The sequence below is a fragment of the Cryptomeria japonica genome, chromosome 11 (assembly GCF_030272615.1).
Source record: "Cryptomeria japonica chromosome 11, Sugi_1.0, whole genome shotgun sequence".
Classification (NCBI taxonomy): domain Eukaryota; kingdom Viridiplantae; phylum Streptophyta; class Pinopsida; order Cupressales; family Cupressaceae; genus Cryptomeria; species Cryptomeria japonica.
This window is the reverse complement of record NC_081415.1, coordinates 504,303,205-504,375,293: the sequence shown is the minus strand read 5'-3', so window position 1 is coordinate 504,375,293 and position 72,089 is coordinate 504,303,205. Positions and strand designations below refer to the sequence as shown.

The 72,089-nt window shown below is 37.3% G+C and overlaps 1 protein-coding gene across 2 annotated transcripts; it reads left to right on the top strand.

Annotated features, from left to right (window-relative positions):
- Positions 1 to 19,502: 19,502 nt before the first annotated feature.
- Positions 19,503 to 57,900, top strand: LOC131068350 (uncharacterized). Of its 2 annotated transcripts, none has more exons than XR_009111995.2 (2): positions 19,503 to 20,105; positions 57,524 to 57,900. XR_009111995.2 is itself a non-coding variant. In XM_058003536.2 (2 exons), the coding sequence occupies exons 1-2, from the start codon at positions 19,965 to 19,967 to the stop codon at positions 39,448 to 39,450; spliced, it is 333 nt and encodes a 110-aa protein (XP_057859519.2). In that variant the 5' UTR covers positions 19,503 to 19,964; the 3' UTR covers positions 39,451 to 39,651. The 2 variants fall into 2 exon arrangements, 1 of the variants encoding a protein (XP_057859519.2); XM_058003536.2 differs by lacking the exon at positions 57,524 to 57,900 and adding an exon at positions 39,259 to 39,651.
- The last annotated feature ends 14,189 nt before the right edge of the window (positions 57,901 to 72,089 follow it).

Here is a 72,089-nt window from a genome sequence, read left to right as displayed (position 1 = left end):
AGTCGCAAAATTGTAAAGGAAAATAAAAAATAAAAAAATAAAAAGAATAGGTCTCCGGGTGAAAACCACAAGGAACCCTCTAACCACAAAAAAGTAAAAACAAAGGATGTACCTAGGGGTAAAAACCTCTCTGAGGTGCCCAAAGGTCGAAGGTTGGACATAACCCCGTCAAGTAAGGAAAAATCAGCATTGATTGTGGAAATGACCAAAGAGATAAATTTGGGTACACTTGACAACCCTAAGGTCATTCATTTTGCTGCTTCGTTGTCAAAACAAGATATAATAGATTTTGTCAACTTTTTCCTTGAGGAGTAGATCAATTTTGCATGGTCTTACATAGACATGCTCGACCTCGATCCAGAACTAGTCCTTCATCATCTTCCACTGAAACCAGGTGCCAAGCTCGTCAAACAAAAACTAAGAAAAATGCATCCACAAGTGGCCCTACTAGTCAAAGTTGAACTGAAGAAATTGTTGGATGTGGGATTTATTAGACCAATTGATCTCCAACTTACTGTCAGTCAGCAAAGCAACTAGGGGCATCAAAATTTGCACTAATTTTAGAGACTTAAACAAAGCATGTCCTAAAGATGACTTTCCTCTATCAAATATAGACATTATAGTGGGCATGACTGTTGGATATGAGATGTTGTCATTGAAAGATGGATTTTTCGGGTATAATTAGATCCAAATAGTTCTTGAAGATCAACATAAGACTACCTTTACATGTTCTTGGGGAACCTACTGTTGGAATATGATGCCATTTGACCTAAAAAATGCAAGAGCAACATATCAAAGATCCATGACAACAATTTTTCATGACTACATGCATACACTAATGGAGGACTATGTGGATGAATTGTTGTGCGAATCAATTACTAGACATAGTCATCTTGGTATTCTTGGCATAATTTTTGATAGAATGGAACAATATAAGCTTAGGCTGAATCCAAAAAAATGTGTGTTTGGTGTTACATCTGGCAAATTATTAGGCTATATTATTTCTCAAAGAGGTATTGAAGTTGACCCTACAAAGGTCAAAGCAATCCTAGATATGCCTCCTCCTACCAATCTTCGTCAACTAAGAAGCCTTAAAGGCAAATTATAATCAATCTGATAATTTATATCTCAATTGGCAAACAAGTGTCACCCCTTTCAACATCTGTTGCACAAAGGGGTGGTTTTTAAATGGACCGATCAGTGTCAACAGGCATTCCAAGCTTTAAAAGATTATCTTCTATCACCACCTATCTTAATGCCTCCCATAGATAGAAGGCCCTTCATTTTGTATATCTTTGCAATAGATACGACATTAGGAGCTCTTTTGGCCCAACAAGATGAACAAGACAAAGAGTGAGTTATTTATTATATTAGTTGGACATTAGTGGGCTATGAATTAAACTATTCTACCATTGAGCGGGCATGCCTGGCAGTCGTATTTGTGGTACAAAAGCTTCGACATTATATGCTAAATCATAAGACCTTGTTGGTAGCCAAGATTGATCTATTGAAATATTTTCTTAGCAAAGTAGCTCTCATAGGCCACCTAACAAAATGGTTCATGATTTTAAGTGAGTTTGATATTGAATACACTAAAAGAAAAGCAATAAAAGAACAAGTCATAGCTGATCAACTCACAGATGCACCTATCCAATATGATCATCCAATGTTGACTGATTTTCCAGATGAATCAGTCTTTGTTGTCACATCTTCTAATGAATGGCAATTATATTTTGATGGATCCCACACCATATTTGGCTCAGGGGAAGGTATCTTATTTGTAACCCCTCAAGGTGATGCTATTCCAAAATCCTATAGGATTACTTTTGATTGCACCAATAATATCGCAGAATATGAGGCTTTGGTTATTGGATTTTGAATAGCAATTCAGTGGCATATTACACATCTGCAGGTCTATGGAGATTCTGAGTTAGTCATCCACCAAGTAATGATGACTATGAAACAAAAGATGAAAAGCTTCTCCCTTATAAGCACACCGTAGACCATTTCAAGACAAAATTCACTATTATCCACTTTAATAAAGTCCCCCACCTTCAGAACAAATCATCAGATGCTATGGCAACTATTGCCTCTATGTTGGATATGCCTCAAGATATGGAAAAATGTGAATTTCTGGTAGAGCAGACATTGATATGATCTTTTAAAATTTCGACATCAGATTTGGTGTGTGTCCTCGTTGGTCCTAACTCCTCGTAGTACAAAGAAATCTATGAATGCCTAAATTCCCAAACCATACCTCCAAACCTTTCTACCAACCAACACCGAGCCTTTCTTAGACAAGCTACCAAATATGTCATCATCAGTGATACCCTCTATCGTCGATACTTTGACCAAACCCTCCTCAGGTGTCTATATTTTGATGAAGCACAAATGGCTTTACATGAGGTTCACGATGGTATATGTGGGAGCCACTTAAATGGTCTTAGCATGGCTAAAAAGTTGGTCTGAGCTAGATATTATTGGATGACAATGGAAAAAGAGGCCCATGACTTTGCTAAGAAGTGTTACAAATGCTAGATGCATGGAGATTACATTCACACGCTAGCACAAGAACTTCAGCCTATCATATCTCCATGACCCTTTTCTTAATGGGCTTGATCTAATTGGAAAGATCCATTCGACATCACCAAATGGACATAAGTTTATCATAACGGCCACAAAATACTTTACAAAATGGATTGAGGCTATACCCATGACCTATATCACTGGCACACAGATTTCCAATTTTATTTTGAACTATATCATATGTCGATATGGAGTCCCTCTTGCTATAGTCACTGACAATGGTCATCCCTTTCAAAATAAATATGTTTAATAACTCTATGAGAAGTTTCACATTTAGCATTGCTTCTCAACCCCATCTTATCCACAAAGTAATGGCTAAGCTGAGGCATCCAACAAGACCATCATCAAGATACTCACAAAGGTGGTCAATGACGCTAGCAGAGATTGGCATGTATAGTTGAATCCAACTTTATGGGCTTATCGTACTTCTATCTGCACCCCTATAGGTGCAACACCTTACTCTTTGGTGTATGGTGTGGAAGCTATCTTACCTTTGGAGGTTGAGATTCCATCCCTGCAAGTCTCCTTACAGCACATGATTGATGATGAACAATATAGAGTTTTTAGGCTGCACCAACTTGAAATGCTAGATGAAAGACATCAGATAGCTTTGACACATTTGCAAGCATATCAAAACCGTCTTCGTCGCACCTATAACAAGAAAGTAAAAGGTCGACACTTTGAAGTGACAGACTTGGTCCTAAAAACCAACCTCGAGAATTCACAATCTATTGAGATTATCAAGAGAAAATTTGAACCTAATTGGGTTGGCCCTTTCATCGTAACTGTAGCATATGGTTCAAGTGCTTATCAGCTTGCAACCCCAGAGGGAGAACCAATATCAGATCCTATGAACAACGTGCACCTTCAAAAGTATTATACATAGGTTTCTTTTAGCAGTTCTTCAATATGATCCAAAAAAATACAAAAAAATTGAAAATGCAAAAAAAAAACACAAAAATAGTAACGAAAAATCATTCGCCCTCTAGTTGAAACCTGGCAAATAGGTGCTTTGGGCAAGTACTATGGTGAAAAATTGGTAAATAGGTGCCATGTGTAGCAAGGTCATCACTCCGCCGTCTATCATGATTCCCTCTCTACATAGCACAAATTTTTATCATGCCTATCCATTTTGATTTGACCCAGTGTCCTTCTCCAGGCTCGCAATTGGTTAGCATCAATGTCTTTCTTGGTCGATTGCCAATCCCTGTACATATGTTTTTTGTCCTGGTCAATGTAGATATTTTGGACCTCAATTGGGGGCAAATCCCTTGTCATGATCAATTGACGAAATTATCACACTGAACAGCTCAGAGGCTATGACATGTACATAATTTTTAAAGTCCTGAAAAAAATCCCTAACAATCAAATAAAGTCTTGAATTTTTTTTCCTACAAATCAAATAATGTCCTAAAATAATCCCCAAAAAAAAAGTCTTGGAAAAATCACTAAAAATTGCAAAAATGTCCCGAAATAACACAATTTTTTTTTGTAAAATGTCTTGAAAAAAAGCACAAAAAGAAAAAAGAAAAAATTGGAAAACCCTAAAAAATTTGGAAAACATTAAAAAATCCAAAAATAATCGCTTTTCATTTCGCTAATAAACTGTCCCTTTTGTACATAGACAGACATTTGAGTGAACATCAAATAGAAAACACAATAAAACATTGTGCTTCACAATATCACGCATTAACAGATGAACTGTTCAACCAACCAAGCATTTAAACTGATCGAACTTGTCCTGTCAATCGACAATATCAATAGTATTGGTCCTTTGTCAACATTCTCATGGGTCTTATGCAGGGTGTTGTATACTCGAAACTAGACTGTGTCCTGTCTTAGACGAGGTACTACATTCCTTGAAACCAGACAACATGATCACCCTTTTATCACAACACTATCACTTTGGTAACGAAGATCAAAATGGTTGTTTGACTTGTTTGGATTTGTGAATCTTATTTTTCACTGATTTATCTTTGATCATGTTCCTATGCTACTCGATGATGTCACTGAGTGATTTAGAGTAGCCGGGATGGCTTGTGGTCTTTCTTGTTTTTCATTTTTTGTTTGTGGAGTGTTTCATAAAATTCTAGGGCAAGTATGTCTTGGGTGTCTGTGTTGACACGTCCACCAGTGTGGCTATCTCACATACCTTGACCTTTGACACACATACTGTCGTAAAATGGTTGAACCATTCCTTGTCTGTAATGTGTTTGTCTTACGCAAAGGGATTGCATTATCGCTCTGGCCTTCATTGCCATGGTGCACCGCATCCATTTTGCCATATCAAATAAAGGTTCTCACCTACTATTTGCATTTGTGAAAGCAAGATTTCATCCCACTAATCATTCTTCACTTCTCACTTGCATTTCTTTTGGCTAGCATTTCTTCTATCCCATCAATCATTATATCTTTTCATCAAATCAATCATTCTCATGCTATCTATTCTATCTGATCAATTGAGGCTTTCTTCATTTGGTATTAATCAACCCTTTTTCTACAATTCATTAACATTCTTCCCTTCTTATTAACATTTTTCTCTTTCATCATATTTTCTCTTTCTAACATTTCTTCTCTTCTTTCGAGAGATCATTCATTTCTTTCATACATAAACGATCTCTTGAGTGGGCATCCCACCTCTGTCTCTCAATCTATTGGGGCATGATCTTTTTAATTATTCTTTGAAACAACGCTCATAAATCGCATTGTCTCAAAGAGGGGCAAAAAATAGACACTCAAAATTGGTCATCACTCCTACGTTGCTAACCTAATTTTTAATATGTCTTCTATGTCGCATTTGATCTTCATCATATGTTGACATTGTGTCATTCTTATGGTTTTGGTTCATTTTGAATCCAACCCTAATTGGTCTTATTCATTCACATTTGGTCCTAAATCATTATGATTGGCATTTTAACATTTTCAAATCATTCGAATTGGTCTTATCTTGACAATTAGACTTAATTTCCTCTTTGTTGATAATTAATCAGTCATTGATTATCAACCTCTTTGTCAATCAATTTCAATCGGTCCTCTGTGACACTCTATCAGCCTTTCATGGCACTTTATCAATCGATCTTATCAGTCTCTTATCAAAATCATTATCACTATTGAGTCTTTTTTTTTTAATCTTTTGTCCTATTTTGTTGTCAACCTTAGTCAATTGTCATTAATTTTTATCAATTATTAGCCAATCAATCATCACTATTAGGACCCAATTCAACAATCGGGTTGGGATTCCTTAATCATTCGATCATTTCACCTAAGTTGATTAATTAAATAATTAATCAATCCCCTTTCTTACTAACATGTCCTCCCTTTTAAATAAATAAGTGAATATTTATTTATTCTTTCACCTTTTTCTTACAATCAATATTATATATATATATTAATTGGCTAATTTGAGTTATGAGTGGAATTAATAACTTTAAATTATTAATTCCACCTCATTCGAGTTTAAATGGAATATTTGGTGTGCAAATAGAAAATTCCATTTTATTTTTGATTTAACTCCTTTTTCTCTTCACTTCTAATGGCAATTTCCCTTTTAACTCATTCTTGCACAAAATCTCAACCGTTGGATTGAGTTGATCTTGTCCGTTCAATGTGATTTCAAAAGTCTATAAATTGAGCTCTCATTCCTCATTTTCAACAACCATGCTTCGAGTAGTCTTATGCTTTCGAGCTTTCAAATCACTTTTTTTTTGCAATCATTTTGCTTTCAATCACTTGCATTTGTAGGTGACACCCACATCAAAATTGAAGGTGATAGAAGAACAATGGAGGTCAATGAAGGAGATTTCGACACGTAGTTTGCGCTTTTGTTTTGAAATCTTATCTTTTATTCTTTCATTGAATGTATTAGGATAATTTTCATAGCTTGTTATGTTTTGTGCTTACATAATTTGGGCTTTGATGTTTTCTCGATTTCCCACGTACAGTATGTATGTATGTATGTATATTATCTATGTATGTATGTGTGTATATATATATATGCATATGTATGTGTGTGTGTGTATGTATACATATACATATACATATATGTATACACACATACATACATACATACATGTATGTATATATACATATACATATATGTATACACACATACATGCAGGCATACGTGCATACATGTATGTATGCATGCATATGTATATATGTATGCATAATATACATATGTGCGTGTGTATATATATATATACATATATATTACATATATATATATACATATATGTATGTTTGTATACATACATGCACACACACACACACGTGTGTGTGTGTACATACATACATACATACATACATACATACATACATATATATATATATATATATATATATATATATATATATATATATATATATATATATATATATATATATATTGTTGGACATTGTTGCTGCTAGGATATGTCGTTGTCATTAATGTCAACATATTCCTGTAATTTATAGCTCTAGTGGTTGCAGATTGGTTTATTAGGATCATGGTTCGGTATATGCAGTATCTCTAGTATCACTATATCTTTTTGTATTAGTTTTAGTGATCTGGGAGCTTAATTGATCATATCATATGATCTGGTTTATAGTTTGGTTCTTCTAATCAGTGCTTTGCAGAGTTTGGTATTTCCTTCGGTATATTCCAGTGTGATCAGATCTTGAGTTGAGATTTTGGGAGATTGCTTGGGATGATCTTGTGTATTTTTATTTCAGATGGTTCGTGATTTGGTTCTCCGCAAGATATCTTTCCTTGTGACAGTTGTTGATGTTTGAGTGTTCTTGAGTTTCAAATGTTGATCAATGAAGATTTGATAAGTGGTGTTGGTGCAGCTGTTACAGATGATTTTAACGTGCTTGTTGGTGTTTCCTAATTGTGTCCTATTTGTATTGATAATCTACATTGATCGTTGTGCATTTTTTTGGTGATTTTCATGATTTGGTCACATTCTTCGTGTTATGTCGTATTCTTGGTGATGTAAAATGTTGCGGTTGATCTTGGCATGATTTCTGGTGGTGTTGCGAGTTTGAGCATTTGGTTTAGGTCCATGTTATGTCATGTATATCATAATACTGGTCCGATGGTCGATCTTTGTATCGTGTGATGTAATTTTGTAATTATGAGTTGAGGGTTTGTCTGACCTTGTAGTCAAGGTTGATGAATTGTATAAATATGTGATATAGTCATGTATGAATTTGTGTATCGGTGTTGTGTATTCATTATTAGAGAATGGTTAAGGTGCGAACACACGAATACATCCTTCGACATTGTGATTGAGCAGAGATTGGAGTGTTGCAGAGCAAACAAATGTGCTTAACCAGAACTGTCATCAGGCATTTGTAGATGCTATTCTTTTAGTTCATTTGATTTCGGATTGTTGTCCGAATATTTTGTAAGTCAGTGAGACTTCCATGTAAGGTAGTGAACCTTCCCTAAGGGTTGTAGCCTTCCGGGCTATTATATTTTGAGCAGTGAGCTCTAGGTAGTGAGCCTGAATGCATGTGCATTCCCCATTGTAATTATTTTCACATACTACTACAGAGTATCATCTCATTGTGAGTAGGTTCCCATCGTGGTTTTTACCTTAACTGAGTTTTCCATGTCAAAATCTTGGCGTTGTGTGTTGTGTTATCAATTTGCTTATCTTTGTTGTTGTTGTAGTTAATCCGATTTGTATTTGAGGTTACCTTTGTTAATTCGGTGAAAACTGATTCACCCCCCCCCCCCCCACCCCCGACCCCCCCTCCCCGCCCCTTCTCAGTTTTCCTTCATTGTTGTTGCCAACAATTGGTATTAGAGCTAGATCCTCTAAAAGAAGCTTGACCACTTGAGGTGATCCTATTAGAGTAAAAGGTATTAGTTTACTTAATTAATTAAATCATATTGATTTAATAATTAAGTCACCTTTTCTCTATTTCACTTAAGCTAAATTTAGGAAGCGAAACTTAGGAATATTATTAATTAATTTATTATTAATTATTAATTGCTTTTTAGGGCTTATGTTTTTAGGTTTTGATCTTCTTTTATAAGGATTGATCCCTTTGTAATCTTTACTAATCTGATGATTATTATTATTGCATATTCTTGCTCTAGGTTTTCAAAGCAACATTTGTGTTTTGTGTGAATCTTCCATTGTTGTGACAGATTATTTGCATATAGGTGTTCATTGAGTTCTATGAGGTTGTATTTCACAACTTTAACATGGTATCAGAGCTTCAAATCCGAGGCTTTCCTGTTCTTCAGAGTGGGAGATTCTACCTATAATAGGTCTTATGTGCAATTTGGGTTGATTGGGACCTCACTATTGAATTTGACACATGTCAAATAGTCAAGATTGACCTTTTGTTTGTCAATTTTTGATTCACAGGGCCAAATCTGTGAGGGTTTGAAAATTCCATTTTTTTGTGTGATCTAGGGGGCACCTAATTTTTGAAGCAGTTTGGGCAAAAAAGGATGTCATGGTTGGCTTCCGAAGAACGATTCCATGAATTTTGATATATAATTCGATATATTTGGGCATCATTGACCTTTGAGGAAAAAAATTTGCTTGTACGACCATACAGTTGTGCCCCCTACGCATACACTTTGAAAAAAATTGGGTGTTTTAAAAAAAAAAATCTAGTTTTGTTTTTTTTCCAAAAAAAATTATTAAAAAAAACAATTAAAAAACTTTCTTTTTGACAGTTTTTTTTTTCAAACAAAAGGGGTTGCCGACCTCTGCAAGTTCGTACGACTTGCAGGAGGCCTGCCCCTTTACCCGTCGTCATAGCTGGTCGGCTTTGCTGGCAACCAAGCCCCACAACTAGTGGTTTCTTACCACCATCTCTCCCTCAGCCGCCGCCACAGCTATGTCCACCGTGCCGCTTTCCGGCCACTGCAGACTTTTCTGACAACTGCCTTTTTTTTTCTAGCAAGGTATTTTCCAGCAATTTTTTTTTTTCGGCAGGGAAGTATTTTTTTCCCAGCACAAGGGAATATTTGCAAAATATTATGCTAATGTCAGCACGATGTCATGCTGACGTACGTAGTATGGACTACTACATGGCCCTCTTTGTACCCTAAAAGAGGGATTTTTTTTTTCTCTTGGGCATACGATATTGTTTTTTGGCAAACGAGATATCGTTGGAAAGCTGGTTTCATCTACTTTCCAGATATGTGGGTTTCATCACCTATTTTTGTTGTTGGTACATTCTATAACCATTTGAAGTCAAAGGTGTTGTTTTCAGTCCCGAGCTCATAACTTTTCATCAGTTTCTCCATTTTTTGCAATTCCAGTGGCATTGGGACAGTGTTTCAGAGATCTTCACATCCATCTATGCACTTTTTCCAAATTTTACTCTAGGTACATTTTATTCATTTTTTTTGTGTTTTCACACTCTGGTGAATTACTTGGACATATGAGATCATGGAAACTTCTTGTTTGCATGGGATGACTCATTTTTTGTTGTTCTTCATGTGTTTCTAGTCTTATGTCTTTTTTTGACATTCTGAGCTTTCATTATAAGCACTTATGATTTTGTAAATGCATTGAGGTGCCTCTGTATTGCAAATGTATTATGGGATCTTGCACATCAGTTTTGTGCCTTATTGTACTCGCATTGTGATATAAAGTGTCATTGGGGGATTTGATGTTTGCCTTTGTTTGCCTTCATACCTTTCTCATACGTGTGTGCCTTGGTCTACACACCCTTTGTATTTGCTTGTACTTTCATGTTTGCATGGTCAGATGTTCTTGGTTCTTCTTCATGCACTAGATTATGGCTTTCAGATTTAGTGTACCTATCATACCTCTCTCTTGTCAACGTTATGGGGGGGTTTCTACTGTTGGTGCTAATGCTTCCTTGGTTTCGTATTGGAGTGAGTTATGTATTCAGTATTTGTTCCTATGTACTAGGTGGATGCAACAGCTGGTTACCCATGCGGTGAGATGGAATACTTACCATACAGACACTCTTGCATTCCTATTTCTGGAGGCGACCTTCCATTTTTTCATTTGATCAATTCTTTAGACTATTAGTACTTGTGTTATCTGTATCCTCGGGTTCTAGATGTTTTGCGTGTGTTTGTCATCCGATTCAGATTCAAGTAGTGTCATTAAGGGCACTCAGGCAGATTCATGTCTTCTTGATCCTGATCATCTTTTTTTTAGAGGAGGTTCTTATTTCAGCATTTTAGCAGTCATTCTACGACAGAGTTTGCATCTTCATGCTTCGGTGATTCTTCATGCTCGTCTTTTATTCCTATCTTTTGGAACATTCTTGTTTGGAGGCTTCTTAGTCCTTCACTTGAGCTTTCATCTCTTCTTGGAGAGGAGTTTTGTTCCCACATGGTTTTCTCCCTTTTCTCCATTTTACAAAGATTTCATTGTACTTGGGTACCTCATTAGGCCTTGTTGCCAGGACCCATTTTAGCTTTTCTAGCATCTTGTCCTTAGTTTTTTTAGCTTCTCCCTAACTTTTTATTAAGGGGGGGTGTGTGTTAGAGAAAAAGGTATTAGTTTACTTAATTAATAAATCATATTGATTTAATAATTAAGTCACCTTTTCTCTATTTCACTTAAGCTAAATTTAAGGAGCTAAACTTATGAATATTAATAATTAATTGATTATTAATTATTAATTGCTTTTTAGGGTTTATGTTTTTCAGGTTTTGATCTCCTTTTATAAGGATTGATCCCTTTGTAATCCTTACTAATCTGATTATTATTATTGCATATTCTTTCTCTATGTTTTCAAAGCAACCTTTATGTTTTATGTGAATCTTCCATTGTTGTGACAAGTTATTTGCATACAGGTGTTCACTGGGTTCTGTGAGGTTGTATTTCACAACTTTAATAGATCCGGGATGGCAACTGGAGGTGTTATTTTTAAGGAGAGTCCGATATTTGATGGAAGTAACTATGCTATATGGAAGAATCAGATGGAGGTGCACTTGAGATGTCTTAGAGAGGATTATTGGAAGATTACAAAAGATGCCTATTCTGTTCCTCAGAATGGACCGGTTACTGTTGTTGAGATCAAGGATGCTAAAAATAACATTAGAGCTAAGGAAGCATTGCTAAGTGCCATGACTGATTTTGAGATGACTAATATGATGGGAATTCAGACTACACATGAGATCTAGGAGAAGTTTGAGACCTTGTATGAAGGAGATAAACAAGTTAAAGTTGCTAAGTTGCAGAGTTTGAAAGGGAAGTATGAGATGGTGAAAATAGGAGAAGATGAGAACATAAACTCTTTCATGGCTAAGGTGAATGAACTTGTCCTAGTTATTATATGTGTTAGTGGAACCCTTGAAGAAGATGAAATTGTTGCTAAGGTGCTGATATCATTGCCTCCTGCTTACAAACATAAGGTAGTTGTTATTGATGAGATATGGAGTGCGACTACTGTGACAAGATATATGTTGGTTGGAAATATTGCTACATTTGAATTGAGCGAATTTATTGAATCACATGGAAATTCTAAGACAACATTTAGAGCATTTGTATTTGGAAAGCAGAAGTATGATCTTGAAGAATGCAAAATATCCAGATATGAGAGAGAGAGAGAGAGAGAGAGAGAGAGAGAGAGAGAGAGAGAGAGAGAGAGAGAGAGAGAGAGAGAGAGAGAGAGAGAGATAATTGGATGAGCTTGAAGAATTGATTGCCCAGAGATTTCCTAAAGGAGCTGGTAAGTATGATGGAAAGTTGCCTCTGAAATGTTTCTCTTGCAATAAGATAGGACATTTTTCTTCTAGGTGCCTAGACAAAATGTCTAAGTATGATAGGCATGATAAATTTGATAAGCATGGTAGGAATGATAGATATGAGAAGCATGATAAGTATGATAAACCTTACAAGTCTAACCAGAAGTATAAACATCAAAAAAATTGTTATTATGCTGCTGATGAAGGTGTTACAGATGAAGAATCAAAAAGAGATGAAATTATGTTTATTGCTATTAAAGAAGATGGACCGGTACCAATTGATTCCACAAGCTGCACTATTGAGGAGAAAGATTTAGCTGCTAAAGTTGAAGAGAAAGATGAATGGGTGATTGCCATCGGTTGTTAACATCATATGATTGGTGATAAAACCAAATTTGTGAATATGGAGAGGTATGATGGTGAAATAGTAAGATTTGGAGATGACAAAGCCTGTGTGATCCATGGTAGAGGTTCTATTTCCTTCGATGGTAAGCATAACATTGATGATGTCTTGTATGTTGAAGGTTTGAAGCATAATCTTTTAAGTGTTGGATAGATGGTGGACAAAGGTTATGATTTGCAATTTAAGAATGGAAAATGCAAGATCCTAAATTCCTTTGGTATATAGATTGCATCAGGAACCAAGACTAAAGGTAATATCTTTTATTTGAATGTCGGTGAGAAAAGTTGCTTAATTGCTCAGATTGATGAAAGTTGGTTGTGGCATAGGAGAACGTGTCATGTTAATTTTGACTCAATGATTAAGATCCGTCCTATTCAAGTTGCTAGAGATTTGCCTAAAATTGTTAATCCTACTAATCTGGTATGTAAGGAATGTCAAATGGGTAAGCAAACAAGAATTTCTTTCAAGAGTAAACAATATATATCTGATGGATTGCTAGATCTTGTGCATACTGACCTATGTGGACCTACAAGCATAAGAAGTGTGTAGGGTGACAGATATTTCATGTTACCAATTGATGATTATTCCGGGATGATGTGGGTTGCCTTTTTAAGGGAAAATCAGAAGCATTGGATAAATTCAAGATATTCAAAGCAAAGGTTGAGACTAAGACAGGATTGAAGTTGAAATGTTTGTGATTTGACAGAGGAGGAGAATTTTGTTCCAGTGAGTTTGACTCATTCTATGAGAAGCATGGAATTAGAAGACAATTATCTGCTCCTAGAACCCCACAACAGAATGGAGTTATTGAAAGGAAGAACAAAACTATCTTGGATGTTGCAAGGACTATGTTGATTGAAGGGAATGTTTCGAAGATCTATTGGAGAGAAGCTGTTAGCATTGATATTTAAACATTCAACCAAGTGCATATAAAAGGTGATACTAGTAAGACTCCTTATGAGCTATGGTTTGGTCATGTTCCTACTGTGAGATATTTCAGAATATTTGGAAGCAAGTGTTATATCAAGAGAGATGAGGATATAGGAAAGTTTGATGCAAGAAGTGATGAAGGAATTTTCTTGGGATATTCAACAAATAGCAAAGCCTACCGGTGCTACAATAAAAGACTGGGAAAGATAGTGGAAAGTGCAAATGTGAAGGTTGATGAGAACTGTGGAAAAGAAATCAAAGCATGCAGATATGATGATGATCATAATGTTGTTTTAACACAAATTTAGAATAAAGAATGGAAGCAAAATGATCCGGTAAAGGCAGTTAACCTAAATATTGCTTTTGTCGATGAAGAGGTGCATGAAATTGAAAATCAGAATAACCAGAAGACTCTGAGGTATGTAAGATTGAATCTCTCTGAAAATTAGATCATTGGTGATAAAAATAAAGGCGTGATGACTAGAAGAAGGCTAGTTGCTGAAGAGGTATGCTTGATTTCTAAAATTGAACCTAAAGATGTTTTTGAGGCTTGCAAAGATGAAAATTGGATGAAGGCTATGGAAGAAGAATTGAATCAGATTGAAAAGAATAACCCATGGGAACTTGTGCCTAGACCTAAAGACAAGAATGTGAGTAGTAATAAATGGGTATTTAGGAACAAATTGAATGAAGATGGTGAAGTTATCATAAATAAAGCAAGATTGGTATGCAAAGGATATTCACAAAAGGAAGGGATTGATTATGAGGAGACTTTTGCTCTGGTAGCTAGACTTGAAGTTGTTAGGCTATTGCATGCATATGCTACTTATAAGGATTTTAAAGTATATCGGATGGATGTTAAGTCAACCTTTTTGAATGGTAATCTTGAGGAAGAAGTCTACATTCAGCAACTAGATGGATTTTCATTGTCAAATGATGGAGACATGGTATGCAAACTGAAGAAAGCTCTTTATGGACTGAAAGAAAGCCCCTAGAGCCTGGTATGCTAGATTGGATAAGTATTTGCTGAAATTAGGATTTAATAAAGGTATTGTTGATAGTAATCTATATTTCAAGATTGAGAATGATAATATTTTGATTGTTGAAGTTTTTGTTGATGACATTATCTTTGGAGGAGATGATGACTTGAGTATGAAGTTTGTTGGTGATATGTAGAAAGAATTTGAGATGTCTACGATATGGGAGATGAAATTTTTTTTCGGTTTGCAGATTTCACAGACTGGAAAAGGTATTTTTATATCTCAAGCTAAATATGTGAAAGAATTACTAAAGAAATTTGGATTAGAAGATTCTAAACCAGTTGGAACTCCTATGGTGACTAGCTACAAATTGTCTAAGAATGATTAATCTTTGAAAGCTAATTAGACCTTGTACAAATCTATGGTTGGTGGACTACTATACCTGACTTAGACTAGACCTGATATTATGCATGCTGTGTGCATGGCTACTAGATATCAAGCTGATCTGAAAGAGAGTCATGTCACTGTTGTAAAGAGGATATTCAAATACTTGAAAGGAACTGTGGATTATGGTTTGTGGTATCCAAGGAACGATGATTTTATGTTATGTGCTTACATCAATGCTGATTGGGCTGGTGATGTTGATGACCGAAAGAGTACCTTCGATGGTGCATTCTTTTTGGGTAAGATTGGTTTCATGGGCAAGTAAGAAACAAGATGTAGTTTCCTTATCTACTGTTGAAGCTGAATAGTAGCTAGTAACTGCACTTACGTAGTTTGGATGAAACAAATGTTGAAGGATATTAGAGCTATCTATGATGAGCCTACTGTTATACATTGTGATAATTCTAGTGCTATTAATATATCAAAGAGCCTGGTGCAACATTCAAAGACTAAGCATGTATCAATCAAGTATCATTTCTTGAGAGAAAAAGTCAGTGAAGAGTAAGTGAAGCTAGATTATGTGTCTACAAAGGAACAAATTGCTGATATTTTCACCAAGCCTTTGCCTGTAGATACATTTGTCTATTGGAGAGATAAATTAGGGGTATCCACCCCTTCTGATCGGAACTAGATGCATTGAGTTGCATCAATCCGGTGGACTTCACAGTCTTATCTTCTTGTCCGTATTGATGAATTTATGTTGCTCCTCTGATGGAGTAGTTTGTTTGCGGTTTAGTTGAGCTGGTTGTAATCTTGATTTGTTTATCTAAGGGGGAGATTTTGGTTTTCTATTTTGAGAATCTTTGTCATTGATGGCAAAGGGGGAGAGAAGCATGTGAAAAACTATTTTATCTGCTTGATCTTAGGGGGAGCTTGTTGGAGATGCTTTCTTTCTTTGCATTGATTGTTTTTCACATCCATATGTTTCCATCAATGCCAAAGGGGGAGATTGTTGGACATTGTTGCTGCTAGGATATGTTGTTGTCATTGATGTCAACATATTCCTATGATTTATTGCTCCGGTGGTTGCAAATTGGTTTATTAGGATCATGGTTCAATATATGGAGTATCTCTAGTATCACTATATCTTTTTGTATTGGTTTTGGTGATCTGGGAGCTTAATTGATCATATCATATGTTTCGGTTTACAATTTGGTTCTTCTGATCAATGCTTTGCAGAGTTTGGTATTTCCTCCGGTATATTCCGGTGTGATCAGATCTTGAGTTGAGATTTTGGGAGATTGCTTGGGATGATCTTGTGTTATTTAATTTCAGATGGTTCGTGATTTGGTGCTCCGCAAGATATCTTTCCTTGTGATTTTTATTTCATCAATCGGTCACATGAAATATTATCCACAAGTATTCAAAACATCATAGAGCAACAATAGATGTAACATGTAAAGCATTACATTAGTCAGCCACAAAACTCATAAGCCATGAGAGATAACGTGTTGCGGTTTAAAACAAGATTCAACTAGGCCCAAACACATCTCAATGAAAACTCTCAATGTGGCATGGGAACAAAGAAACAATACTAAACTATTTTACGATACTAAAAGGAGATGAATATCACTATGTGGATCAAGATACATACACTTTTACCCTTTAAAAAAATTATTAATACATCCTTTTCAATATATGATTGATATACGTAGACGTAAGTACATAACCATTTGTATAGGTGAAGAAAGAGCATACTAGTTCAACTGTATCACTTTGACACTATGAAGGTTGAACTTGTGGTACACCAAATCATCTAGAACTTGAATAGAACATATTATAGACATCCACAATCATATCCTCAAAATTGCATGGTCATGTCAAGAAGTACAATAGAATGCAGAGCATTCTGGCTTGACCTATGAGGCCCTTTACTCTGCCATAGCATAGTTTGGTACACTGTCAACTCTAACTTTCTTTTCAAAAGAGGCTGTGGCATGAAAATTTGAATATAACATCTCTATAACTCAAGAAAATTAACTTTTGAATCACAAGATAATAGCTTGCTATACAGGTCTACCAGAATATAGTGTTTGCCTTAGAAGATATATTGTTAATGCCTTAGATATTTTTTTGTAACATGTCACTATATGCTGTATATCTACTGCAAATCAGTTCAAACATTTGTATTAACCATCACATCTTACTCAAGACATCCGAATTGATTATCTTCGATATAGATCTCATAAAAACATTGAATTATCAAGGATACACAATATGGATATGAACTTCATTAGATAAGGTACAATTGTGTATAGTAAATATTTACTCCTTGTCCTCCAGATCACTACAATGTTGAATCTTTGTCTTCCATATCTTCACAAGGTTGAATTACAACATAAAGATAACATGCAAATACCATATTTGCAGTAAAATCCCTCTTAGTCATGTCACATGTTTGCAGTAAAATCCCTCTTAGTCATGTCATAGGTTACCTACACTAATCTCCCTTAGTCATACAAATTTGTATCTTTGGTTAGCATATGAGTGTAACATGGGTTGACATCAATGATGACACATTTCTCTATTTCTGCAACACATTGTAGCAAGGATTAATAATTACAATGTGCCACCATGGAACCATGACGACTCAAAAATACTGAGAACACTTGCATCACGAGGTAATTATAGGGAACTATCACTTACAACAACATAGGCTATTACCATACGCAAATCCCAAGGTCTAACACTGTTAAAAACAACAATTGATATTGGAAAAATAGAAAGACAAGGACTAACATTTATAGCTATATCCAAAGTCAAATCCTTAAATGACCTTTGGATTTGGCTGACATTCTCCTTTAAGTGATACTCTAAAATGCAAAATAATCCATACACAATTATAAGAAAAAAAGAGGAAGCTCAATTATAATAACTGTTGGTCTAAAAAATTAAGGCATGCAACTCTCAATCCAATACCCCTCACACTTTTTTGAATTATTCATGATGCACAAATTTCACTTTTCCAATTTATTGTTTAGTAGAAACTTACAACAAGGCACAACAAAGTCATCTACAAGGAGGCGATATCAAGAACGATAAATACATATTAATGGGCAACATCAACTACACTATACTCCTCATTTGAATCATTTTTAACTTTGAATAATTTGTTACTACAAAAACTTCAATTATGTACAATACACAAATTTAACTCTCTTGAACTTTCATTTTCCACTTCCCCCTCCAAAACGCACAAGTATGCACTCATAACATTGCTTTCATGGTGAATTTTAGGGCTTAACATCCTTCTAAATTTTCTTCTTAAATCTTACAACTAATGTATAGCTTAAAGTTTAAAATATGAAATCAAGACTTAAAAATCTTTTGAACTTTTCTTTTTACAATTATTCATTTTATCTATTTATTTATATTGTACATTTCACCAACTAGAGACACATGTATGAATTCAACATTATTTTCTCTTTATAAATATGATTTTGGTGATTATATTCTATAGGTTTTGAAGAGAGATGGCGTTTACTATAGAACCTTAACGTAGAAGGTAACCAAAATTTTCTTTTAATTTGACTCTTTTAATAATTATTCAAATTATTGCTTTAATTTGTAATACCCTGATTCAATTATTGGTTTGTGCAAAATGCTATCTAATGCAAATGACTAGAATGAAGATTTACAAGCCTTTTTAAAGTCTAGTATACTATGTCAAGAATTAATAGTTTTGGCCCTCCCTAACGACTCATATCATTACGGGTGGTTAATTATGTTTGATGTATATAATTTTTCATACAACATACTTAAAATTCAAATTAATCTCTAGATTTGTTGGTGTAATATGGGTGTCAAAGATAATAGAAAGGAATTAATCAATTTTATCCCACTTTTTTGGCCTTATTGTTACACAAAGATGGTGTTATCTTGTACACATATTTCAAAGTTCACAAGGGCACCAATCACTCTCATTGTTGATGACAATATTCTTAAAAATGTCACGAAAGGGTTGCTCATCAATAGACATATTTTGGGCTATAGTGAAGCATTTGCTCAACATCTTGAAACGAAAAGGCCAAACAATTTTGGAGGACAAGAGAAAGGATGACTAAGTTTGCATATTGTTGAAGTTGATATCACAAAATTTTGTATGCTTTTTGACTTACAATAGTTATAAAAGCCATATCTCATCAAGCAACAACAAATATATCTAGTATAATCCAATTCTTAAATTAATCATTTTCATACATTGTAAAAATATTATATATTAAAAAAATATTTTATACAACTTAGCATTCTAAATTAATTTATATTTATTCATATATATATTTTTTTGTAATTTTAAAATTAATTCATTTATGTTATAAATAATTATTACTTTTTGTATCCTATATTTTAGGATCAGTAACCATTCCACTTCCTTAGTTAAACAAAGTTGTTTTATTTTCTTCCAATTTTACATTTCCTAAATAATAAATAACTCTAATAGCTTTTATTCTATTTTCCCATTCATGTTTGAAAAAATCTCTGTTACAGTTTTGAATAGAGTATCTCCTGTAAGCCGTACTTTCTCTTGATAGCTGTGAAGAGTAATCAGAGTTAACGTTTTTATAAGAGGAGCCTCTAGAATGAACTCGCAAGCAGGATAAATCTTCTATTCTCATGGTTTACAATGCATGCTAATTCTCATGGTTTACTGTGCATGCTAATTCTCATGGTGTTTCCTGGTTGGTTTAGTTGTATGATGATGCGGATGCAGGATTTTGTTATCCATTGTGTTGGACTCTTAAGAAAAAGCAAATGGAAATGGAAATAAAAATAATGGAGACCAAGAAAAATTGCCCACGGTAGATCGAAGGCTGTGAGAGGGATTGGCAGATGTTTCGATATACTTAGGGGTAGTATGATGGGCCATTTGAAGAAATTGAGATTCCAATACATGCACTAGCTAAACAAAGTAAGTGTTCAAGTTTCAAAGGGTGTGGTCATGGCCATGACAAACGGTAATAATGAATATGAGAATGTGGGTTTGGTGAAGCACAATCAGCAAAATGCACATGCAAACATGGCTTGTTGTACAGCTTCTTCAACTTCCAGCAATAGCTCAACCAAGAAGCCAATGCCTCAGGTGCGTATGCCACTTGGAAGTCAAGTTAAAGGATAAGCAGATGCCGAGGGTAACACGATTACATGTATGAAGAATATTCAAGTGAAAATAGGGGTTCCTGTAGAAATGTTTTAGTAGTTTTTAAACTTCTGTTTTCACATTTGTTAACCTAATTTGGGGTTTAAGGGGTTGCCTAATTCTAAAAGAGGGAATAATCTTCCATTTTTAAAGCATGGATGCTTTTGGAAGATGCCCTTTCAACGTGGTATGGTTTCTTACTTTAGTAAATCAATATTTTAACATTCTACATACATCTTTTATATTCGATCTGTTCATTTCTGTGTGGACTCATGCTGCTTTAGTATCGAGTCTCTATGTTATGACCTGTGAGATATAGAAACATCATTACACTTTTCACCCTGGATGCAACCCAGTCCCATAATAATGTTTTCTGTTTGTATTACTTTGCCTCCGAAACAGTCTGATGACTCACACCTGAAACTACATATAGAACTCTAAAAATAGCTTCTTAGTGCCTTTTAATACTCAACATGGACAACTCAAAACAACAGAGGATTGGAGTAAGGAGATTACATTCAATTCAAAACAAAAAGAATGCATAGCAACACTGATTTAATCCTTTATTCTGCTCAATGCTAGAGGCCACGATTTTGATCAATTTGTTCCTGGTATGGCGAGTTTATAAAGCTGCTGTTTGTGGGAGTCTTTCAAGCACAAAGACCTCCCACTCATAGTGCCATGAATATCTAAAACCTCTACCATTCTTGTAGAGTATAAGACCATTTTCTGCGCACCTTTCCTAGCAAACAGAGTCATCTTTCAAGTCAAAATACAGAGACAGAAAAAAAAAAACTCCAGCCAAAACACTCTTAACACATTTTATTTTAAAGTTTGCTCCCCTAAAACTGAGATTTGTTCCCAACTACTTCCAAAGTGTCCTCCAAAAATAGCCAACAAACTTGGTGTCCCTGTCAAAAACAATACTTGTAGGAAGTCTATGCAATCTTACTACTTTTTTGAAAAACAAGTTGCAAGTGTTAGCTGCATCACTTATTTTAGTAAATGCTTAAAATGTGCCATCTTGGAGAATCTATCAACAAAAACAAATATGGAGTCATCACCTTTTTGAGTCTTTAATAGCCCAATACAAAGTCCATATTGATTGTATCCCATGGCCTATATTCTGTTTTTTTGTTCATGCTCTGTATTTTCTGTGTTCTTTGCCTGCAAAGTTGTCTTTTTTTTCTTCTTTCAGCAGATCAATACTGCTACAGCTGTAAATTTCACATGGTATTAGAGCGCAGGTCATCGGTTCGAGTCCTTCAAGCCCTAGACCCTTCGTCCGCGTAAGCCTGGCTTATTGACGTGGTACATGGTGGGTACGAATCCTACATGGTACGTGGTTGTATCGGGCTCTATCATGTGGGGGGGTGTTGGCGTAGCGACTATATCCACGATGAGATCCCTCTCCACCACTAAGGCTGATAAGATTTTGTGTTTTGGCTTCTTCTCTTAGCATGTTGGCATATCTCACATCTTTCAACATAGCTCTTCACATCAGCTTGCAATCCTGGCCAAAAATGGTATGCACTCAATTGAGCAAGTGTCTCATTTTGTCCAAAATATCCTGCCAAACTGTCACTATGCTTCTCCTTCAGCAAGTTCTCTCTCATGAAACATTTAGGAATACATAGCTTGCTGCCCTTAAACAGTAGTCCTTCTTGAAGCATGTAGTCCATCCATGGACTCCTATCTTTGCTTATAGGATCTTCACATGTTGCATAAGCCTCCCTTAAGTCTTAATCCTCCTTGTACATGTCTTTCAAGGCATCAAATATTAAGATATTCACTTGAGATTCCCTCATAATCAGATTTCTCTTACTTGATGCATCTTCAACTTTGTTTGATTGTCCATTTGTATGTTTGAATAAAAAGGTAAAATTTTGCAAAAATTCAATCCATTTTACATGTCTTTGATTCATTTTAGCTTGACTATTAATAAACTGTAAGGCATGGTTATCAATGTACAATACAAATTCTTTAGGCATCAAATAAGGCCTCCACTTCTTCAAAGCTTGGACAATGGCATAAAATTCTCTGTCATATGAGGAATACTTCTTTTTGACATCATTAATTTTTTCACTGAAGAAAGCAACTGGCTTACCTTCTTGACGTAAAAAACACCTATAGCAAACCCACTAGCATCACATTTCACTTGAATTTTTTTACTAAAATTAGGTAAGGCTACTAGGCTAGTATAGGTTGTTTTGTAATTTTTTTTTTGAAGTAATTGAAAGCTTCTTTCAGCTGCTTCAGTCAATTGGAATAGCTGTTTATTTCCCTTAATTGTTTCCACAATTGGAGAACAAATTCTACTAAAATTTCTTATAAAGATTCTATAGAAGCTAGCTAAACCATGAAAACTTCTTACCTCAAAAACATTCTTTGAAGTAGGCCACTCTATTATGGCTTTGGCCTTTTCTTTATCCATCTTCAAACCTTCTCGTGATATAACAAACCTCAAGTAGATCAACACTGTTTTCATGAAAGTACACTTTTTAAGATTGACTAGCAATTTGCCTTTTTTTAATTTATTCAAAACTATTACGAGATGTCTAAGGTGCTCCTCCATTGAATGACTATAAACTAGAACATTATCTAAGTAGACAATAACAAGTTTACCTCATCTAAGTAGACAATAACAAGTTTACTTGTGGATTCCTTAAGTACTTCATTCACGAGCCTCATGAAGGTGGTTGAGGCATTGTCAATCCAAATGGCATTACCAGCCATTCATTAAAGCCCATCTTTTGTCTTAAATGCTGATTTCCATTCATCACCCTCTTTAATCCTTATTTGATGATATCCACCTTTAAATCTATCTTAGAAAAATAGTTTGCACCACTTAGACAATCCATCAAATCGTCAATTCGAGGCAAAGGAAATGTATACCTGATTGTGATTTTGTTGATGCCTCTTGAATCTGTACACATTCTCCAATTTCCATCCTTCTTTGGACTCAACACTGTTGGAACAACACAAGGACTCGAACCCTTTCCTACGAGCCCTTTATTCAACAAATCTTATATCTGATTCTTGATTTCTTCATTTTCCTTTGGAGTCATTCTATAAGCTGCCTTGTTTGGTAAATTGGCCTCTAGAATGAGATCTATTTGATGGTTGATGCTTTTGATTGGAGGTAGTTCATTAGGTAAGTCATCCACAACAATATCAATAAACTCACTCAGCAAATCTTGAATTTCTATAGGCTGATCGGTCAACCTTGTGCTAGTAATGACCATTCTTGGCTTGCCAATTAATGCAAAGCTTACCTACTCATTTATGATTTGATGTAAGAGTTCTTTTCCACTAACCATTAGCACTTTAGGACTGACCTCCTTAGTTGCATTCTCATCTTTCAAAGGTATGAGTGTGTGTTTCTTTCCATCTTTTTCAAAAGTGCAAGTATTACTCCTCTCATCATGAATTGCCCTTCTGTCAAATTGCCTAGGCTTGCCTAAGAGAACATGACGATGTCCATTGGCATAACGTCACATATTACCTCATTTTTGTAGTTCCCTATTTGAACCTACACTTCGCATTGTTCATTTACAAGACTTGATGCCCCTTTTGCAACCAAGACACCTTATAAGGAGTTGGATGTGTTGTCTTCTTTAGGCCTAGTTTATCAACCATTTCAATAGATACAAGGTTGACATTATTTCCACTATCAATAATAACCTTACAACATTTACCCTTAGTCTTGCAAGTGGTTCTATACAATATCTTTCTTTGAACAGGCTCTTGAATCTATTGTTAGGTTTTAGCAAGACACTTTTCATGAGAAATGACTCCCCAACATGCTGATGTGTCTTTTGTACACGACCAAACACAAAATAAAATACCTAAAGGTACCTTATCCTCTCTTGAATAAAGCTTCCCCGAATGCTGAAGATCTCGCAGAAGGATCAATCGGAGTAGCTCCAAGGTTCTTGTATGTAGGGTCTCTACTTGTGGATAAGCTCTTGCGGCATGATGTGATTTTGCTGGAATCACAAGGGGACTTACATTCGATGACCTGAGCGTCTGATTTGCTTTGGATATCACAAGAACATGGGTCTTTATTGATCCTTGATTTTTAAAAAAGGGAAAAGGATAAGGGTTGGAGAAGGATCTAATTCTAACACTAAGAATGTAGGAGCAATGGATGACCTTTGATGAAACTTTAACTAAGTCTTGCTTTGACATGCTAGGATCATCTCCACAAGGTTAGTGCAATCTTCTAAGGAAAACTTTATGATGTTCAGATCACTGCTACAAGCATAGACACCGTCAGGTTGATGCATATCAATGAAGAAGCGATAATTGAAGTTAAGCTTAAGTTGAATGATTCCAGTTGACTATGCAAGGCAAGTTTGCAATCAACAAACCGCTAGTAGTATGGATATACAAATTTCACCATTGATCATACAAATTTCTTCCATTCATCTAATAACATTAAATTAAATTTGAGAAGTATAGAGACCATGTGTTGACGTGTATTTTGTACACAATCAAACACAGAATAAAATACCCAAGGGTACCTTATCCTCTCTTGAATAAAGCCTCTGATTGCTGAAGATGTCGCAAAAAAGGATCAATTAGGATGACTCCAAGGTTCTTTGATGTAGGGTCTCTACGTGTGGATAAACACCAGTGGTCGTTGTGAATGCTGTTTCATCAAGGGGCCTTATGTTTCCGAATTGTAGGAACAGAATTTCCTAAAACTAACAAGTTCTCAAAAAGATCAAAAGGTAGGGTTTGCAAGAGATGAATTCTAATCTAATCCTAAGAATGATTCAATGTAAGCTAGACTTGGTAAGATTCTACCAATTTCAGTATTGCCAAGGAATAACAACTCTACTGAAATTGATGCGATCTTCTAAGGTGACTAATGATTTTTTTCAATTCATCAAGAATCATAGACACTACCATGAAGGTACATATCAATGGTTCAATAATGATTGAAGGTTTAAGCAATCCAAATATCTCCAGTTGACCACACAAGGCGTCCTTACAATTAGCAAGAAGCTAGTGGTTTGGAACGTGAACCTCACCAAAGATCAAGCTCAACTCTTAGTCCTTCAAATTTAAATACTACTTCAACCAAGAATGATTCAAGAAAGTAAGCAACCATGAAAGTAGCCACAAGAATTACAATAAAACACCATAACTTCAATATTTTATTGATCTCAAAGCCAAAATAGACAACAATTGCTTGAAATTCTCTCTTCATTGCTCAATCTTGCTACAAAATAACTTCTAACTATCTGACTCTAATATCTATTTCTCCTCTTAATCTCTCATTACAAAATGAAAATGAGTGAGGGTATATATAGCATCCTCAATTACAATGAACGACCCAGATCAAAAGAAGATCAACGGCTGAGATTCTGACACCTAAACCCTAATTAGGGTTTATTACAAAAAGTTCCCCTTTTATTGAACAATATTAAATGCATAGCCAAATATTTAATTGGCACAAAAATCTAGGAAACATAGACCAATGATAATTAAGGTGCCACATCATCTATAACAACCTCTCTTCTAGAACCTTGTTCCCTTTCCAATGCTCTTTCTTAGCATATGCAATGAATCTGGACACAATTCCTTCAATCTCAGCAATAGGAATCTCGGGAAGATTTCTCATTCGTTCCTCCAAGTGGATAACTTGATCGAAGGCCTTGAGGAGCCGCATCCCATCCAAGTTTGAGTTCTTTGATTTTCTCAATCAGGAGCATAGTAGCGAACATTTGATCCCTTTGCTCATCTGTGATAATATTCTCATCTTTGCAAAAGATGACCTTGACCTTCTCTTCCAACTCTTGAAGATTCACATCTGTCTCATCTTCAATCCTTCTGCCAAGAATAGAACATAACACCCCAAACACCTTGTCCTGAATTGGATGGATGACCTCCTCAACTTGATTGCATTTGGTGCTGATGTCTTCGAAAAGAACTTCCTTTATCTGGAGTAAAGTTGACCACTGGAGTAAATTATGAACTCCTCCATCCATTATCTTTTCTTGTGCTAGGATCTTCCTTGGTGTTTGCCTGATTACTTGTAGAACAGGAATGATAACATCTCTAGTGTGGGCAAAGGCGGCCACTGTTATCATTAGGTTGTGAATGATCTCAAGGACCTGGATAGCTCGATGGGTGGTCTGCATCATTCTTGTTGCGAATTCAATGGCTACGGTATGGGATTTGTCAATCCAAGAGCTCATAAGCTGAACCAAGCTCTTAACTCTTTTTGCCTCGCCAACTGATTCAAGGGGAAGTGCTTGCACGGGAGACACTGCTGGATCCTGACGTCCCAAAGGTTGATTGAGAGGGCTAAAGTAGCCTCTCCAAGCACCGACCTCTCGCTCAAGCTTTCTATTCTTATCCATTTCTTCTTTAAGCTTGTCTTTAAGTGCCTCAAATGAATCGGTTGCCTCATCCAGTGTCTGCTCAGCGGTGAGTGGACCAAGTTCAAATGTTTCTACATCATACTCCTCTGCAAGGATTTCGCCTTCATATTTGTCCACTGCTGGTGTAGCTATCTGCAACTTCCTGGACCCTGTCTCATCTCTGATCATCTTGGACATCTTGGTGGCCTTCCTCTTCTCTGTTACTCCCTGAGAATTTCCTACAAGGCTCTCTAAGTCAATCACATTATCTTCATCCTCGATCACAATCACCCTTGTTAGCCTCTCCTTCAACCAATCTGGAATGGCGGATCTTGTCTCTCTAACTTGTATCTCTTTAGGCAATGGTTCTTCTTCTCGGAGAGGAGATGTCACTTCATCATCATTCTTGTCTTCATGTAGCTCATTGACTTAATGAACGTTGAGATGCCTGTCCTTCTTCGTGTTTATCATTCTGTACCATCGATTCCATAGACTCCTCGACTTCAGGTACCCTCTTCTCTTGTCCTACATCCTGACTCGTCCTTTTTTCATGTCGAGAAGATGTGCCAGATGAGCGATCTCGATTGGCCTCTTGCTTCTTCTTGGAGGGTTCCCTTTTCTCAGGTCTTTCTTTCCTCTTTGCGCCTCTAGGATGAGGATTGCCCTCACTTGCGCTTCTAGGATGAGGATTGCCTTCACTTGCACTTCTAGGATGAGGATTGCCTTCACTTACGCTTTCTCCTCCTTCTCCTGGCTTTTCCTCCAACGTAAAAGTTATTGGTACGTTCTGATCTCTCAACTTTTGATGTTGTATATCTACCCATTTGCGAGTATATGACAAAACTGGAGCCATCAAAGCTTTTAAGTCCAAAGTCTTAGGCTCGTTCCAATCTATCCTCACTGCTTTGTCTTCTCGGTCATAAGATGATTGGAGATGTCTGCCACTGTCTTGAGCTTGATCGGCCACTCTGTAAACTTTGCATTTCCTGATGAAATCTAAAGGCAATCTGGAATGCATCTTTCTTTTTACTTCTAGATCACTTGAGAGATTCATCCAAAAGTCTTCTACCTGACATTCATGCCTGTACTTTCTACCAACTGTCTCTTCTATATACCCATAAGGATCAAAATTCTCCCTCAAAGCAAAGAATGAAAATGAATACAAGGCTAACTCCCTTTTTGCATCATCTAAGGCTAGAGCATTAGGACATACCTCAACTGAATTCCCTAATATGATAGGCACAGGAATTCCATTTCCATGCCTGTGTTTGAATGCCTTCGCATAAGCCGCCAACTGCCTAGTCACCTCAAGTAGCACTATCCTGTCTGTCGGATATCTTGGCAACATATAGGGAGGTGAAGGACACCCATGAACTCTAATATATGTAAACTTTTGAAATTGGATGAACCAAGCACCATACCTCTTTACAAGCTCTTGTGCATCTTGAGATAACCGATTGTGAATCCCGCCCTGCAATATCCTAGTGATGTTCATTGTGAAGGTATCATTGACTATCTTGTAGTCACTTCCCGGTGGGTGATGCAAATGAACATAAGATTCACAAACTCTGACTTCCCTGGGCCCTCTTCCGATCACTCCTCTGTGAGGTAGTCCTGCATATTCGAAACTCCTAATCAAGGCATATATGATGTACGAGCTCATGTGGAATGACTTGGTAGCCTTTAGTCTTCTCAACTGCACGTCCAAGCAATGGCTAATAATTCTAGCCCAATGAATTGTTCCTTTTCCTTGAACTATCACTTGGATGAAGTAAAACATCCACTTCTCAAAATAGAAGGCTTGAGGAGCCCCTGTAACTCGATTGAGCAAAGTTATCAAATCTCTGTACTCCTCCTGGAAGTCGATCCTATGTGGTGTGTTGGGAATCTTGCTCAGGCGAGGATGACTTTTGAGCAACCAATTCTTATTAATGATGCTCAAGCAAGTGTCTGGATCATCTTCATACATGGACCTAGCTCCTTCTAAGCTTTTGTAAATCATATCTTTATGTTCTGGAAGATGGAGAGCCTCACTTATAGCCTCTTCTGAAAGGTAAGCCAAAGTGTTCCCTTCCTTGGACACGATTGATCTTGATTGTGGGTCATAATGGCGGGCACACTCGATCATCAGCTCATGGCACTGGACTGTTGGAGGGAAACCGGCCGCCTTGATGATGCCACTTTCAATTATTCTCTTTGCGACAGGTGATGGTTTTCCAATGTAAGGGACCTCTCGAAACTTCTTCACACTGAAGTTTCCCAAGTTGGTATCTCCAATGTTGCTCCACTTTGACACGATCTTGGTCTCCAATTCTTCATTCCTCTGATCTTCCTTCATGAGAGTTGGACGGCTAGTGGATGCTCCTGCCTTTGGGGTCGCCATCTTGTCACCGACACAACATTTCATAATGAGCAATATATTTTGCAATGTAGTAATATAGATTAGAAAGGAAGATTTAAGCTTTTAATTAGGAAACTCCATGATAAATCTTTGAGTTATCATTTCCTAATTAACTATGCAATTTCAAAAAGCTTGAAGTTCAAAATTTCAAAATTTCAACATTGGGGCAAAGATGATTACGCCATACCTCCACTTTGAATTAATTCTAAAAAATGATGCAAAAATAAGGTGAATTCGCTAGGCAAAATGTAGATCAAGACTCCCTTTAGCAAAATGCGCCTCCTTTAGTCTCCACAAACATCAATTCCACCACCACTAGCCTCCAACAAAGTTCACTCCAGCTAGACCAGATTTCGCACTTCTCCCTCGCTTCTCCAAATCGCACTTGATAGAATGAATGAATGATTGATTAAAATCGCTCAACACACCCCTATTATATAGGCGCTCACCACTTCATTTTCCCATAGGCCGACTTGGTGAAAATAGGCCAAAATAAACAAAAAATTAATAAAAGAAGAAGGCCGACTTAATTAAGCAATGAAAATGATACCTCAAGCGCTCTATCTTTTAATTTTAATTTAATAATAATTAATTTCAAATGCCTCAATTAATTTTAAAAAAACGATTTTCCAAGGCTTAAAATTAATTATTAAATGCTATGCGCTTCTCATTAAATGCCAATTTAATTAAAAATTTTAAAATATTTCGAAGTTTTTTAGCGAACTTGGCATCTAGTGCGATTTGCTAAAATAAGGCAAAAAATAATGAATGTTGATAACTTCGCTCTGGTCCCTTGGAGAGGGACAGGAGCGCTCTTGTATTTTAAGCCTTGCATCTTTTGTTTCCACGTTCAAAACTCCATCCTAGGTGTCCAAAATGGCATTTTTTATAGGAGTCTCGAGTTTAATTCACTTGGCTTTTAGAAGGAACATGCCTTAGGATAGTTTCGCCCTGGTCCCTTGGTGAAGGACAGGAGCGATTTTTCACTTTTGTCCTTGATCTTTATCTTTTAAATTGCCAATTCAAGTTGGGGGGTAAGCAATGATCTCCATTGTTCATTCTATGCATGCTTAACTCGTTTCCTCAAGGCAAAATAGGCTCTCCCAAGATTTTCGCCCTGGTCCTCCAGTGAAGGACAGGAGCGATTTTTGCATTTGAGCCTAGGATTGTCAATTTTTGGAAGCAACTCCTTGTTCACCATTTTTAAAAAGGTATATCTCATCTTGCACCACCTTGCCTTGGCGTGATTCTGGAGGAAAATTTGTTGATTTTATAAGAATCGCCCTGGTCCCTTGGAGAGGGACAGGAGTGCCTTTTAGTTCATTGTACAAACTCTCGATCACATCAACCTCCAATTGCCTTCAAAGCATAAAACATCATTCCCCACTCGCTCTTGAGTCTTGAAAACAAAAAATAGCATTTCAAAATGTTAGGCAAATAGGCATATGTGGGGATTTCGCCCTGGTCCCTTGGTGAGGGACAGGAGCGCTTTAGCCAATTGTCATCGAAGTTTGTGGTCCTTGCAACTCCATTTCACCCCGAAGTACTTCAAGTATCATTCCAAACTTGTGCCTTGGCCTAGGTTCGTCCCATTTTGGAGAGAAGAGGTAGTCCTTTAGATCTTTCGCCCTGGTCCCCTGGAGAGGGACAGGAGTGATTTTGCAATTATGAACTTACCTGTGCTTTGCTAGCCTTCGAAATTATCTTCAATGGACCAATTACGCCCTCTTTCATTCATTTCGAATACGAAACTTGCCTTACCTTTTCAAGATATTTGCCTTGTTAGAAAATCGCTCTGGTTCTTTGGTGAGGTACAGGAGCGATTGTTGTCTTTTGGGTTGATTCCCTCCTTTGTGGCCCACTCAAGTTATATTCAACGGATAGAACACACTCCCCTTGGCCTCTTCAAATTGTAAAATCACTTTAATCTTGCAAGGATAATGTAAATTTGAAACTCAAGCTCCGGTCCTTCAGTGAGGGACAGGAGCGAATTTTGCCCTCTAGGCCAAATCGTTTCACTTTTCATCTCGAAAATCCTTTGCTGGGGAAGATATCATCCTGTTACAAGCTATGAACAAGAGTTCAAGTCCGAAAAAGGTCCAAAAAGGGATGTATAAAGAAAATCGCTCTGGTCCTTCAGGGAAGGACAGGGGCGAATTCTTCCTAAACCTTCAAATTTCATCATTTTTAAACCTTCAAAATCCTTAAAATCATCAAGTCACGTCCAATTAGCTCCTCTGGAGACCCTGCACAAAACAAATTAAAAAAGTCAGAGACCAAAATGCACTAAAAAAACATTTTCACCTTGGTCCCTGGGAGAGGGACAGGAGCGATTTCACTTTTCTAAGCTAAAATATCCACAATTTAGATCTTCAATCATTTCACAAGGCATAATTAGGTTATCTTTAAGGCCGGGAACTAGTTAGCAAGCCTTCGCAAACAAGAAATTGCACTTAGAATGAAATTCGCCTGGAGCCTCCAGTGAAGGACAAGAGCGATTTCTCTGTTTCAGGCATCATCTCGCCTCCAAAATTTGATCAAAACTTACCTAGGCAAGAATATACAATTCCATCTTTCAAAATGCTAACACTTAGACAAAATTTGAATTTTCCCTCCAAAAAAAAAACCTTGACTAGACCTAACCTGAGACATATCTAACTTCCTGACAGGCTCATCTTATTTCAAAAGTCGCAATCTTCGGGAGGATGCGTAATAACCTTCAAAATTTGACTGGACTCGGCTTGAAAATATCCAAAAGAAACCCCTAAGGCTTAGCCCTAGCCCAGACAACTCACTCACTCACTCAAAACCCTAAAAGCAGAGAGAAGAACAGGCAAAACGAAAGCAAAAAAAAGGGGGTCCCCATTTTAATGGGGCGATGTGTGAAATGGTCACAACACCATGCAAATTGTAGAATTGACACATAGAATTCACCATTCCTTCAATGAAGTTTACATGTCTTTTGCAACAATCTCTTGGCAACAATCTTTGCCTTCTCTTTCTACTCTACTCTAAAATGCTATCTACTATTGAGCTACTAATTATTGACTATCTCTCTTTTTGCTAACTCTTAACTATTCTCTGACTATTAACCTTTACAAATGAAGAGCCAGGGCTTTATATAGAGAGCCCTTTACAATTCAATGGCTCTGATTGACTTAGAATCAATGGCTAGGATTAAAGAATAGAAACCCTAATTAGGGTTTGTTATAACAAACTTCCTTAGCCAATGAGAAAATTACATTCCAGGAGTGAGTACAAATAGGAAGCAGGGGTAGGTACACCGAAGTTTGTGCCATCCCCGATGAGTCAGGTACATTGAATTTGGACATGTTGAGGTGGACCAATCTAACTGGAGGAAAAATGTCTGGGATGCCACCTTGTCTGACGTCTGTGTCTTGGTTGATCTCTTTTCTGTCTTTTGACGCAATGAATGATGTACCTCCTTGACTCCCATATGCTTGATGAGGCTTCCTCATTGTCAAGTTTTCTTTCTCCGGTAGCATACCTCATCTTGAAGTGTTAGTAAGGTCATTCTTCTCTGTCATCATGTGGTCTTTTGTGTGGTAGAATGGAGTTTTTTGAGGCTAGCCTGGAACTCCTCGAACACTTGTATCCTTCCAATGCTTCAAAACACCTTGAGTCCTCCTTTATGCATTTGAAACGTCCTTGTTGATGATGGACTAGAATAGGTCGTCCTTGTCCTGGCCTGATTTTCTTCCACCTGCAAAACAAACCAAAAGGTGAAAGTACACATAATAAATTCATTCTAACATAGCATTTCCTTTCATATCTTTGACAAGAAGGCATTAGAATGGAATTCGCTCAAGATCCTCTCCAAGGACAGGCCCTATAATAAAATTCACTCAGGACCCTTTGGAAAGGTCGAGCGAAATTTTGCATTTTAGGCTTAATTCACATTCCTTTAGCCTTGAACTTCTCTTGACCTTTGAATCGCTTTCTCCTGAAGACATCATTGATTTGACCCCCAAAAAGACCAAAAAAGAGGATTTCGCTTTGGACCTAGGCCAAGGGCAGGACCTATAGATAATTTCGGTTTGGACCCTTTGGAAGGGTCAGGAGCGAAATTTGCATTCTAGGACAAAATCTTCACATTTTGTGACCACAACTTGATCAAATGCATGCCTAAGGATGCCTCTAATCTCAATCAACACTAGGTTTGATGCAAAATTGGGAGCAAAATAGAGGTTTTAAGGATTTCGCTCTGGACCCTTTGGAAGGGTCAGGAGCGAAATTCTTCCTTAGGCTCAAATTCTATCATTTCCTTACTCCAAGTTACCTCCCAAGACAAGCACATGCTAGCCTTCTCTCCAACAAGGCCTAGGAATCCATATCTCAGTCTTCATCATGAACAAACTAGGTGATTTTGAGAATTTCGCTTTGGACCCTTTGGAAGGGTCAGTAGCGAAATTCAAGATTTGCTTGTTTTCCTTCACCTAGATTCATTCTTCATACCTTGTTTTCCTTTAACACTCAACTTTGGATCCCTCTCTCATGAAGGCAACACCCGTTTGACCCCTAAGAAGGCCTAAAAGGAGAAATTCGCTCCAATTCATGGCCAAGGACAGGACCTTTAGAGAATTTCGTTCTGGACCCTTTGGAAGGGCCAGGAGCGAAATTCAAGTTTTAGCTCAATTCCTTCACATTTGATGATCACAAGCTACTCAAAGGCATGCTTAAGGACATGTTCAATCTTAATTTACCCTGATCCACACTTGTCTTGACACAAAACTGGGAGAAAAAGGAGATTTTGGGAATTTCGCTCTGGACCCTTTGGAAGGTCAGAAGCGAAATTCATGTCTTGAGCTCATTTCTTCATTTTTCAACTCCAAATTACCTCAAAAGGCAAGGACATATCACTTCACTTCCATCCACGCCATAAAAACCAAGGATTTGATCTCCTCCAAGGGGAAAATAGGTGTTTTCAAGAATTTCGCTCTGGACCCTTTGGAAGGGTCAGGAGCGAAATTCAAGTTTTAGGACAAAATTCTTCACTCCTTCACGTCTGATCACTTCAAAAGGCAAAGACATGTTAATCCACTTCCAAATATGCCCAAGGAACTAAAATGTTGGTCTAAACATGGAAGAAAATGAGGTTTATGGAGAATTTTGCTCTGGACCTTTTCGAAGGGTCAGGAGCAAAATTTCCATTCTAGGTTGATTTTCACCATTTCATCACCTCAAACCTTCTTTCAAAGGCTAGAACACCTCAAGGTCACTCCAACCATGCCTTAGAAGTCCAAAACTTGGCCATGACAAGGAAGAAAATGAAGGTTATGTGAATTTCGCTCTGGACCCTTTGGAAGGGTCAGGAGCGAAATTCTTACTTGGGCTCATTTCTCACCTTTTTCCTCCCTTCCTTGGCTTGAATATAACTTCTTAGGCCTCCTTCCATCATGATCGAGTGAATTTGCTCCTCAAGTTGGCATCTAGTTCAAGATTTTGTGAAGAAATAGGGTCTTATATGAATTTCGCTTTGGACCCTTTGGAAGGGTCAAAAGCGAAATTTGCATTTTGGGTTGATTTCTGACTCCATTTCCCACATTTCTTCATTTAAACAAGTGAATTGCCTTCAATAATATCTGGGACATGGATTAGCTCATGGCTTTGGGCAATGTAGAGTGTCTTATAGAGGAATTCGCTCTGGACCGTTTGGAAGGGTCAGGAGCGAAATTCCTATTCTAGACTCAATTCACCTTGGATTTGACTTGACTTTGCCTTAGACTTGATCCTAGATCCATTTCCTTCCCTATCCTTGTAAATTTGCTCAACCATTCAATGACTTTGGTGAAATCTTAGGTCCTTTGTGAAATTTCGCTCTGGACCCTTTGGAAGGATCAGGAGCGAAATTTGATATTTTAGCCTCTCTGTTAGGATTCATATATGGAATATAACATTTAAGTATAAACTTATACTTTAAGTTATATTCCATATATATTGTCAGGATGTTTGAGAGTGGTTTTGGACCTCCAGGAGTTATAATGCAAAATCTAGTTTTTGGAGGATTCTTCACTTTTCCAGACTTAGTCAAATTTCAGGATCAGGATGACTTTCCAGACTTAGCCAAATTTGAGGACATTTGAGGATCAGGATGACATTATGTATTCAACCAAGGTTTGATTTGGCAACTTGAAGTGCGACCAGATAGTACACAAAAAACACCCTAGGAATGATCTAAATTACCCCTAATCACTCAATTGACCTGACCTCTTGAGTAGATCCACCTGACTCAAGTAGAGCCTGCTATCCTAATGAGCCCCCTGGCAATCCTTCAAATGCAAAAGGTCAATAGACAAGAACCTAAAAGACCTAAAAAGCAAACCCTAGAAAGCAGAAAGTAGGGGTCCCCATTTGCAATGGGGCGATGTGTGAATACGTCACAACACAACCTCAGGTGCATCTTCAATATAGGTGATTCTGCATTCTCTTTTTCAGCTCGAACAATATGTGCACTCCGTTGGCTTGCTGTAGGATTCTTTGGACACTCGTAATATCTATGACCATATTTATTACATTTATAACATTTGCCAAAAAACCTTTCCCTCTACCTCTTTCTTGGGTAGGGCCTTCTACCTCTAAAAATCATGACCTCTTGAGGATTATTCTCGATGATATGAGCTGCTGCCCCTTTTCTTGCAGCTGACCTCTACCACTTTGCTGTACTCTACCTTTGAAACTTTTGCCTTTACCCCTTGGATTTTGTGTGTTTTCTGTATATTTTCTCCTTTGTCTTGAGAGCATAGAAACAACTGTTCCTGGGGACAAAAGACTGATTTCATCTTGTATATGATCTCAATCCATTGAGATATTGACCCACCTTCTTAGGATCCTTTTCAATATGACCAACTCTCTAATGGTCAACCTATAAAATTCTTCTGTATAATCCTTTACTGACATTTCTTTTTGTTTAAGATTTTGCACCTTCTTAAAAAGACTAAGTTGATAATCTTTGGGCATGAATTACCTTTTACTTCAGCCACCATCCTATCCCAACTCTTTATCTTGGGCTTGCCTTTCTTTCCTCTTTCATCTTGTACTCCATACCACCAAAGGGATGCATTACCCTTAAGTCTGGTTATTGCAAACTTCACCTTCTTGTCATCATCTACGTTCTCATACTTGAAGTATTTATCCATGGCACTGATCCAAATAATCAGCTCCTCAACATTTAGGCTACCTTCAGATGTGGGTACCTCCAATTTTGGTTTGGAATTTGCTCCCAAAATTGCTCTAACAACTCTTGCTTCAGTTCTCTCTACTTCATGCTGTTCCTCTTCTTCTTGAGGTGCATCCTCTTTGTCACTAACATCTCCCATGTCAACTCCTCTTCTTCTGGGCTTGAGGGTCCCACAAATCCTCCCATTCCCCGTATACACCTAAAATCTCACCAAAACAAAAACATATCATTTTTGCTGTTTCCTCCATCTTACTGTCCGGGTTTTCGGTTTGCAGTTGCTGGTTCAAGGGTGTTGCAAGGACGAGGAAGGGAGTTTCAAAGGTGAGATTGAACATCTCTCCATTGCTTTTTGCCACATTTTGCAAAAGCTCCAAGTCTGAAATAAAATAATAGCTGCAAATTTGAAGCTACAACCAAGGTAAGCTATTTGTTTTAGTTTTTAAAATTTTTAGCTTGTTAGTAAGTGAAATGATAATTGCATGTTCTATTTAATGAAGGAGAGGAATACTCCTTTATATAGAATATTACAAGAGAATCTTTCTACAACCGAAACAACAAAAAATAGAAACAAGAAAATAAACATTTTAAAAAGAAACTAAACAACTAAGATGACCATTATAGCAATATTACAATATTACTTTAATACCCTCCCTTAATGGCCATTCTACTAACTGCCCTATAAAAGACTTGACATAATCTACATATCATTTGGCCATGAATGCACAAAGGTTGGCCCCTTCTTTGAATGCTTTGCGACATGAGCCTGCTAGTGAGACTCTCCCTGGTTGGACTTCTATTCAGCCAACCGTTTTCTGCAGAACATCTTCATATGACCAAGAAATGGAAAGCATCCCTCCAACATGATGTTGGGTAAGCCATCCCTCCTGCAATCTAGAGACATAGAAACTAAGATCAACTTCTCAAAAAACTTTGATTTTTGTTGATACAAAATTGACAAAAACTGAAACCTTCGATTTTGTCCAAACATTGTCAAAAAAAGCTATTGTAAGACAACACTACAATGTTGTGGAAAACTCGTCAAACCCTCTATGCGTTGCTGAAATCACACATGATTTTGTGAAAAAATAGACAAAAAGTGGAAAAAACAGTAAAAAACAATAAAAAACCCCGCCATGATTTTGGGGAAAACAATCATGCAAACAAAAACCTCCATGATTATTTTGGAAAAAAATAAGGAAACCTGCCATATTTTTTTTTGAAAAAAAATCAGAAAAGCCATGAATACCGTAGCTGGTTCATGCGCCAAAACAGATTTGAAAGTCCTAAGTTGAGCAAAAATAACCACGATTTTTCAAAAAACTGTGCAAAACACGAAAAAACCGCATAAATCCTTGCCGTTCCAAAACCCTAGTTGTGGCAAAAATTACAGAGGTTGCACAAAAAAATAGAGGCCATGTAAAAAAATAGAAGTACGTTTTGTCAAAATCTAGGAGACACGCAAAAACCACGTTGAAAAACCTTGCCTAGACCACGAACAAACCATGACATAAGCAAAGGCCGCAAGAAACCCTTGTCACAAGCAAACTAGATCCAATGCGAGCAAAAAAAACAGTCGCAATTTGCAAAAAAGAAAGGCACTCAATCTTTGTGCCTTGATGCACAAACTTGATGTTTTCTGCTATGCATCCAGAAGCAGAATATCCCTTCCTAAATCAATAATGCTTGGATGGGAGGACCAATCCCCTGGCTGGTTCAATAGGTTCTCTCTTATGTGAAGGGGGACCCAGTCATCAAGTGAGATACTTGGGCATACCCTTTGCTATTAATCCAAATCTAAAAGAGATGTGGGAATGGGTGAAAGGGAAAGTGGACAAGAAACTAAGGAAATGGAATAAACATTATCTTTCATTGGCAGGGAGGTACCAGGTATGCCAAAAAATACTCTCTTCATATAATATATATCACACCTCTGCTTGGTTTTTTAGTAATTATCAATTTTCCTATATCCAGAAGTTGATCAGAGAATTCTTGTAGTCAGATGGAAAGGGGAACAAAAAGAAACACGCTGTTAAATGGATTTGAGGGTTCAGGGGTTGTCACTTGAAACTAAGTGATTTTTAAATCTCTACAGGGAGAGGAGCCTTGGAAGATACTAGCGAGACATAATTTATCGAGATTTGTTCCTACGAAAGGACCATCATGGAAAGGTCTTCCTTTCAATGATTTGATCGTTGGGCAATTCTCTGTCAAGCTAGTAGGCTCGGTAGTTTTCAAATCAATCTGAAAAGCATGGGACAGTGTGAGACATCTTATCACTCATAATGGCATCATTAAGGCTGATAACAAGATTTGTGGGGAGAGATCTGTGTGGTAGAACTTGATGCACAAAGGCAAGCCTTTGGCACTCTTGCAAGGGTGCTCAACAAGAGTTGGGCCTTAAAGGGTATTCAATGGTTCTCTGATATCATTAAGGAGGGACACCTTTTGTCTTGGCAAGAAATCAGCAATAGGTTTGATGTCCCTCAGTCTCAATGGAGGACTTATCTTGTGATTAGGGAGGCTACTATCTCCCTCTCCTTGCCCAAACAGTGTGATAGCTCTAATAACAGCTTTATCCATTTCAGGTGGCCAGATGGGTCTGTTTTGCAGTGTACAAAAGCTAAAAGCATTTACAATAGCCTTACTGATAATAATGATATCTTTAGTCACTTCAACAAATGCTGGAACATGAAACAAAGTGATTCCTTTTGTTAGAAACTCAGTGAAAACCTTTGGAACAAGCCTATAGAACCAAAAAAAAAATGCTTCCTTTGGCGTCTTTTGTTGCATAAACTGCCTATTAATATGCCCAATGGTGAGCCCAATATTTGCTCTTCTTGCAGACTTCCTGAAAGCATTAACCATATCTTTTTTGGCTGCCTCTTTGCTAGAGAAATCTGGCTTACCTTTGGTCTCTCTGTCAATTCCAATATTAGTATTTGTGAGATTTTGGTTGGTTCTGTGACTAACCTCAAGAAAGATATCAATTCTTTTTGGTCTATTTTTTCCATTCAAATTCTTTGGCTTATTTGGAAATTTAGGAATGATGATGTGTTTAGTGGTAGGTGCAGGACATTGACTGAGTCTTTAAGGAAACTCATAATTTATACTGTTAATATGCAGATTACAGTGACCATGAGGATTGCAAGGAGGAAATTTGAAAGGTTTCTCCAAGACGGTACAACCAGATCTTTCAGTTGGGAGATCTCCCATGCATTTACTTGGAATAGGCAGACTGTTGAAAGAACTCCATTTGAAGTTGGTCTTGTGTGTGTGAAATTTGGGGAACCTGCAAGGGCACAAACACTTCAATAAACCATTATTTGCATGGGTTAGCTAATCAAAAAGAACAAAATGAAATCCATTGCAAGTTGGCTTATTGCCTCCTAGAAAGTGTGAGTGTGGATTGCTCTCAGATTGCTAAGCTATCCAGTGACTAGACTACACTCAAACAGAGGATTTTTAAATGCATGCAACTAGGTGAATGCAAGATTAATAACTAAATGCAAGATTGAATGCAAGATTAATTGATTAAGCGAAATGAGATAAGATTGAGTTCAAATTAGCAACTCAGATTCTTTCCATTTTTCTTGAGTTCAGTCGATTTGTTTCCTTTTTTGAATTTTTGTGCTCATAATTTCAAATTAATTCCTCTTTCTTGATTTGTTTCCTTTTTTTGAAGATTTATGGCAATTTTTATTTATTTATTAAATATGCAAAAGATATTTAATTAAATAAATGAGATATTTGATTTTAAAAAGATTTTCTATTTTGAATTTGTTCAATTAATTAAATGAGAATTTAATTAATTGTAATTGCCATGTTGCATTTTTATACCTTAGGAATTAATTAATTAGGCTCTCATGATTGATTTAAATTGATTATTTGATTTAGGACCTTGATGAATTTTATTGAATTTAAGCACATTAGTTGAGATTAGGGGCCCATGGTTTTGGATGACCATTTTTAGGGTATTACATTTGCCCCTCTTTGAATTGATGTGCGAGCAGCGCGTTGATTCAGAGAACAATTGATGTCTAGGAGATGCCCGTTCTGAACTTGATCGATCACGAACCAGATGAAGAGCGAGGTATTCAGTTTGTTTTGAAGCGATGAAACTGAACAAACTGATTGAAAGCGATACCGATCCCGAACTTGATTGAACTAGGACCGATGAAGAGCAAAGATACTGAACTTGAACTTGATGGATCAAGAAGCGGATCTTATTGATCTAGAACTTGATTGAACTAGACACAGCGAGCGAAGATAAAACCGATCTTGAACTTGATGGATCAAGACACGATGAGTGAAGATAAACTGTCCAGCTTGATTTGATGCGATGAAACTGAACACCTGCTTAGATTGAGCGTGCAATCAAATATACTCTTTAAACCCTTGATTGAGATTAAATGAATAACCAGTTTGATGAAAAGCGATGAAACTGATTAACATTAAGAGATTGATTCAGATGAAGACAATATCAACTAGATTTTATGCAACGAAACTGATATGCCCCTAGAGATTGATTTGATTCAGATGATCGAGAAATCTCAACTTGATATGAAGAGATGATGCTGAGATGCCCCTAGCGATAAGGTCTTGTTTGATGTTTGGTAAAGATTAGCTGCTCGACTTGTAATGAAGATTTTGAAAGAAATTCTCGACTTTGAGGATGTGATCACTGATGATGATGATGTCATGGGTATATGCCCCCTCGGGAGTGAAATCGAAAGATCAGCAGGTTGCGTAGTGATTTCAAGCAATTTGACAAAAAGATTAAGCGATTAATGATTTGAGCGCAAAGAATGATTCAGAGGGCCATTTGAAGATTTAGCATTGATTGATGAGAAATTGAGCGCAAATTGAAGCAAAGAATGAGCATTTGATGAAAGCGCTAAGTGGTCATAGTTGTTCGAAATTGACTAGGAAGATGATCTTGGATTTGGATTTCGATCTCGAAAATGGAATCAGGACAGTCAAATTAACCAGGGTGCAGTTTTCACGCCAATCGGAGCAAGTTGAAAATTAGGGTTTTTTAAATTTTTATTTTATGCAACTATATGAATGCAAATGATTATGATGTGGATGTATGAACCTATTATAACATGTATGCAGCTAACATCTCATGTAGGAATGATGATAACACAGGTGCTCGATCATTGTGATGAGAATGATCCAGTTGACCACTTAGCCATGAAGAGAAGGTTGATTTAAATTCAAGCTCTAGGTGAAGAAGACCAAAATCATCGTTAGTATGCTAGATTCACCACGCAATGCACGAAACTTAACATGAATGTAGAAGATGCAACTAGGACCTAGTCACTGGATTTTAATTTGCTTTCTTATCATCATTGAGCGTTAAATGTAGGAAATAGACATAAGCATCAAGGCACAAAGAGCCAGGATGACCTGAATGTCTTGTCCTCTTTGATATAGCAGTCAAACATAAGCACCGAGGCAAAAGGAGCCCAAGATGACCTGAATGCTTCTTGCATGCAAACACGACAGACACTTAAAATAGACAAGGAAATAGTTTCGACCTCATTGAAGCGTGCATATAAACGGAGTCGAGGTATGTGAGGCCATTTCACCTTAATGCGAAGGCTCTTATCACAGACACCCAGTTTATAGGACGTTTTCAAATCATCAGAATCACATCCACAAGCAGAAAACAAAGAAAGGTATTATGCCCCCAGTCCTTGTACCTCTTAGTCAAGATAGACTTCCTTGAGTTACTCAGAGGGAATAATGAGCAAAAGCCAATATAAAAGACAACATACAAAGAAAATGTCAGCATAGCTCAAGCGGTTTGAGTTGTTGTTTTTAGTTGTTCTTGTTTTGCATGTTTGATAGGGTGCCAGTGATCAAAACTTTGTATAAGGTAGAACACAGATGACCGACTCAGAGTGAACGATCCAGACTTGACTGACACAAGGATGGCTTGGTTGAGCTGCTAAGGGCTTTAAGATTGAAGTGCCCTAGGACTCTAATGTCGATCGATTGCAAGCCATGAGGGTTCTAAGGAGAACCAAGGGGGTCACGAAAGTGACTAAAGATTATGCACAAGCAAAAGTAAAGCGGGAAAGTAGGGAATGCCAAAGTTACGTTGATAGATGGAGCGCTTGTGAGTACAAGAGGCGCCTGTTTACTAGGGTTTCACCTTCTTGGTAGAGATCCTTTTTTTTTCTTCAGGACTTTTATCTGTACAGAGTAGTCGGAGCTTAAGAATGTTTTAGGTGTAGAATTTCTTTAGATGGATGGTGTTGATGGGCTCTCAGAGCCATTCTCCTTTTGATGTAGAGAGTTGATAGGCACCTGAGCCAAAGTTTGCTGTAACAATGTAGGGGCCTAGCCAGTTGGGTTCAAACTTCCCTTTTTGTTCCCGGTCTTGGATTTTCTCTTAGCACAAGATCACCAACCTGAAATTCTGTATATCGAACCTTTTTGTTATATCCTCTAGACATTCTTTGTTGATAAGCTCTTAAGTGATTGAACGCCACTTGCCGACTTCATCAAGCAACTCGAGTTCATGCAATCTGGATACTCTCCGGTCTTCATCGGTGATTAGATTTTGCAAGGAAACTCTCAGAGATGGGATTTCCACTTCTATAGGAATGACTGCTTCAGCCCCATATACTAAAGCAAAAGGAGTCGCACTAGTAAGGGCACAAACACTTCAATAAACCATTATTTGCATGGGTTAGTTAATCAAAAACAACAAAATGAAATCCATTGCAAGTCGGCTTATTGCCTCCTAGAAAGTGCAAGTGTGGATTGCTCTCAGATTGTTAAGCTATCCAGTGACTAGACTACACTCAAACGGAGGATTTTTAAATGCATGCAACTAGGCGAATGCAAGATTAATTGATTAAGCGAAATGAGATTATCAAGCTAAATGATCAAAGCTCTAAATGAAGTAAGCTAGATTATATGCAAGAAATTGAATCTAGATAAGATAAATGAATCTAAGCTAATGAACTAGAAGTCTAAATGATTCTAAGATTAAATGAAAGCTAAATGAAAACTAAGTTGATTGATGAATTAAATATGCAAAGCTTCTTCAAAATTTCCTCGATAAACTGCAACACAATATTAGCATAATAATGATGTAAAATTCTCGGATGCTGATTGAAGAATGAGAGCCTGAATTTATAGGAAAATCAAGAGGGAGACCTGTTGTGATGTATTCACACATCGCTCCATTGCAAATGGGGACCCCTACTTTTTTCGCTTTGTGGGGTTTTGCTTTCTAGGTTTTAGAGTTTTGTCTGTTAGCCTTTTCTTTTCGAGTGTCGCCAGGGGGATCACTAGGATGGCAGGCTCTGCTTGAGCTAGGGTGAGTCCGCAAGGCCCCAGAATTAGGGTTTCTTTGAGAGTCTTCCTTAGGGCCTGGTTTTGCTCTTGTTGCTAATTGTGTCTTGCTTGGTGAGTGAGTATCATCCTTGAAGGTCTAAGTTAGGTCGAGTTGGTGAGTGATGAAGTCTGGAATATCATCCTCATCTTCAAATGTCCTGAAATTTGGCAGTTTGGAATGTCCTGATCCTGAAATTTGACTGTCTAGAAAATTGAAGAATCCTCCAAAAACTAGATTTTGCAATATAACTCCTGGAGGTCCGAAACCACTCTCAAACATCCTGACAGTATATATGGAATAGAACTTAAAGTATAAGAATTCTTATACTTAAATGTTATATTCCATAAAATGATCCTGATGGAGAGGCTAAAATGTCAAATTTTGCTCCTGACCCTTCCAAAGGGTCCAGAGCGAAAATTCACCAAGGACTCAGGATCTCACCTAAGTCAAAGACTGGTTGAGCGAACGGGCAAGGATATAGAAGGAAATGGATCTAGGGTCAAGTCTAAGACAAAGTCAAGTCAGTTTGAAGGTGAATTGAGCCTAGAATAGGAATTTCGCTCCTGACCCTTCCAAAGGGTCTAGAGCGAATTCATCTACAAGACCCTCCACCTTGACCCAAAACCCATTCCTAGGTTTGAATGAAGGAAAAGGCACTTGTTTGAATGAAGAAATGTGAAAATGAAGCCAGGACTTGAGCTCAAAGAGGAATTTCGCTCCTGACCCTTCCAAAGGGTCCAGAGCGAAAATCCTTATACACCTCAATTTCTCACTTGTCAAGACCAAATTCCTAGTTTTGAGGCATGTATGGAAATGTTCGACATATTCTAGCCTTAGGGAGCGACTTGAGGTGGAGAAGATGAAGGATTTTAGCCAAGAAGATGAATTTCGCTCCTGACCCTTCCAAAGGGTCCAGAGCGAAATTCACTATAAACCTCTTTTGCTACCTTGTTTAGGATCCAATCCTTGTTCCTTAGGTGGAAAATTATCTAAGTTTGCTTCTTGAGGTAGTTTGAAGTTGGAAAAGTGAGTGATGAAGCCTAAACTAAGATTTTCGCTCCTAACCCTTCCAAAGGGTCCAGAGCGAAAATCTTCCTAGACCTCATTTCCTTCCTTGTTTGACCAAATTTTGACATTCAAGACATAATGAAAGGGAGATTGGACATGTTTTTTGCCTTTGAGAATGTTTGAAGTGTTGAAGAGTGAGGATTTTGTCTAGGAGGGTGAATTTCGCTCCTGACCCTTCCAAAGGGTCCAGAGCAAAATTCCTTACACACCTATTTTTTGACCTTGCTTAGACCACAAACCTTGTCCCTTGGGTGGAGAATGATGTTTAGCTACCTTCTAGAGAGGATTGGAGGTGGAGAAATGAAGGATTCTAGCCTAAAAAGTGAATTTCCCTCCTGACCCTTCCAAAGGGTCTAGAGCGAAATTCTTGAAAACACTCATTTTTCCTTTAGCCAGAGTCAGGATCAAGGTGGAAATGAAAGGAAAGTAATCTATGTTTGCCCCCCCAAAGAGGATTAGAGTTTGAAAAATCAAGAATCAAGGTCAAAACATGATTTTCGCTCCCCTTCCAAAGGGTCCAGAGCGAAAATCCTTATATCTCTTGTTTTCTTCCTTGTTTTGGCTAGGCGTTGGCATGATGAAGGAGGAATTAGTATGTTCTTGCCCTGAGAGGGAGTGGGATGCTTTAGAAAATCAAGTTTTTGCCTAGGAGATGAATTTTGCTCCCGACCCTTCCAAAGGGTCCAGAGCGAAATTCATTATATACTTCATTTGCTCCCTTGTTTTAGCTTGAAACCTTGCTCCTTAGATGAAGAATGATCTATGTTTGCTCCCAAATGAGATTGAAAGTTTGAAAATTGAACAAACAAGCCCAAATCATGATTTTCGCTCTTGACCCTTCCAAAGGGTCCAGAGCAAAAATCTTCTTAGACCTCATTCCCTTCCTTGTTTGACCAAATTTTGATTTGCAAGGTATCTTGAAAGGAAAAATGGACATGTTTGGCCTTTGGAAATGCTTGAAAGCATTGAAAAATGAAGGATTTTAGCCAAGAGGGTGAATTTTGCTCCTGACCCTTCCAAAGGGTCCAGAGCAAAATTCTTGGAAACTCATATTTTCTTCTTGGAGATGGTCAAATTCTTGAGTTTTATGGCATGGTTAGAAGGACTTTGATGTGTTCTTGCCTTTGAATATTGGATTGAGGTAATGGAGTAGTCAAAACAAGCTCAAAATAGGAAATTCGCTTCTGACCCTTCCAAAGGGTCCAGAGCGAAATTCCTAAAATCCCTTATTTTCCTAGCAAAGTCAAGTCAAACTTGGGTTTTTGTAGCTTGGATGGGTGAGGAGAAGTGTTTTCTTGCCTTTTAAGGTGGATTCAAGTTGAAATGATGGAGGAATAAGCCTAAAACAAGATTTTCACTCCTGACCCTTCCAAAGGGTCCAGAGCGAAAATCCTAAAACCCATCATTTTCTCCAAAATTTGTACCAAGCCATGCCTAGAACAAGGTGAGGGATGCCCTTGAGATTGTCCTTGAATTGATTGTTGTCTCAAAAAATTATGATTTTGGGCTAGAAAGGGAAATTCGCTCCTGACCCTTCCAAAGGGTCCAGGGCGAAATTGTGCAAAACCTATCTTTTCCCTTAATTTCATGCCAAATCTAGTGTGGATCATGATTAAAGAAGGCCTTAGGAATGACTCCAAATTGCCAATGATTATCAAGATTGAAGGAATTGAGCCAAATGATGAAAATCGCTCCTGACCCTTCCAATGGGTCCAGGGCGAAAATTCTTCAGCCACCTATTTTCCCTTGCAAAATCAAGTCAAACTTGGGTTGGATGTGAGGAGAAGTGTTTTCTAGCCTTTTGAGGTGAATTCAACTTGGAATGATGAAGAATCAAGCCTAGAAATGGAAATTCACTCCTGACCCTTCCAAAGGGTCTAGGGCGAAATTTCACTAGACCACCTTTTTTTGCTCAATTTTATGCCAAGGCAATTGCAGACTAAGGTGAATTAAGATGGGAGAGGTCCTTAGGAGTAACTTCAAGTTGCTAGGAATCATTGAAATTGAAGGAATTGAGCCAAATCAAGAATTTTGCTTCTGACCCTTCCAAAGGGTCCAGAGCGAAATTCTAAAATCCACCTATTCCTTTCACATTTGTGCCAAGCCAGGCCTAGGCAAAGATGATATAAGCCCTTGAGATTGCCCTTGAATGGATTTTTGTCTCCAAAAATGATGATTTTGGGCTAGAGGAAGAATTTCGCTCCTGACCCTTCCAAAGGATCCAGGGCGAAATTCATTATAGGTCCTGTCCTTGGCCATGATTTCTAGCGAAATTCTCTTTTCTAGTCATTTTGAGGTCAAATAAAATGTTGCAAGCATGGGAGAGGGATCCAAGGATGAGAGTCCAAGTAAACAAAGTGAAAAGAATGGAATTGAGTGAGGATAAACAAGCAAAAGGTGAAATTCGCTCTTGACCCTTCCAAAGGGTCTAGGGCGAAATTGTGCAAAACCTATATTTTCCCTCAAATTTATGCCAAGTTTAGTGTGGATCAAGATTAGAGGTGTCCTTAGGCATGTCCTTGAATTGCCAAGAGTCATCAAATATGAAGAAATGAGCTCAAAACAAGAAATTCGCTTCTGACCCTTCCAAAGGGTCCAGAGCGAAAAACACTAAAACCATCTTTTTCTCCAAATTTTGTGCCAAGTTAGGCCTAGACTAGGGTGAGAGAAGCTATTTGGAATGCCTTGGAAAGATGTTTGACCATCAAAAGTGTGAATTTTGAGCTAAAATGAGAATTTCGCTCCTGACCCTTCCAAAGGGTCCAGAGCGAAATTCTGGATAGGTCTTGTCCCTGGCTAGTTTTTTGAGCGAATTCTCCTTTTTGGACCTTGTGAAGATCAAACCAATGTTGCCAAGTTGAGAAGTGGATTCAATATGAGGGAGTCCAGATGAAGTGAAGTGAAGAATGTGAAATTTAGTGTGAATAGGCAAGCAAAAAGTGAATTTCGCTCCTGACCCTTCCAAAGGGTGTAGAGCGAAATTCTTCAAAATCACTATTTCCCCTTTGTGTCAAGACAAAATTTTGATTCCTAAGGCATGAAAAGACTGGAGGGAGATTATTTAAGCCTTGCAAGATAAATTGAAAGTGAAGAAGATGGAGGAATAAGCCTAAAACAGGAATTTCGCTCCTGACCCTTCCAAGGGGTCCAGAGCGAAATTCCCAATTTCATTCAAATTGCTCACGATAGAGGTCAAGGGGTGGGTCCCTGGGTGCTGGAGGAAGGAAAACTATCATATGTTTGCCTTGGGAGGAGTTTTGGAGTAAACAAGTGATGGAATCATCTTGGAATACAAAATTCGCTCCTGACCCTTCCAAAGGGTCCAGGGTGAAATCTTTTGAAACTCCTATTTTTCACCTTGTTCGGGCCAGGCAAAGGGCTAGTTGTGAGGTAATGTTGAAAAGAGGTCTAAATTGGCCAGGAATGCAAATTTCGCTCCTGACCCTTCCAGAGGGTCTAGGGCGAAATTCTTATAGGGCCTGTCCCTGGGGAGAATCTTGAGCAAGCTTCATTTTAATATCTTTTGTTGATGATTTAAGGTATAAAATGCTATGTTAGAATAAATATATTATGTGTCCTTAATCATCTTTTGGTTTGTCTTGCAGTTGAAAGAAGACCAGGCCAAGACAAGGACGACCTTCTCCAGTCCACAATCAACAAGGACGACCTTCTCCAGTCCAGCATCATTAGGGACGACCTTCTCTGGTCTAGCATCATCAAGGACGACATCTTCCAGTCCAGCATTTGAAGGAAAGGTACACCATCCATCCTGCACATCAAAGACAAAGGAGGTTAAAGCAAGGGTCCGTTGAAGAAGCAACTAGTCTCAGAAGAGTTAATTAAAGTTAGCTTCTCAGCATCATCAAATTGAACATCAACCAAGTTGCAAGTGTCAGACAAGGTGGCGTCCCGGTCATCTTTCCTCCAGTTGGATTGGTCCACCTTAGCGTGTCCAGATTCAATGTACCCGACTCATTAAAGCTGACACTAACTTCGATGTACCTACCCCGGTTATCCATTGGTTGAATATTCCAGAGAAGACGTGTCCAAATAATGCAATTATTTCATTGGCCAGAATTGAGTTGGTTGTAACAAACCCTAATTAGGGTTTTCATTGTAAAATCTTAGCCATTGATCTCAAATTAATCTGAGCCATTGAATTGTATTGTGAGCGCTATATAAGCCCTGGCTCCTCATTTGTAAAGGTGAATAATTGTTAGTCAATAGTTGATAGTGGGTGAGTAGTTAGCTAATAGTGAATAGTTAGCTAATAGAATAGAAATTAGAGTAAAGTAGGAAGAGAAGGCAAGAAATTGTTGCCTTGATTGTAAATGAACTCCTTTTTTATTGAAGATATGGTGAAAAGTGTCGTTCCTTTACAGTACGCTTGGTCTCTTGTTGAATCTTCATTGTAGATGGTAAATGATTAGATTGAATGAAGAAAATTGTTGAATGCACCTGTGTGGAATCCGTCTAGTCCATACCACTAGCCTCTTATTGATTATAAGTGCGCCCTGCGTGGTCAACTGGCATAAAATGAGCTTAATCTTAAGTCGTTACGCATCTATTGTTCATGCATTATCTTGAATGGTGATCAGTGTCTGATGGCATACAATTTGAACGTATTGGAAGCATCCCTTAGAAGATTGCACTGAGTTGGTGTCAGATTGTTCAAGCTTGATGGTGAGACCCAGCCCAATAGGACTCCACCTAGTTGTTCACCCATCTTCTTGCATTCTAGGTAGTAGAGTAGACTTCGTGAACCTTGCATCTTTTGCCATTTGTTTGTCTTCTAGTTAGTAAATAGGACTTGTGATTCTAGCAAATCAAACGTCCAGGTCATCGAGTGTAAGTCCCCTTGTGATTCCAGCAAAATCACATCATACCACGAAGAGCTTATCCACGAGTAGAGATCCTACATAACAGAACCTTGGAGTTGCCTCGACTGATCCTTCGGCGAGATCTTCAGTAGTCGGGAACTTTGCTCAAGAGAGGATAAGATACCTCTGGGTATTTTATTCTGTGTTTGGTATTTTATACATATGAGGCTGTGGTATATGGCATGTGGATGTATTGCCTCTTTTTTTGGCTAGAACAATCCGTTGATCTCTTGATCAGTTAAAGTCAATGCTCTATGTACTATGATTCCTTGATATTTAATAGAAAAAAAAAGAAAGGCGCCTGAGCAACAGAATAAAAACCCTTCATGTTGTAGGAAAAAAAAAAAAACTGTCATGAGCAGAATAGGCTTGCGAAATACCATGATTATTGCTAAAAAATCACCGCAATTTCCACCCAAATCCGTGATTCTTTGGACTTTTAAACCTTTGAAAACCTTAGCACGATTTCACCTCAGCCAGCGATTTCAAAAACCTAGAAAAAATCCTATGATTTTCTTTTGGAAAAGTTTGCGATTTTCCCAAGAAAAGACCAATTTTTATTAAAAAATTGTCCAAAAAACTTCTGAAATTTTTTTTGAGGTAAACCATGATTTTTTAAAAAATTCACCAAAAAACTTACATTTTTTGTTTTAAAAAGATCTATCAAAAAACTTCTAGAAATTTCTAGGTAAAGACCACAATTTTTTTTACAAAAAAAGTTTGCCAAAAAAGAACCTATGCTCTGATACCAGTAAGGGAGGTTATTAAAGTATTAAAGTAGTATTTCTATAATGGCCATTTAGTTCATAACTTCATTGGTTTAGGTAATTTCCTTTTTGTAGTTAGTTCCTATTTAGAATGTTTCTTTTTTGTCTTTCGTTTCTGTTTTAGAAACTTTGGTTGTAATTTATTTAAGGAGCTTTCATCTCCTTTGTAAATATCAATTCAATCAATTATTATTTCATGGTATCAGAGTGTTGGTTCCTTTTTGGCAAATATTTTTTATAATAAAAAAATTCGTGGCTCACTTACCTAGAAATTTCAATGAAATTTTTGGAATTTTTTTGAATCGATTTTTTAATGAAAAAATCGTGGGTTGTTTAACCTGAATTTTTTAGAAGTTTTTTGTACGATTTTTTTAAAATCGTGGGATTCATCTAGAATTCAAAGGCATTTTTTCTTGTTTGAAAATTGCGGATTTTTGTGTTGAAAAGTTGTGTTGTTTTATTTCTAAAAAATACGGGCTCTTTGAGATTGCATGCCTGCAATTGTTTTACTTTTCACTATAGAGGATTTTTTTGTTCTATCGCGATTGGTTAACTCTTTCCCGTGCAACAAGACAAGGGTTTTTTCCTGTGCAATGACTGGCTGCGACCATTGTTTCTCCTAGGTGACTTGACAATTTGAGCCTGTTTTCTTTGCTCGCGACTTGGGTGTATTGTGCGACAGGTTTGCAGATTTTTTTAACGATTTTTTGGTAAAAATCGTAAGATTTTGTCAGGTATTTTCTGTGCGCTAGAGATGGGTTTATTTTTGTAGGGATTTTCACTACATCCCAGGTTGCATGAGGGTTTTGTCACCGTTTTAACCTCTTTTTGAATGATTTTTTTGTAAAATCATAAAGTTTTGTGGCTAGGGTTTTTGCAGTATTGAAGACGTTTTTGTATGCGGGTCTATGTTCATTTGTGATGGCTCTAGGGTTTACTGTTTGTGAATTCTTTGTAAGATGAGTGCCTAGGATTTGCAAAAAGTTTTTTGTGATTTTTTGGACAAAATTGCGGGTGTTTGTGCTTAGACCTAGGGTTCTGACAAAATTGGTAGACATTTATTTGTTTCTGCAAGAGTTTTGTTTCGACAATATTTGTCCAAAAATTAGGGGTTTTAATTTTTGGGCCGATTGCCTTGAAATTCATACTAGTTGCTTGTTGAAGGTTTTTCATAGAAAAATTAGACTTTTTTTTTGTCAATTTTTTATTCACAAAAATCAATTTTTTTTGAGAAGTTGACCTCGTTTTTTGTGTCATTGGAAAACGATAGGGATGGTGTCGTTGACCAACATCATGTTGGAAGACAATCAACGCTTCAACGACAAGAACTACAATGCCTGGAAGCAAAGGATGCTCTCTATTTTTGAGTACCGGTGTCTAGATCAGATTGTTCTGGGTAATACTGCTCGTCCCACAGTGGTAGGTAAAGACTAGGACAAGTTTGATGAGTATAATCGTGAAGCGGCTATGTTGCTCAATTTATTAGTCACCGATGAGATGCTTCCAAAAGTGCCATCAGGCAAGACTGCTAAAGAGATTTGGAGTCACATGAAGGATCTACATGACGTTAGATAAACGCAGCGATTTCTTAAGAATATGTTGTTCTTGATTATGATGGACGACAAGATGTCTTTGCAGGATCGTTTCATGAAGATCAAACACATTACGGGTCCGAGTGTTTGGGCAGTCTGCTGACTATAGGATGCACTCTCTGGAGGTCTGTTGGCGCTTTTGCTTTATCTATGTATTTGGAAGTGTTACCAGAAGTAATGCATAGACAAAGGCGAAGATAGCAGCTTAAGCACTAGATCCTATTGACTCGTAACCACCAATAGATGCATAAGCAACCTAGGTTGATTTAGAACCACCAAATATAGAGCTTTTCCTCCTTATCGACCAATTGGAGTCCATTGGTCGCAAGATGGAAGAAGAGGATATGGTGGTCATTACATTGAAAATCTTAACATGATCGTATGAGCACTTCATAGAAACTCTCAACATTACATCTACTAATGTTGACCTAAAGTTTGATGAACAATGTAATAAGCTCTTGCAATAAGCCAGGTGGAGACAACAATTTGGTAGTAGTGACACGACCAGTGTGGAACAAGCGTTTACTGCCAAGGACAAAGGCAAAGGCGAGTCCACTCAGTAGAAAGAACAAAGCAAACTGGAGGAGAGTTTCAAGAAGAATATCACATGTTAGTATTGTGGTAAATGTACAAAAGTTCTATAGAAAGCGGTTGGCTGATCAAAAGTTTAAACAGTGAAGGTCTCAACAACAGGCTCATGTCATAGAGTGTTTTGAAGAGGAGTCAACCTTCTATGCATTTGTGACCAAATGGCTTGCAAATTATGTCAAGTCCATTCAAAGGAGAGGACCCACGATCTCAATCCTGTGTTTTCCAAATAGAAAACCACTCGAATTTGCCCTCACAAAGACCCTCGCTTGTGATTTCTCAAAAAAACCTTAAATTTTTATTAAAAAAAAATTGAAAAAAAAACTTATAATTTTTTTTTTAGAAAAACACGAACCTCAAAAAATCTTTGTACGAAAGTGTATGGTAAAGAATCCATGATTTTTCATAAAAAAATGTTTAAAAAACTTATGGAAATAAATTCTAGGTAGAAGTCATGAATTTTCATTACAAAAAAAATTCACCAAAAAAACATAGAGCAAACTCTGCTCTAATACCATGAAATGATACTTGAATGTTCTATTAAACAAAGGGGAGGAATACTCCTTTATATAGAATATTACAATAGGATCTTTCCATAATGGAAACGATAAGAAAGAGAAACAAGAAAGGAAACATTCTAAAAAGAAACTAACTGATTAAGACGACCATTATAGCAATATTACTTTAATAGTAAGTTTGTAAGTTTAAAAATGTTTTCATCATTTTGGTTTTAGACTTTCAGTTTGCTATCATAAAAAAAACACCACAAAATGAGTAGTAGCAATAGTGTTAGTCGTGAGGGTAGTGAAGAAATTGAAAATGAACTAAATAGAATATCAATAGACCCTTCTAATTTTGAAAATTCAAACTTAGCTTCTATTCCACAAGACCATTTTACATGCCCTTCATCCTCTTTATAAAAAATTGCAAAAGGCCCTTTCAACACCAAGAAATTATTGCTTCAATTTGCCACCAATTTGATTGTCAACAAGGGTAAAGATGCATGGTGTAGTAGGCACTGGCTATGTCATATTTGCGAAACTAATTACTGTGAGAGCTATACTAGGGTTAGAACCCATCTATTGGGTGAGAGTGGACATGGGGTTAGAGTTTGTGAAGGTATAACATTGGAACTGTAGGTTGAAATGACAAAGTTGTTTGGAGTGAGTGAGGGCAAAATCATTTGTTCTACTCACAATAAGAAATGGCCATCTATTGATTAGCATGACTATTTCAATGTATTTGTTGGAGAGAGTTGTGGTAGAGTGAAGAGGAAGGTTGCTTATGTTGCAAGTTAGAAAAATACAATGATAGAGTTAATGAATATGCAAAATGTGAGCAAGCAGATGATTTAGTGGCCAAATTTTTTTATGCCCATGCTATTCAATTTCATTTGGCAAGGTCAACTTATTTCAAAGCTGTCAAGTGTTAATGCATGATAGCTTCGGTAAGATAATGATTGAATGAGAGATAAATGAAGTCTCTCATTCAATCATTTATCCTATCGATAAACTATGATGAAAAAAAACTTCAAGCTATTGTTCCTTCATTTGATGATCATTCTTCATTTGTATATGTTCAATCTACTTGTAAAGTTCGATGAATGCTTAACTATTGATAATCATCGATTGCAAATCTCATAGCACAAAATACCAATTGTCGGTTTACATTATAACGTATGCACTCCGATCAATATCGGTTACCATATTAACTGTGATCACCGATTATTATCGGGCTAACCAATGTACTCCGATTAATATCGGTTGATATATTAAACGGTGAACATTGATGGTTATCGGGATTAACTAATACATACCGATTAATATTGGTTGTCTTGCATATAATAGACACCCGATTAAGTATCGGGTGATTAGTTAAGTATACACCGATTGGTATCGGGTGATTAGTTAAGTATACACCGATTGGTATTGGGTGGTTAGTGAAGTATACACCAATTGGTAAATGCTACGATAAGTCAAAGGGTGCGATCAAGTAATGTCTTGATCGATCATGTCTAAAAGACATGACCGGTCAAGGCATTGCTTGATCCTCCCTGCTTACATATACATATCAATTGGCATTTGTGAGAAGGACATTGAAATCAATAAATGCTCCTCTCACCTGCAATATAAAAGAAGATAATCAGATTTATTATATTAAATATATAATACATAGTTAAAAGAAAAGATAACCTTGAATATAACTTGCATCTTGAATTGAGAATTGAATAACATTTACATCAAGAGATGCAATAGCAGTTGGACCCTCTTATGCTCCCCTTGGAGAACATAGATTGCACACCTCCCTCCTCGACAAACAATAGTTAAAGGTGAACATGTTGATGGAGGAGATGAGACAAACATGGATTAGGACTGGTTGTTCCATTGTCATGGATGGGTGGACTGATATTCGACATCGACCACTCATCAATATTATTGTTATATACCTTGTTGGTTCATACTTTTTCAGAGCTGTTGATTATTTTGGGAAATGTAAGGATGTTGATTACCATTTTGGCATTTTTAAAGAGTTTGGGTCTTCTAATGTTGTACAAGTTGTGATAGATTCAGTTCGTGTTTGTAAGTTAGATGGTTTGATGCTTGAGGGCACTTACAAACATATTTTTTGGATTCCATGCATTGTACATGCTTTGAATAATGCTCTGAAATAGATTGGGTGAAGGTAGCAGTGGAAGAAGCTAGAGACATGATAATGTTTGTATGGAACCATCACGCTTCATTTGCACTATTTTGTTCTTATTCAAAGAAAGAATTCCTCAAACTAGTTGAGACTAGATATACTAGCTATATGATTTTGTTGGAGAGGATTTTGGAGGTGCAGGATGGTCTACAATCCATGGTGGTTTGTGGAGAGTGGAAAAGTTGGGCTCAATCAAAGATAGAAGAAGGAAAGGTGGTGAGAGAAATAGTGCTTAATGACAGTTGGTGGTCCAATATCAAGTAAAAAAATTGTTTGGGTTTGTACTTTGTTTTACTTTTTACTTTTTAATATTTAAAAATTTTAATTTTCATAATCAACAGCGTTACTCATAATTTTTAATTTTTGAAAATTAAAAATATTGCTTGAAAATATATTTGCTCTATCATATCACCTATAGTGGGGTTAATCAAGTATGAGGATACAAACTCTCCTAGCATTGGAGAGATTTATGAGACTTTTGATAGCATGCTTGATTAAATGAAGCAAGCAATTCATGACCGGTATCTTGGTTTGCAATTCTATGAGTATATTAGGCCTATGCGATCGAATGAACCAAGCAATTCGTGACTAGTATCTTGGTTTGCAATTCTATGAGTATATTAGGCCTATGCGATCAAATGAAGTGAGCAATTCGTGACTAGTATCTTGGTTTGCAATTCCATGAGGAATATATTAGGTCTATCATCACAAAGAGTTGGAACACAATGAACACCCCTCTTCATATGGCTGTCAATCCAAAGTCAAACCTTTTGAGGATGATGAGGTGATGGTGGGGCTTATGGAAGCTCTTTTTAAAATGTATAGCACTGAGGAGGCAACCGTACTTTGAGAGTAGTGGATTCAATTTCCTGATCTTCAGGGTTCTACATTCAGTAAACTAGAGGCTAGGACAGATAGGGCCACTATTTCACAAAAAAATCCCATTGGATGGTGGAAGTTTCATGGAAAGGACAAACCAAATTTGAAACAACTTACTATTTGTTTACTTTCACAAATTGCTAGTTCCCTTGTTGTAGAGAGGAATTGGTCCATGTATGGCTTCATCCACTCCATTAAGAGAAAAAGGCCTACCTCGAAACAAGTAGAAAACTAGTTGCAGTTCATGGTGCCTTGAGACTTTAGGATCAGCAAACTACTGAGCATCGACAGACTCCAACAATGCATTGGGATGTTGACCCTGAAGATGTTAGGCAGATCAGTGAGGAGGAGGTGCAACCAGGAATGGTTGTGCTACCATTGGATGATCCACTTCAAGCAGAGAGTGATATGATACAGATGGTTCTGGTTCTGAATCTCTGGATATTGATAGCTTGAATGAGGCATAGTCTCATTGATTGTTGTATTTTGAAATTTGAGACATTGAGATACTTTAATAGCTAACTTTAGTTTTAGTATTTGAAGTTGAACAGAAAAATGCTTTAATACTTAAGAGTTAATACTTTTGTTATGAATTTCATGATTAAATTTATTGTTGTTTATAGTTTATACAACTGTTATACTACTTTATTGAAGTTTATGCTGCTGTTATACTATTGCAGTCATGATTTATTTACATATTGATATTGTTGTTATCAGTTATTGACATCTCTCTCTCTCATCTCTCTCTCTCTCTCTCTCTCTCTCTCTCTCTCTCTCTCTCTCTCTCTCTCTCTCGCTCTCTTCCTAAATATAATATTTTTTAAAAATTCATATATTGTCATCCCCCCACCATCCCCAAAAAATGGCCCTCAGACTGCCATCCCCGAAATGCGTCCCTTGTCGTGCCCTTATCCCCATACCTGAAACACCACTGTTCTTGCATTTATGGCAACGATGATTTGAGATGCCACAAAGTATTTTGTGTGGAAAAGCATCAGAGGCAAGGTTCCATTTGATTCTGGTTAGTGGAAGATCACATGCTCCATCATCAATGTAGTTTAATTGCCTATATTTTGACACCATGGATGCTGTATTGATAATCTAGATTTGATTTTCTTTGACAATTAAAATTTTCAGGCCTTTATAGTTCAATATGACTTGCAATTGGTAGTTGACCTGCAGCTCTTAATTCTCCTTTAGCACTGAGATATTTGTCATCTGTGATCTTTGGTATTTGCTCATACTTTTGAAAGTATCCTCTTTTATATTTGATCATGTTTTGATATCTCACTTGCACTCATGTTCAATGGATGACAATACTTATTGGTTTATTGAGGGAAGTTTTGATCGATCTTTTTCATATAATTTCCAGAATTCCCTATCTATGGTGTTGCTTCTCAGTGATCCTATGCCACTATAATAGCCTTAAATCTTACGAAACAGTGAAAAAACTATAATATAGATTGAAGAACCTAAAACAAAATTCTGAAGTATATTTTCTCTTTTTAAGTCCAAACTTTAGCTACTTAATATTTTTACACTTAATTTCTTTTCGTACAGAATGAAGATGTGTGAGAATTGGAATGGAACAATGCTCAGATTGGTTGGGATTTGTTAGTTGATGATGCTGATCCTTCAGCTAGTGGGAGTGAATGGGGTGACAAGGCAAATAATTTGGATCCACCTCCTCCAGCCAGTCTAGTTTTTCATACGATGGTGTTGTATAATAACTTCGTTTTATAGTTTGTTGGACCAAATTTTTATTTGAATTTTTCCTATAAGATAATTTATAAAGCTTTGGCTTTGAGATTGATTCATATTCTCTCTGTAATTACTGGACTAAAACAAAAAAGCTTAATTAAAAATAAATGTATTGTGGTTAATATTTCTATTGTCTAGAAAGACATGGAATGGGTCACAGACTCACATCTATCAAAGAGGAAACTAATTTTTGTTAAAATTGTTTTTGATAAAGAATATGAGAGAATATATTGCCGTTTCATTTTGGCCATGCTTAAAGAATTAGGGTTTAGTTACTCGATTTTTACTTTTCAAACCCTTTTTGTTGAAGCCTCCGTTTATCTTACATCAATGACCATAATTATGAAAAATTTGGGCTTTGTAGATCTACTAGGCAAGGTTTTGGTAGGTGAAGTTAGCCATTAGAGTCTCTAGAGGGATAATGAAAGGGATCATTCTACCAAGTAGGGGGTCTCAGTTAGTAAATGATCATTTTTTTGAGGGCTTAGGTTTTTTTTGAAACAAAGCAACATGTGTCCAATTATCAATACAGTGGGGTGTCTCAATATTTATGTTGAAAAAACTATGGCCTTAACATTTAAATAAGTATGTGTAATGGAGAGTTAGGATGGATAACCACCATATAAACTGGTCATTCAAAAATAATGCATATATATATATATATATAGATAACCTATGTTGGTTTTTTATATGGTGACATCCTCAATGGTGGAGGAATCGGGTACCAAGGAAGTTGAATCTATCTCAAGTTGAAGTGCCCCGAACTCATTAGTAGTACCAAAAAGCTTTTGAAATTTGACCCACATAGCCCTAAGATTGTTGCAAGCTTGAAGATGAAACAAGTGATTGTTTGAAACATGCATTGCAATCAAATCCATAGCCTCATCCATATTGTTCCTATGTTGTAATCTCTCTAATGCTTGGGTCAAGTTTGGTTGGTTTTCATCTAAGGTGGACTATAAACCCTTAGATTGGAGCAATCTAGTCATGAGCTTTCAAGCGATGATAATTATGTGGCGTAAGATGCTTACTAGAAGAGGAATCTACCATGGGATTTGTGATGTTTAGATTGTGTATGGGCTAGGGCAGTTGTCATGTCCCCAAAATAAAGAAGGGCCTTGGGCCCAAGCAGTGTTTTCCAACACCCTTTTCGTATGACATTTTGTTATTTTCAATAAATTGGAATTTTAGGATAAATGAAATTATACTAAAATTCCTAAATTGGTTATAGCTGACTATTCTGTTTTGGTTAGTTTAAATAATTTTTAATTTTTATTTTCCTTGCGGGGTTGACTTTGTCTGGGCCGACCTTGGAACGATGGAGTGTAATATGGCACAACCCCAATATATATGGGTGCACTTTGCCTTGTTTGATCATGCCGGGAAATCGAATTGAGCGTTAGTGCACGAAGGTAGACTAAGACGCGAACCTCAGAAGGCCAGAGAGGTAGGACGATACCCCTACTCTCTCCTAATTCGATTCCAAGCCCGTTATAATTCTGTTCTGAGTTCAAATTGCTAACTGTTTGTAGAGAATTGGAGAAAATACACAAGCTATGGAGATTGGAAAGAATCCACCAGGTGAAGGGTCGACTAATAGCACCATTGTAAAGGCACCCATTTTCGCAAGTTTGAGAATCTACACATATCGTTGTGAGCATACTGATTTGATAGCAAAATAACTGTGCAAGGGCATTGGCAATAAGGAGTAGGTTAAAAGACAACCAGGAGGAAGGTGCAATAGTAATAAATGATTAATGCCCTTTGCTCTGTCTCCAACAGGCAAAGAATCCATAAGACTTTTGGGATAACATTCTAGTGCAAGCGAATCAACTTCCAGTAAGAAGAGGTTTAGGCCAGCATTTAAACATTGGTTCAGATCGCACAATCTTTGGGGAAAGTCTTGTATGTGATATCTTCTTGACTATTGAATATATGGGGATAAGGAATCCAATAGAGTAGATCTGGGCTATTTTGAATGATGTATGGACTAATATACATATATATTCTGAAGATGAATACACAGTGAGTTTTATTTAGTATTCATATATGAGTTTTTCTAAGCAATTACCATTTCGCTTCATCACTTAATAGTGTAGATTTTCACGATTTTTGAATACTAGGAAAAAAATGTTTCAAGATTTAATTATGGCATAAACAAGGATACTACATTGGTATTAGAGATTCAAACCTTGCTAGCTTGTGGGGTTGATGAATAAGTGACAGAACACAGAGATATCGCAGTGAGGGAAAAAGAAAGAATCTCAAATGGGGGATCTGGATGATGAGGCCAAGGCTTTCTTTAAAAGGTCTGAAGAACTTCATGTCAACATGTCTGAGACCTTGAGGGAAGTCGCCTAGTTGCTGAGGGATCTCAAGCAACAACCAACTAGTGATAAGCCTATCAGTGACAAGGGAGAAGGTAACAACTCCATTGGAGAAAATTTTGCTACAAATGTTGACAGAGTTTCAATCAGCATCAAATCCTTCAAAGCGAAGTTTTTGACAAATGAGGAGGTTAATGAAGAGCAACCAAATCAGGTTAGTGTTGATGCAGGAAATTGTATTGCTACTCTTTCGGTCAACACACAATAGAATGCTAAGTATCCTATCCTCTCTTGAATAAGGAAATCCCTAATACTGTTTTGGATGATCAAAGGGGACAACCTCAAGGTTCCAACTGTCAGGTCTTGATTGCTTAGGATAACTTAGCGGTGATGTGTTTTGCTGGTAAGCATGAGGGAACTTACGGATACAACAAGTTGGCTTGCATTTGTTGATGCCTTGGTTCTCGAACTGGGGAAAATAAAAGCAAAAGAGATAGGGTTTAGAGGGCCTAAAGACAATGGTAGTATAGTTTTAAAACTTGTGGACTCGCCACGAACTCGCCACAGACTCGTGAGTCCCTTGGTGGGCCGAGTCGACTCGCCACGGACTCGCGCGAGTCTTTCACTCGGACTTGTGAGTCTTTTGATTGGACTCACGCGACCTAGAAAGCACACCCAACAAGCTAATAAAGTGCTTTTTTAAAACTTTTTTCATTCATTTGGGTTTGTTTCTTGGTCAAAACATGTTTGTAGGGTTTGAAGGAGGAGAGGAAACAAGATATAATCAGCAAAAGAGATTTAGGTAAGGATTTTTCCCCTCTTTTTTTTTCATTTCCATGCTTTGAAAATCCAAAAAATCTTGAAAAACAAGAGGATATGCTACCAAATTTTTTTCTATTTCCCTTTCTAATTTATTTCCTTATATTTTTTTCTTGTTTCTGAATGCTATTTTTTCCAAATGATGAAATTTCAAATATTGAGTGTTTGGAGATCATATGACATGTGTAATGTTTCAATTATGGCTCTTATGTTCTCTAAATGCATTAATTTCTTTATGTTTTTATTGTAAAACTAGTTTTTTTTTTTGCTGAGTCCTTTCGTGAGTCTTTCACGAGTCCGAGTCCAATTTTTTGGTTTGCCGAGTCCGTGGCGAGTTCGAGTATTAAAACTATGAATGGTAGTAATGATTGATGCTGCAGGTAAACAGATTTCCAACAAAATAGTCCCTGCTCAGCCAAAGATATACTCACAACTCCATAGGAATAGAGCAAGCTCCAAGGGAATAAAGGATTTTTAGACTATAGGTACTCATTCAGGCATCCAATTCTAGTGCAACCTGAGACAAACACCTACAGTTGAACTAAGAACTGTTTTGGGTTCAGACTAACCATGCACAAAGACTTACAATTAGCAAGCCCTCAATGGTATGAACCTGAAATCACATCAAATACGCTTGCATTTTGCCATTAAATTTATTGAACTCTAATTTATCAGATGAAGAGAAACCATGCAAATAGAAGAGAACAAAATGGCAAACACTATGCTTCAATGTTTATTTATTTGTTTCAACTACCACTACAACAATTTCTTTCCAACGGTCTTATTCTACTCCTACTCCTAATCTGCAAAAAATCTATCTCAGCCTTCTAACCTTCTAACTCTTTACAAAGAGAGAGCTGCCTTTTATAGATTTTTACAATTTGAATCAGAGGCCAAGATTGAAACCATCCAATGGTTGCAATCTGCCTTTTGGAAGCCTAACAACTTTAGCCCATGTCTAGTAACTCCCATAACTTCCCAATTGCCTTCTCAACCAGTTCCTCAGCTACCTACAACTATTTTACATCAATTTTGCAAATCAGGTAGCTGAGAAATAACTAACATGTGCCCCTTTTTCTTTAAATTGTATTAATGGGGTCCATAGGTAGTCCTTTTACAATAAAGCCCTTTCGTTTTTTACAATCAAACTGATTTTTTTGGAATTTCCAACAGTGCATTTCTGATTCTAGATATTCCTATAGCATTCTGAGTGTTTTGTTGATGCCTTCTAGAAACTCTGAATGGCATCAATTTGGTCCTTTTGTGCTGCAACTGTATCTTTCCTTTGGTCGATAGGCACGTCCTTCGTGGTCATTGCCCTATGATCATTATTTTGATCCTGCCTGTTACAGGTTTCCCCTTGGCTCCTTCCAGTGGTGTTGATCTGCAAAAAGAAAGTTCAACCTGAATCAATTACCCCAAAATATTTAAATAATTATAGCAAATATCACACGCTTTCAAGGCAACGTCGGGCTTCATTTTGATGATAATGATTATGCCTTACCCTTTGTTCTTTTTTTTTATTACTTCATCAACAAGATCGAGATATTTGTCGGCCAATGAAGGTGATTTTCAATTTCATTAATCACTTTAGCGCTTAGGAGTTTAGGTATATTATTCGGTGATTTGAAGACACTTAGTTTTAAAATGCACGAACCTCTCCTTGGTCATTTTACTAACAAAGATACTTGAGTGATTTTGATATATTCATAGGCATTTAATTCGGTGTTTACAAGATGATTAGTCTTTGGTGCTGTGAAGACATTCAAATTTGTTTAGACTCGCATCCAACCAGGTTTGGCCTCTTTTCGGCATTATCTTTGGTGTCTAAGAGGGGCAAGGAAATAATGCCTTCTTGGAAGTTAACTTAAGTTGTCATCTCTTTCATTATTTTTATCAACACCAAAGTGCTTTTAAGTTTTTGATATGTTTTCAGTATTGTGAAGGCAACTTATGTGGGGTGACTTCATACGAACTTTATTAAATTGAGACCCTCCCCGTTTTCGATATATATTTTGGTGTTTGGAAGGCATTTGTAGGGGGCTTGAATGAGAGATGCTTTTACCAAAATCGTGGCGTGGACATTTTCTTTCTTATCGAGACTTTTGAGAGGTGATGATTTCACTATGTTTTCTGTGTTTTGATTTTGAATCACCTGATCTTTCATTTACTCCTCGCGACGCCTTAAGCACTTATGGTTCCACGACATTTTATTGGCATCTGGAAGGCGCAAGGAATAATATCGCTTCCCTCAATATCTGCAAAAGACGAGTTTGGAGAAAAACACAAACTGAGATTGATCTTTGCCCTTTTGGTGTTTTGATCGACCCTTTTTGTCATAACCCCTCTTTGGACATTGGATAATTGTGATTAAATAAGTACGATAATTAAAACATTTATTAATTAACATTTAATAATATTGGAAAATTGTCTCATTTATGAGACTTCACGATTTTCCTCTAAAGTGAGAGGGTTGTCATAACCCCACATCCTGGTGATGTAATTAATAATAGATTTTGTGATTCTTCATTCTTAATAATAAATTATCATTTATTATGTAATTAATAATTGATGTTAATAATATTAATAGTAATAATAATCATTCATTAATATAAAAATAATATTAATATTATAATAATACTGTCATGTTCCCTCCTAGATAGTTATATACATAATTATTATTGATTAATATAATAACTACCAAAAAATGATTATTTGGAATTTATTTATTTATTAAATATTATTATTTAATTAATATTTATTAATGTTTATTACTAGTAATATCTTGAAATATTCAAATAAAAAGATAAATTAATATTATATTATAAACACAATTTATTAATAGATATCCTTGTTTATTAGTGTTTATTATTAACACCCTTGTTATTATTAATGCCTATTATTAATATTCATGTGTATTAATGTTCATTATTATTAATAATCATATTTATTATTAATGTGTGAATGAGTATCCACTTATTATTAATGTTCATATTTATTAATTCATTTTATTGATGTTCATGTTTATTAATATTCACTACCCATCCCTTACCCACGATAGTCAATCATTTTAATGCACCGATCTGCATTTAATTAGAATAGACATGACCCATTTGTGAGACACGTATGGAGAAGTGGGGCTTTTGGGAGGGGTCACAACCGGTCAATGGTCTTAAATACCATTGACCCTTCCTCTCCTACTAATACACAGCATACCGTCACACAGAAAGGGGAAAAAGAGAGGAAAACATCTGCGGTGGTAGTAAATAGGAAGTTGCAATAGGTACGAATCTGAGAAATATCATTACTAATATAACATAAGAGAATGCCGAAAGCACAGTCTGATATGACTGTTGTGATCGGAAGATAATGTGGTTCGGTTTGACATAAGATAATAATATATTACACACATATTAAATATATTTATCATATAACCTATGTTGCCAATATAATCTAAGGGCTAAGAATACAATACATTACTGCCTACGCAAATCTGTTTTAATACAGTAATTTGATACTATAATATAAGGCAGAAAATAAAGAAGTTCTCATACGTGTGAAGCATGGAATTATACAGTGTGAAAAATATATGGAGGCAGTGGTAATTGTGAGAAAGTAGAGTGCAATAAGCATGACACTCATATGAGATATTTAGTGGCAGACCAGATCTGATGCATGTCAGGTCTGTCTATTTTACAGCCACCTTTATACTAACAATTGATGTTTTAGGCAGTGGTGGTATTAGTGATTTATACAAAAGGTAATTAGTAAATATATTAATAATTGGTAATTAATAAATATATAAATGATTTATAATACAATATAATGTATTTAGTTGTTTATATATATGATGTAATAATACTATATGAATGATGTAATATCAATAAATATGCATATAGATATAAATAAACATATACATATATTTGTAATATAATGCCGTAATCAGACATAAAAATATTAGATTGTAAATAAGAAAGAACTCATAAGATAATAAATAGTAAGAAGAATATTGTTTGGATATAATCCTTGCTACTGCTGTCAATATTCACAAGATTGGGAATTGAGATGTTCCAAAGAAGGGCGGTCTAAATCCAATTAATAGGATGGATCCCAAGACAAAGTAGGGATCAACAACCCATAAACCTTGAGGGCATGGTCCCGAGATAGGTAAGGGCGTGGATCTGTAAATTTATTATGGATGTATGATAGATTAACAATTTATCTATTAATAATTAATTGATCGAGCTGCGGAATATCATTGATTCGATGCTCGTTAAGGTGGAATTGTCTCCAAATATATTTAGTGAAGTTATAAATATATTGGAAATCAATTAATTATGGTTAAAACTGTCTTGAACCTAGTTGGGGACATTACACTTTTCTAAGGTGATATGAAGACGTAATGGCAAAACAACCCACTTTCTGTATATTATTTGGTTTGAACAAGATGCTAGGACAAAAGGACCTCGCGTTTCAAAGACGATTATTCAAACTCCCGCTTATATTGGGCATTTTAAGCGTTAATAATTTTGTTTCGATATTTTATCGGCCATGGAAGGCAGTTTGAGCTTGAAATTTTTGATATTATTTTTGGGCTCTAGTTGGGGATAGTAGACTTGGATTTTCTTCGGTGTAAATAGAAATGGAAGGAGACGCCCAGCCTTACTAAAGGCGATATTTGACCCACTAACGAATTCCCGATGGCTTGGCGCAAAGTTTAGGGACATTTTCGGTAGAAACATGAGCAAGAATAATGTGCGATTTTGATTTGTATCACTTGCGCCCCTTTTGTTTTGATGCCAACACTTTCAGTGGTTTGTTTGGCTTCAAGAGGGTGTTCGGAAGGCAAGCAAAATAGCTCAACTTCATCGTATGGGGCTCTCTCTTTCTCTTATGGGCAAACTTGACGAGGGTCCCTGTCATAGAGACGTGGTGTGCTGTGCGGAGCACAATAGTCAATGGAATAGATCGTCTCCACGTAGAATATCACTCCTTGAGTGAAGCAGTTAGAAATGATATGACCTTTGCAGAGTGTTGTAGCCTGAAATCAAAAGGGGAACATAGGACGAAAGGATATGAAGAAAGAAAAAACATCCAGTATCGGTTAGGAAAGATCACAATCCCTAACTTTGATGGGACAAGTGATACTTCAGCAAGGTATTGGTTGTAGAAGTTGGATATCTACTTCTCTCTAAACTCCATGCTTGAGGTGGAAGCCCTCAAATTCGCTACTTTGCATTTGGAAGGAGTAGCCCATGAATGGTGGTATCATGGGATTGTGACTCAAGGGCATGATGCAATAACTTTCATAGAGTTTAGTCAGAGATTGATTGAAAGATTTGATAGGACAGACCCAAAAGTACATTTAAGGAATCTAGGCCAATTGAAGCAAGAAGGCAACAAGGTGGAGGATTATGTTTCAGAATTTCAAAAACTTGATGTAATGGTGCCTGATGTGATTGATAGAAGGCTGACAATGCTCTTTGTTTAAGGTTTAGTGGAGCCACTTAAAGGGTTACTCAATGCCTTAAACCTTGCAACCTTCTAAGAGGCTATCACAACAACTCTCAACTTAGAAGGTTCAGTGTCAAGGGATAGCTTCAGTAGTAAGAGAACAGCCCTACCTTTGCAAAACATAAAACCTTCTTCAAGAAGTTCCATACCTCCTCGTATGCCTATATCACAGTCCAAACAAATGGATATCAGTAGGAATGAACTAAGGAGTAGGAAGTTGTGTTTCACCTTCAAGCGTGGTAGCCTGGACATCGTTGTTTAGGAAAAGGGCAAGTACATTATATTGAAGTAATCTCCGATAATGATACAGGAAGGGATGAGACTGATTCTAAAAATGAAATGGAAAAAGTGGAGGCACTTGAGGGAGGCACACTAGCTGCATTCATGGGAGAACCATGCTATAGTGCGTTCCACACTAAGGGGGTCTTGAAAGGGCAACAAGCAATTATCCTTATAGATGTTGGCACTAAGTTGTCATTGATGTCAACATGCACATATGTAGGGCCGATCTGGTTAAGTATGCAAGGGGAGATGAGTTGTAGAAGTATTGGTGTGGTTTGGATTCATGTTGGTTTAGATTCAGCATCATTGCATGGGAGCTCTTTCATCTCGCTACACAGTGTGTTTGTAGCCACTCTTTGTGCGCTTGAGCTTTTTGGTGAGAGATCCTACGTCTCCTCGACACCCTTGCTTTATCGGTTAATCGCTCTCCGATGGAAATGTAGCCACTAGTTTTTGAGTCATTGAGTCTTGTTCCTCTCAATCCTCGATCTCCGTTAGTGTCGTGGACCTCGCCCTTGCTGTATCGGCTTATCACCTCCTGCGCAGACGAAGAACAGAGGGTAGTCGCTGTTGCACGGTCAACATTTTTGAGTTGACCAAGGTGGCTGGTCAAAAGAAGGGCAGATCTCATGTCGCGTTTATCACTACAAGCTTAACCGCTATCCTGCGACAAGATGGATGTGAGTAAAGTAGCCTTGCGGGGGAAACAGAACAAAGGTTTGTGAGGCTTCCCCACTATCCCGTGACAGGTTGGACAGTTGTAAAATGCCTTGTAGGGAGATCACCACAATGTAAAAATTGGTTCCTCTTTATCGTGCGACATGGAGGTTGGATGAAAAATAACCTCGCGGGGAAACAAGTAAAGCTAACGGGCTTCCCCGCTATCCCGCGCCAAGAAAAACTAAAATAAAATGGCCTCGCGGGGAACATAAAGGTGAAGCAAATGGGGTCCCCTCGCTATCCCGTGGTGAGTAAAGTTGAAATGAAATTATCTTTGGGGGTAACATAGATATGAAGTAAGAGGTGGCCCCCTCTATCTTGCGCCAAGGTAAACTTCAGAACGATGACCTCGCGGGGTAACAAAAAGGAAGGAGATCAAGGCTCCCTGCTATCCCGCTGTGACGAAGAATCGAGAGGGGTCTTGCGGGATAAAAAGAACAAGAGAAAAGTAATGCTCCCCGCTATCCTACAACAAAAAGGTTTGAAGAAAGATGACCATGTGGGGCAACAAATAGCAAAGGTTTACAAAAGACAAGAGACCCCATGGGGTAGCTAGGTAATGTCCACAGCGACGCAATTGGGTATCCTGCAAGTTTGCGGCAAGGGAGAAGGAAGTTAAAAAACCTCACAGGGCAGCGGGGTAACATACAAAGTGGCGATACCAATGCCCCCGCCATCCCGCAGCGAGGAAGACCAAAGTGAATTGGTCCCGTGGGGTAATAAGGCAAAGAGAAGGATGAAGCACCCTGCCATCCTGCAACCCAAAAGTCAAATGAAAAATGATCTCGTGGGGTATTTAAGAGGAAGAAGGTGCATTGTCCCGCCATCCCACAGGTATACTTTGCGATGTTGGAAACATGATAGGTATTTCACCCAATACCGACTCAGAAGTGACCCATGTGGACATTTGACCAAGTTTGACCTGATGGCATAAAGGAAGATGCCGAGGACGTGGAGTACACAAGGCGAGTCAAATGGTGTTGACTATGAATGGTTGCTGTCAGTTTGTTCAAATTAGGTCGGCTAAGGATGAAAGAATTAAGGAAGGTGGCTGCATTTAATGGAGAACCAGCAGAAGATCAAGTGTGAGGTTCGAGAAGATCAGATGATCTTTAGAAGACAAGATGTCACAGTTATGGGTAGGTGAAGATTACTAAAATTAGTAATCTAAACACAAAGAGCAAATCTAAAGACAGAGAAGTTGCAATTAATGTTGGCGGCCAATCAGTGTGTAGGGTAGATGCAGTAGATCAAATCAACCTGACGAGGAGATTTTTGGGAGCTTGAGAAGATTTCTTTGTCTTTCAATTTTGGAGGGAAAACCCTAGATGTACATTGATTATCACCAAGTGTAGTAGGATTGAGCAAAGAAGTGAGTGAGGTGTTGATGTGCAGAACGGAGAAGAGCTGAAGGATAGTGTGTGCATAATAGAAAACAGAAAGCGCAGAAGACAACACAAAGAAGTTGGAAACACAGAAAGTAATCCACTCTGAGAAAAATCAAGAGAGAGGACAGAGGATGAAGACATCAAAATAGAGTGCAGAGACCTGAGAGTAGAGAGAAAAGAAAATAGGGGTGAAGAGAAGAAGAAGAAGGTGCAGAGAGCCCAAAGGGTTATCCACACCGAGTGGGGCAAAGAAGAAGAACTGAACAGAGGAGAGATCAGAGAGTTGGCGTTGAGATAAGAAAAGAACAGAAGGCAGAGAGCAGGAATTTAAAGCAGAGACTAAAGAGTAGAGGAATAAGCTTGTGAGCAGAAAAGAGAAGAATTATTCTGAGGTGTAGAAAACAAGTTACATTACAAAACATTATTTGTAACAAGGTACTCAATCTGTAAATTGTAATTTTTGTCATTATTGTAATCATGAGAGTGGGTGCTCAGATTAGGGGGTTGGTGCTCCTTTGGGTTGGTGCCCATAAACTTTGTAACCAAGACATTTTTATTGTGATGCTGGATTAGAATAGTAGACTCTAGCAGCATTTCTCATTGGGGTTTTCCTCGTACATCCTATGTTATGTGTTTGTCGTTCCTTCAATAGACAGTGGAGCCACCTATATATATGTTAATGGGGAAGTGGTAAAAACGTTTGGTCTGGACACAATCCCCATTGAAGGATTTGAAGTGAAGGTAGCTAGTGGAACTACTCTTTCTTGCACTCACAAGGTACCCCGAATCGAGTTGGCTATTGGAATATAAATTGAAGGATGTTCTTTATGTGATTGACTTGGATATGGAAGTAGTTCTGGGATGCCAATGGCTGTATACAATTGACAAATATGAGACCAGCCATCGAAAGATGGAGATCTCCTTCTAGCACAATGGGAGAAGGGTGGTGCTACATGGATTGACCAGCAAAGGAATAATGGAAATATCAGCCAAGAGGATGGAGTGGGTTTTCCGTAAGAAACAAGTAGCATGGGCAATAGAGTGCCTCATCACTAATACAAGTGCTGCCAAAAAAGGTGGTACCATTAATATGTAGATTCAATCCAACTTAGACAAGCATAACAAGGTGTTCAAAGACATACCTCCAGGTTTGCCCCCTAATAGGGTTTCCAGCACATCATTGAACTTGAAGAAGGGGCCAAACCCTTAATGATCACTCCATAATGCCATTCAAAAGTTTATAAGGAAGAATTGAAAGGGCAATCAAGGAATAGCTGGATAAGGGGCATATAAGGCCTAGTTCCAACCCTTTTGCATCCTCCATAGTACTGGTTAAGAAGAAATATGGAACTATGAGGATGTGTATAGACTATTGAGCTCTCAATGAGACAACCAGTAAGAACCATTACCCAATACCGCGAATTGATGAATTGATTGATGAGCTACATGGGGCTAAGTATTTTTCCAAGATTGATTTGCTTGCAGGGTACCATCAAATCAAGGTCAGAGATAAGGATGTGCACAAGACATCATTTTGGTGTCATTATGGGCACTATGAATTCTTGGTGATGCCCTTTGGATTAACAAATGCTCCAACAACTTTCCAATCGTGTATGAACTTGGTATTTATTCTTCAATTGAGAAAGTTTGTTTTAGTCTTCTTCAATGACATCCTAATTTACAACATGACTTGGGAAGAGCTTTCAACACACTTGGATGAGGTGTTGAATGTCTTAGAACAACAGTCTTTTTATGCTAAAGCATCTAAACGTGAATCTGGGTTGAGGGAATATGGGCTTCAAAATCAGTAAACATGAAGTAAGTGTAGATGAGGAGAAAATCAAGGCTATCCAAGAGTGGCCTAGACCTAGCAATCTAACGTAGTTGAGGGGATTTGCTGGGTTGTGTAGCTACTACAAGAGGTTTATAAGTGGATTTTCATAGCTTGTTGCACCCTTCACAACTTGTTGCAAGCTCAAGGAGGTAATGAGTTCATGTCCCGTTTTAGCAATTCTAGATTTTACACTACCTTTTGTCTTGGAATGTGATGCATGCGGTGAAGGGATAGGGGCTGTTTTGATGCAAAATAAACACCCCATAGCATTCGAGAGTAGGAAGCTTAAGGAGGCTGAGCGTAAGCTCTCAATTTATGATAAAGAAATGTTGGCTCTAATGCATGCTTTGACTAAGTTCAGATAGTATTTGATTTGTAACAAGTTTTTGTTTAAGACTAATCATAATAGTTTGAAATACTTTCTTAACCAAAGGGATTTAAATGATAGGCAGCAGAAGTGGGTTAGTAAAATTCGGGCCTATGACTTTGACATTGAGTATGTTAAAGGAAATAACAATGTAGTGGCTGATGCATTATCTAGGATACCTCATTTGCATTCCATTTCCGATATAGCTAATGATTGGAGATCATTAATAATAGTTGAGTATGCCAAGAATTCATTTGCTAATGATATTTTGGAAGGCAAGTTGCAAGATGATAGATTTAAAATAGCTAATGAGCTGATTCTTTACAAGGGACGAGTATACATCATACCTGAGTAAAAAATGAAAGAAAAGATTTTAAAGGTTTGTCATGACACCCCACTTGCCGGCCATCCAGGTTTCGATAAGACATATAAACAAGTGAGGAACATTTTTCTTGGAAAGGGCTTAAAAAAGATTTAATGCAACATGTAAGAGAGTGCAGGGATTGCCAACAAAATAAGGTAGAGCATGTGTTTCCAACATGATTATTTCAACCCTTACCCATCCGGAAGCAGAAATGGGAGAGCATATCTATGGATTTCATCACCGGGTTACTGAAGGTTCAAGGTAAAGATTGTTTGTATGTAGTGGTTTATAGACTTACAAAGTATGCTCACTTCCATACTGTTGTGATGTTTTCACACATCGCCCCATTGTAAATGGGGACCCCCACTTTTTTCTGCTTTCTAGGTTAGTTGTGGTGTGTTTTGCTATTGACCTTTTACTTGAGGTCAATTAGTTCTCGGGCTTAAGAGATGAGCAATTTGGGATGATCATTTCATTGGATCATCAACGTCATATGCCACCAAAATCAAAGATCAAATTGAGTCTAAGCATGGAGGACTGCCAAAGAAAGTTCAAGGATGCTTGAGTGGGGGTAGTCATAGCGTAGGCAATTAGGATGAGGGTATGTTGATGACAAAGGGTTGTAAGATTGATGAAGTAAGCGTCTCTATCAATGAAATTGCATAAGTGAGCTGACCGTTAGTGACCCCTTGAAACCCCCCGTTGTGCCTTAGTTGACAGTCAGTGACCCCTTGAAACCCCTGTTTTGCC

What these genes read in the sequence shown, in the direction of transcription:
- LOC131068350 (XM_058003536.2), top strand. Translation starts at nt 19,965, where the DNA reads ATGGCCATGACAAACGGTAATAATGAATATGAGAATGTGGGTTTGGTG. An exon ending in CCAAGAAGCCAATGCCTCAG is followed by an intron (nt 20,106 to 39,258) that starts GTGCGTATGCCA and finishes GTTAATATGCAG; the next exon opens with ATTACAGTGACCATGAGGAT.